Source organism: Asparagus officinalis, chromosome 8, assembly GCF_001876935.1.
Source record: "Asparagus officinalis chromosome 8, Aspof.V1, whole genome shotgun sequence".
NCBI lineage: Eukaryota > Viridiplantae > Streptophyta > Magnoliopsida > Asparagales > Asparagaceae > Asparagus > Asparagus officinalis.
The window spans coordinates 30,585,477-30,657,565 of record NC_033801.1 but is presented as its reverse complement, the minus strand read 5'-3'; the positions used below and the strand labels follow the sequence as shown (position 1 = coordinate 30,657,565).

General features: G+C 38.9%; 3 protein-coding genes across 4 annotated transcripts; 2 read left to right on the top strand and 1 right to left on the bottom strand.

Moving 5' to 3' along the window:
* On the top strand, nt 21,842-33,466 carry LOC109819983 (zinc finger CCCH domain-containing protein 13). 2 transcript variants are annotated; one of them, XM_020386007.1, is made up of 4 exons: nt 21,842-22,018; nt 28,556-28,823; nt 32,187-32,244; nt 32,673-33,466. In XM_020386007.1, exons 1-4 carry the CDS (start codon nt 21,951-21,953, stop codon nt 33,227-33,229), a joined length of 951 nt encoding a protein of 316 aa, XP_020241596.1. In that variant the 5' UTR covers nt 21,842-21,950; the 3' UTR covers nt 33,230-33,466. The 2 variants fall into 2 exon arrangements, with proteins under 2 accessions (XP_020241596.1, XP_020241595.1); XM_020386006.1 differs by having other exon boundaries at nt 21,843-22,018; nt 28,553-28,823.
* Nucleotides 38,067-39,497, bottom strand: LOC109820411. The gene is made up of 2 exons (XM_020386543.1): nt 39,103-39,497; nt 38,067-38,306 (listed from the first exon to the last, which is right to left on the bottom strand). The coding sequence occupies exons 1-2, from the start codon at nt 39,394-39,396 to the stop codon at nt 38,232-38,234; spliced, it is 369 nt and encodes a 122-aa protein (XP_020242132.1). The 5' UTR covers nt 39,397-39,497; the 3' UTR covers nt 38,067-38,231.
* LOC109821077 lies at nt 65,032-65,418 on the top strand. Its single transcript, XM_020387272.1, has one exon. The coding sequence runs from the start codon at nt 65,032-65,034 to the stop codon at nt 65,416-65,418; it is 387 nt and encodes a 128-aa protein (XP_020242861.1).

Here is a 72,089-nt window from a genome sequence, read left to right as displayed (position 1 = left end):
TCGCTATAGCGCTTTGACGCTCGTTGTTTCCCTACTTTCAGATAACGAGCCAGGTGCACGGAGAGCTGTAGCTTGATGGAGTTGTTCTAGTTACCATTTTTAATTTTTGCTAGTAGTTTATGTCAGAACTCCACAATAGATGTATTTATGAAACATTTGAGTTTTTATTCTTGTTTTGTATAGGCAATGTGCCTTAATATCCACAATAGATGTATTTATGAAACATTTGAGTTTTTATTCTTGTTTTGTATAGGCAATGTGCCTTAATATCATTTCATTTGATTCTTATGTTGAGACATTTGTATTCAGTTCAGATATTACCTTTTTAGAGACTTATCCATTTATATCAGTAGTAGTGATTATTCTTTTGAGTATCTGTTATTTAGTTTCCTTTATGTATACTCTCTTTTGCTTGTTTTGTACCTCTACCTGTTGTTAATTCTACTAGATAGGTAGTGACTGTGATGGTGAAGCATGTCGTAGCATGGTGTTTGGTGCTTGACATGTTTGACATTCTTAGTTTCACTTTGGACTACAGCCTTATTGAAACTAGGGACGTCATAGTTGGTACCAGAGCTCTAGTTCCATTATCCTTAGGATCATCATGTGTTGAGTTGTGGAGTTAGAGTATAGTTTCTTAAGATTCGTGTATAGAGTCTGCTAGAAATTCTAGAATGAGTGATGACATTATATACGCGTGTTCAAAAATTACAAATATTTTTTTTTGTGAAATTAAAAGTATTTGAGTGAATGATATATGATATGAAATTCTTATATGTTTTGTTCAAAGACTTATAAACCTTCTTCTATATGCTCAGATGGCTAGACGTGGTAGACCTCGTACCCGGAGAGCTGATAAGGCAGAGCCGCAGCAGGCTCCACCTGAGCCGCAGCAGACTCCCCAATACTTGATAGATTTGATGGCTCCCCGGCTCCCCCTGAGCCGCAGCAGACTCCCCAATACTTGATAGATTTGATGGCTCCCATAGCCGCTAGGATGGCAGCACTTGAGGAGCTTGTGACGAATCATGTCACACCACCACCACTAGTAGTTCCACCACCAGTTGCACCAGCTACTCACATTACAGAGGATTTTTCAGAGAGCACATGGATGCCCACCCCACAGGCAGTTGCTGATAAAGCCACAGAACAGGAGGCTTGGCTCCACTTAGTAGAGAGATACCAGAAGATGAGGGCACCTGAGTTTTAGGGTTCATCAGATTCTCTCGCAGCACATAAATGGAAGGAGGATATGAGTAACATTCTTGAGATACTGAATGTGACTTCGGTTCAGAAGCAGAGGCTAGCATCTTACAGTCTCAAAGGGGATGCATGGAGATGGTATCGGATCCAGTTTACTCCAGATCAGAGGATGACCCTCACCTGAGAGGATTTCACCTACTTCTTTGATGAGTAGTATATCTCTTCCGCGGTACGGGCCGGGAAAGAGCTTGAGTTGTCCAGATTGTCTCAGGGAGACATGTCAGTAGCTGATTTCGAGAGAAAGTTTATGAGCTTGCTTCACTTCACGGGCATGTGGCAGACGGTAGAACGCCAGGCAGAGATGTTTTTAGCAGGACTTCGCCCTAACCTTCGTTAATACCTCATTTCTAGGAGGTTCTATTCAGTATGAGAGGTAGCGGATATTGCCACATCATAGGAGAATGAGTCAGCTATGTTCCATAAGGATAAGGAAACGAATACTAAGGATAAGGGTAAGAATAAAAGTCATTTTTCGGGACCCCAGCAGCAGCAGCAAGGCCCTAATAGGAGAGGACCCCATTAGGATCAGAGAGCGCCTTAGCAGCACAAATTCCATGACACTTGTTTTAAGTATCACAAGCTTAGCCACAAAGCATCAGAGTGTCGCAGTGCACCAGTAGGAGCCCAGCAAGGGAAAGGGCAAAATCAGCAGTAGGATAGATTCCAGAGCTGAGGTCAGGGCCAGCAGATGAGACTTGAGGCACCGCCGATAGTTCCGCAGATTAAGGGATAGGTTCATACAGTTCAGGAGGTTCCTCAGGGGTAGGTAGTCCCATATGCCCCACCTCTAGTAGCAGAGCAGCTTACAGCCACAGACATAGTGTATGCAGTAGTTCCTCGTGATCATGGTGCGAGCGGGGCCGTAGTGGAGGGTATGTTCTCCGTGAACCCCTTTCCAGCCCGTATTCTTTTCGATTCAGGAGCTTCACATTCTTTCATATCTTATGCTTTTATGATTAGACTTCAGCTCGTAGCTCAGCCTCTAGACGTTCCTTTGTTAGTTTCCACCCCTCTAGGTGAGATGTCGCTCTTGGAGAGTATTTGTAGGAGGTGTGTTATCGGTTTAGACGAGTCTGAGTTTGTTGTTGATCTGATAGTGTTGAGCATGTCAGAATTTGATGTCATTCTTAGTATGGATTGGCTATCTTCCTACCATGTCAGTATCAACTGTTTTGCGAAAACAGTTAGTTTGCGAGCGTCCGATGGGTCCGAGTTAGTTGTAGCAACCTCTAAGGGGAACCAGTTTGTAGAGTCATTACTGACGTACATCGAGGAGGTGATGCTTTAGGATCAGAGTACGGATATATGCGAGACTAGAGTTGTCTTAGATTATCAGGATGTTTTTCAGGACATACATGGGTTGCCTCCTGTATGAGAGGTTGAGTTCTGTATTGAATTACAGCCGTGCACAGCCCTGATATCCCGAGCACCCTATCGTATGGTACCTGCTGAGATGAGGGAGCTACAGGCCCAGTTGGATGAGTTGTTAGCTTATGGCTTTATTCGTTAGAGTCATTCTCATGGGAGCGTCAGTCCTCTTCGTGAAGAAGAAGGATGGTAGTATGCGATTATGTATCGACTAGCGTGAGTTGAACAAAATCACTATCCGGAATAGATATCCTTTGCCTCAGATTGATAACTTGTTCGATCAGCTGTAGGGAGCGTAATATTTTTCAAATATTGATCTTCGTTCTGATTATTATCAGTTACGGGTTCGGAAGATAGATATTTCTAAGACCGCCTTTCTGACTCGATATGGATCCTTCGAGTTTTTGGTCATGCCATTTGGGTTGAGCAATGCACCCACAGTATTCATAGATCTAATGAACCGGGTCTTCCATCCATACTTGGACCAGTTCGTGATTGTATTCATCGATGATATTCTTATCTATTCGAGATCGGAGTTGGAACACAAGCAACATCTATGTTTGGCTTTGCAGACTTTTAGGGAGCATCAGCTATATGCTAAATTTAGCAAGTACGAGTTTTGGATTTTTGAGTTAGATTTTTTGGCCATGTTATCAGCAGAGAAGGCATAGTAGTGGATCCAGCTAAAGTTTCAATAGTTCTTGATTGGGAACCGCCGAAGATGGTTACCGAGATTCGTAGCTTTTTAGGGTTAGCCGGCTATTATAAAAAATTCATTCAGGACTTCTCAAAGATTACAGTACCACTTACACGCCTTATGAAGAAGGGTGTACAGTTCACTTAGAGCATGGAGTGCCAGAAAGCCTTTGATACCTTGAAGACTAAGTTGACTATGGCGTTAGTTCTTACTATTCCGAGCAGTGACAATATATTTGTTGTATACACGGATGCGTCATTAGCAGGTTTGGGAGGTGTCTTGATGCAGACTCAGAGGGTAGTAGCATATATTTCACGATAGTTGAGGGTGCATGAGTAGAACTACCCCACTCATGATTTGGAGTTAGCAGTAGTGGTATTCGCGCTGAAGGCGTTGAGACACTACTTATATGGAGTTCAGTTCGAGCTTTTCACAGACCACCAGAGTCTGAAGTACCTTTTCTCCCAGAAGAAACTTAATCAGAGGCAGTGGTGATGGATTGAGTTCATCAAGGACTACGAGTTCTCAATTCAGTATCACCCAAGGAAGGCGAACGTCGTATCAGATGCTTTGAGTAGAAAGCATCGACACCAGGTCAGGGCTTCGAGGTGCTCGTTGTATAGAGATCTTCTCACTCTTAGCCAGTTCGATTTTAAACCAAAGATTAGCGAGACCAGCACGTACTTAGGAGCTATATTAGTGCAGCCAACTTGGAGGGACAGAGTACTCAGAGCTCAGTTAGAGGACTCTTGGATTCAAATCCGAAAGGAGGAGATTTCCAAAGAGTCCAAGGACGATTGGACCATTGGTGTAAAACCCCAAAAATTTGAATATTTTGTGATAAGTAATAATAAATATATTATATATTTATAAATAACATATTATAATATTTGAGTATGCTAGGAATTGATTTAAGATCAATTTAATGTATATATGTATATATATAAGAGCAAATGCACAAATCATGCCCGATGTATAAATCTAGAAATTTATGACCAATGAAGATATTTTGTATTTTACACATTGATACGTTGTGAATATGAAATCACTTAAAAAACCAAAGTTGTAGATATCTTCAGCAGATTTCCAAAAAAAAATTTAATCACCTCATTCCGAGGTCGGATACGAAAATTACAGCCAAAACACCGAAGAGTATGTTTCTAGTCAAACTGAGTTTTCCAGTTTCGGGTTTTGGGTTTTGGGCTGTAGTTTTTCGGGTTTGCTGTCATATATACACATGTTTGAATATGAAAAACACATGTTTTCTCTTGTGTTCCAAACCCTAGCAGCCCCTTTTCCCCTCTCTCAAACCCTAGTTCTTTTCTTTGGCGATTTTGAGGGATTTCGGAGGATTTTTCAGCGGGTTTTGTGCAGTACAACGAAGGGGATTGGTTCTCTTTCATGTGGCAGGAGTTTTTTTAATATCTGAGATGAGTAACATCTCGCCCAACTCTGCACCCTTTTATTTTGCACGTTTTATTAAGTTTTATTCGGATTTTTCGAGCATAAAATGTATTTTTAGTGTACAAAAGATAGATCTTTATAACTTATGAAGTGAGAATACATTATTATAATTTTCTAATTGATTACAATAGTAACCTTAACAAATACATTATTATAATTTTCTAATTGATTACAATAGTAACCTTAACAAATTTTAGATCTGAAATTTATTAATCATGAATTAAATCATAAGTTTTTACTTTTAAAACGTTTAAACATGTGTATATAAATGTTTAGGGTTTCGACGATATATTTACATGCTAATATTTTGTTTCATGTTGTTTTATATATGTTGATATCAGTAATTTTATGCTTAGAAAATAATAGTGTCACTTCTAGATTTGTTTTGAAGCAGACAGAAACTTGTGAAGGGTTTTTGCCTATTTCAATTGATCGCCGGTACAGTTTGTGCATATTTACTTTTGTTGTGTGCTTTAATATGAACGAGGAGTCATCTCGAATATTTAGCGTTAGAAATAATTGTTTATTATGTATCTTTATATGTAAGATGACTTGCGGACATGAGTTTAGATTTGCACACTGAGACACGTGTGAAATTAGTGTGTATGCATCATTTTCATATATCTCATCGATATTCTACGCATTTTATTCAGTCCATGTGTTGGGTAATTATTATGTGCAGTCCATGTGTTGGGCATTCATCATATTCAGTCCATGTGTTGGACATTCATTATATTCAGTCTATGTGTTGGACATTCATCATTAAGTCTATATGTTAGACAATTTATATATGCAGTCCATGTGTTGGGCATCCACAACACCTAGTCTTAGTCTATGTGTGGACACCTGTTTAAACCTTGAGTATGACACTTATACTTATATAGGCTGGATATGACACTTATGTGGGTTTTAACATGACATGGTATTTGAGTTCTGAGATGGGTTAGTCTTCTTTATATTATTGTTCATGTATTAGATCTTGGGTTTGGTATTTAGGGATTTATAATTTGAGATACAAGGTATATACATGAGGGTTTCCTTGTTTGGATTATTTCGCTCGACATACCTATGCCTGTATTATAATTTCCTAAATACTAAAATTCTATTATTGTTAGGATCAATGATTTCATGTATATATATATTAACTGTATTTTCTATATGCAACGAGCCCTCTCACTTGGGGTTGGTTGTGATGTTGCTCGCTAGAGCTTTGATACTCGTTTTCCCCTCCCATTTCAGGTAACGAGCTAGGTGCACGGAGAGTCGCAGGTTGATGACGATACTTATTAGCGTCCATCTTTCATTTGTAGTTTTATTTTATTTATGGAGTTTCATTGTAGACATTTTTTTTAGACATTTGAGAGTTATATTCTAGAAGTTATAAAGGATGTGTGCCTTATTTTCTTTTATCAGATATTCTATATTTGAGACTTGTTGAGATCTCCAGACTAGTTATTTCAGAGATTCACTTTATATTTTTGTATGTTGGGTGATGAAATATTATTTTTATCTCTATTATTTCATCATATATCTCTTGTATTATCTTTTACTTGCTTTTGTACCTACACCTGTTGTTGACTATACTAGAGAGATAGTAATTGTGATAGTGAAACATGTTATTGAACGGTGTGGTACATGGAAGGTTTGACATTCCTGGTTTCACTTCAGACTTCAATCATGTGTGAACCCAGGAGCGTCACAGTTGGTATCAGAGCTCTAGTTTCAGTATCCTTAGGATCATCCTGTGTTGAGTCGTGGAGCTAGGATAGCGTTTCTTAGGATTAATGTATAGAGTTCGCTAAGGATTTCCTAGTATGAGTGAGGACGATATATGCATATATCTTAAAATTTTGAGAATATTTTTTATGGCAACTATTTTTTGTAAATTTAAGTATTTGTGTGAATACTAAATGTTGTGAAAATCGTATTATGATACATTATGTATATATATATATATATATATATGTCCATTTTGACTCATGAACTCTTATTTCTTATTATCAGAGATGGTAGGACGTGGTAGACCTTGTACTCGGAGAGCTGGATAGGCAGAGTCACAGCAGGCTCCACCTGAGCCACAGTAAGCTCAACCTGAGCTACAGCGAGCACCGGCTGAGCCGCAGTAGGCACCCCAGTACCTAGTAGATATCATGGCTCCCCTTATAGCTAGGATGACAACAATTGATGAGCTTGTGGTGAATCATATCACGCCACCACCACCACCGGTAGCTTAGCCACAGGGGATACCAACCGTTCCCATTAGAGAGAGATCCCTAGAGATCACACCTACAGCTATTCCACCAGCAGTCTCGGATAGAGCCACAGAGCAGGAGGCTTGGCTCCGTATGGTAGAGAGGTACCAGAAGATGAGGGCACCGGAGTTCCAGGGGTCATCAGACCCTCTTGTAGCCCATAAGTGGAAGGAGGATGTGAGTAATATACTTGACATACTCAATGTGGACTCAATTCAGAAGCAGAGATTGACATCTTACAGTCTGAAGGGAGACATCGGGAGATGGTACCGACTCCAGTTTACTCCAGAGCATAGGATGACGCTCACATGGGAGGATTTCGTATATTTCTTTAATGGTTAGTACATTTCTTCTGTAGTACGAACTGGAAAGGAGCTTGAGTTGTTCCGGTTGACTCAAGGGGGCATGACAGTAGCTGACTTTGAGAGCAAGTTTATGGAGTTGCTGTACTTCACGGGTATATGGCAGACATGAGAGCGTCAGGCTCAGATGTTTCTAGTAGGACTTCACCCCAATCTTCATCGATACCTTATATCGAGGAAGTTTTATTCGGTACGAGAGGTAGCTGAGGCCGCCACTTCACAGGAAATTGAGACGGCCATGTTCTAGAAAGACAAGGAAGGGAAAGCTAAGACAGGATAGACCGAGGACAAGGGTAAGAACAAGAGACCTTTTTCTGGACCTCAGCAGCAGCATCAGGGCCCTCATAAGAAGGGACCCCAGCAGGATCAGAGAGCGCATCAGCAGCACAAGTTTTAGGGGGTTTGTTGTAACTGTCGCAAGGTTAGACACAAGACATCAGAGTGCCACAGCGCACCAGCATGAGCTCAGTAAGGAAAGGGTCCTAATCAGCAGTAGCAGCAACTTTAGGGTAGAGGTTAGGGCTAGCAGATGAGNGCACCGCCAATATCTCAAAAGATTGAGGGACAGGTTCGGGTAGTTCAGGAGGTTCCTCAGGGGAAGATAGTCCCGTATTCTCCAGCACCAGTAGTAGAGCAGTCTTCAGCCACAGGTAGAGTATATACGGTAGTTTTGCATGATCATGGAGCTAGCAGAGCCGTAGTGGAGGGTACGTTCCTTGTGAATTCCTTTCCCGCCTGTATTCTCTTCGATTCAGGAGCTTCACATTCCTTCATTTCGTATACTTTTATGTTGAGACTCCAGCTCATAACTCAGCCTCTAGACACCCCTTTATCAGTTTCCATCCTTTTAGGTGAGGTATCGCTTCTGGAGAGCGTTTGTAGGAGGTGTACCGTCAGTTTAGACGAGTCAGAGTTCGTTGTTGATTTGATAGTGTTGCATATGTCCGAGTTTGATGTTATCCTTGGTATGGATTGGTTATCTTCCTACCATGTTAATATTGACTGCTTTGCAAAGACAGTCAATTTGCGAGCATCCGATGGGTCCGAGATGATTGTAGACACCTCTCAGGACAACTGTTTTGCGGAGTCGTTTCTGGCGTACATCGAGGAGGTGATACGATAGGATCAGGGTGTAGATTTGTTGGAGACTAGAGTTGTCTCAGAGTATCAGGATGTCTTTCAGGACATACCTGGGTTACCTCATATGAGAGAGGTCAAGTTTTGTATTGAGTTACAGCCGGGCACAGTCCTGATATCCTGTGCACCCTATCGCATGACACCAGCTGAGATGAGGGAGCTTCAGACCCAGTTAGACGAGTTGTTAGCTTAGGGATTTATTCGTCAGAGTCAGTCTCCATGGGGAGCATCGGTTCTCTTCGTGAAGAAGAATGATGGCAGTATGCATTTGTGTATTGATTATAGAGAGTTGAACAAGATCACTATCTGGAATAGGTACCCATTACCTAGGATTTAGGACTTGTTCGACTAGTTACAGGGAGCGTAGGATTTCTCGAAGATTGATCTTTGTTCTGGTTATTATCAGTTGCGAGTTCGGGAGATGGATATTCCCAAGACCACTTTTCTGACTCGATATGGATCATTCGAGTTCTTAGTCATACCATTTGGATTAACCAATGCACCCACGGTATTCATAGATTTGATGAACCGGGTTTTCGTCCCTTCTTGGACCAGTTTGTGATTGTTTTTTATCGACGACATCCTCATTTATTCAAGACCGGAGGCAGATCATGAGCAGCATCTACAGTTAGCTTTGCAGACCCTGTGAAAGTATTAGTTATATGCCAAGTTCAGTAAGTATGAATTTTGGCTTTCAGAAGTCAGATTTCTCGGCCACATCATTAGTAGAGAGGGCATAGCAGTAGATCCAACTAAGGTTATAGCAGTTCTTGATTGGGAACCGCCGAAGACAGTGATAGAGATTCATAGTTTTTTGGGTTTAACCGGCTATTACAGGAAGTTCATCTAGGACTTCTCGAATATTTCGATTCCGCTTACACGCCTTACGAAGAAGGGTGTACAGTTTATTTGGAGCGTGGAGTGCCAGAAGACCTTTGATACCTTAAAGTCTAAGTTAACTACAGTGCTAATTTTGACTATTTTGAGCAGCGACAGGACATTTAAGGTCTATACAGATCCATCATTAGCAGGTTTAGGAGGCGTCTTGATGTAGACTCAAAGGGTGGTAGCATATATCTCATGACAGTTGAGGGTACATGAGCAGAACTATCCTACTCATGATTTGGAGTTAACAGCAGTGGTATTTGCACTGAAGTCATGGATGCACTACTTATATGGAGTGCAGTTTGAGTTGTTCACAGACCATCAGAGTCTGAAGTATCTTTTCTCTCAGAAGGAGCTCAACCAGAGATAGAGGAGGTGGATTGAGTTTATCAAGGATTACGAGTTCACGATTCAGTATCATCCGGGTCAACCAGAGATAGAGGAGGTGGATTGAGTTTATCAAGGATTACGAGTTCACGATTCAGTATCATCCGGGAAAGGCGAACGTCGTAGTAGATGCTTTAAGCAGGAAGCGTCGACATCGGGTTTCGGCTTTGAGATGCTCATTGTATCGAGATCTTCTTACTCTTACCTAGTTTGATTTTAGACTTGAGATTTGTGGAACCAGTGCATTTTTAGGAGCTGTGTCAGTGCAGACATCTTGGAGTATCAGAGTTGTCAGAGCTTAGCTGGAAGACTCTTGGATTCAAATCTGAAAGGAGAAGTTACCAAAGAGCCTAAGTGTAAAACCCTGTAAATTTGAATATTTTATGATAAATAATGATAAATATGTTATATGGTGAAAAATAATATATTTTGAAGTTTGGATATAATAAGAATTGATTTGAGATCAATTCAATGTATATTTGTGAAAATATGAGTGCAAATGCACAAAATATGTACAAAGGCCAAAAGAGTGAAAATCTGAGAATAATGACCAGTTATGAGTTTTTATATTTTGCATACTAATTCAGTTCGAATTTGGAAAAGTATAAAAGACCAAAGTTGTAGGTCTCTTCAACAGATTTCCAACAAGTCTTAGATCACCTCATTCCGAGGTCGGATGAGAAAGTTACATCCAAAATACATAAGGTTATTTTCCTAGTCAGACTAGGTTTCCTGGTTTGGGTCTAACAGATTTGTTTCGGGTTTACCTCCATAAATACCTGTATTTTTCATAAAGATTCCTTTCTTTTATCATATCTAAGAACCCTAACAGCCACCAAAACCCCATAAACCCTATTTTGAATTATTGGAGAAGATTGGAGGCTTTCAAGTTGGGTTTTTGTTGATTTTTTTGGCTTTTGGAGTGGAGATCTCCTTCGACGTTGCTTCTAACAAGTTTTCCTACAACCCCAGGATAGTATCATCTCTACTAATCTCCCTTCCAGTTTTTAAAATATTTTTTAAGAGTTTTTAATAAGTTTTATAGAGCCTAATCAATTAATTTATGTATAAAAATTGGATCTTTTGTATATATGTATAAAGACTAGGTCTTTTTATGTTAAAGAGATTAAGCATGAATTTACACAAGTATTTTAAGATCTGAAAATAATTTAAAATATTGTTTATCTAAATTTAGATGTCTTATTCTTCGTTTTAAAGTTTCGTGCATGATTGAAGGTTTACATATGATTTTTTGTGCAAATAATCATGCTTGTTATGTTCTGCTGAAAATCTGCTGCATATATATACTATTGAACTAGAAATTTAAAATAACAAATGAAATCCAAATTGAACCAAACTAATGCCAATTGAAATATATGTGAATCTAGTTTTCAAAACAGAAAACCATACCTAAATATAGTTTTTCTAGAGAAAGATATGATCAATTTACTGATGATATGTTCTGCAGAAAATCTGCTACACATATAAAATGTTTAACTGGAAATTAGAAATATCATATGAACTCCAAACTGAACGAAATTAGTGCCAAATGATAGCTATGTGAGTCTAGTTTCCAAAACGAAAAACTATTCTTAAAAAGAGTTTGTTCAGAGAAAGATATTCTCAATTTACTAATGATATATTCTATAGAAAACTGCAAATGTGCTGATTTAAAATAAATTGTTATATTACGTAAATGTTTCTTGAGTTTCGCTCTTGTTTGTTATTTTTAAGAGAGTTTCTCGATCTTGTACTGTTATATTATAATGATTAAGAGTTGTTTAGTATCTGGGATGATGGTGAACTTCAGATGTGGACACGCACACCAAGATTTGTGCATGTATGCTATATTGTGTTAGATTGGCACACTTTTGACACGAGTTAAATTGATAAACATATATGAATAATGATAAGATTGGCACACTTTTGACACGAGTTAAATTGATAAACATATATGAATAATGATGTTCTATACGTATCCAGAAATAAGAAAATGAAACCTACTTGTCGTAGAACGATTGAGTAAGAGTATTACAATAGTATCGTTATTACATGTATCCGGAATAGGAAAATAATAAACCCTATTGCCACAGAACGATTGAGTAAGAGTAATACAATAGTATTGTTATTACATGTATCCGGAATAGGAAAATAATAAACCCTATTACCGCAGAACGATTGAGTAAGAATATTACAATAGTATTATTATTATATGTATCCGGAATAGGAAAATAATAAACCCTATTGCCGCAGAACGATTGAGTAAGAGTATTACAACGATATCGTTATTATATGTATCCGGAATAGGAAAATAATAAACCCTATTATCGCAGAGCGATTGAGTAACGAGCATTACAAAAGTATCGCTATAGTACAAGATAATGCACACATAGATAATTGATCAGTTGTAAGTTTTACTTCCCAGATAGATTGCCCACGATAGGGTATTTCCTTTGAGAATTTGATACACCCGTTATGGACGACAGATATATTTGTTTTAGCTTAGTTGGTATCCTCTTATATTAGAGCAGGTCACTCGGACGTAATTCAAGATGAGATGATTATTCTTTATGTTGGAGATTGGAGTATTTATCATTGATTATTTGTTTTTCATTCATAGAGAGTTGTATGAATGATTTGATATATGTATGTACTGACTCTATTTTCTTATATACTCCTACCCCTTTCCCTGGGGAGAGGTAGTGATGATCTCGCTAGCGCTTTGACGCTCGTTGTTTTCCCCCCTTTCAGGCAGCGAGTCTGGCGCATGGAGAGTCGCAGGTTGATGGGACTTCTTAGTTGTCCATTTAGTTACTTATCATATTTTATAGTTATTGCAGAACTCCACATGTAGTTGATAAATTTCAGAATCTAGATTAGTATTTTGTTTCATAGAGTTGAGAGCTATTGTGAGACTTTGCTTATGTGACTCATTGTATTTGAGATTCAGTTCAGACTCAGAGATATGTCTATTTTATTCCAGTTGGGCTCATTATTGATTTTTCTTATGCTTCTTCTGCGTATATCCAGTGTTGTCCTATTTCTATTTTTACATGTCTGTACCTTAACCTATTTATTGTTTCCAATAGAGAGATAGTAATTGTGATGGTGAAACTTGTCATAGCATGGTGGTTGGTTCTTGGTAGGTTTGACAATCCGGGTTTCACCTGGGACTGCAGCCTTGTGTGAACCCTGGGGCATCACAGTTGGTATCAGAGCTCTAGTTCCAGCATCCTTAGGATCATTCCTGTGCCAAATTGTGGAGCTAGGATAGAGTTTCTTAGGATTCATGTATAGAGTCCGTTAGGAATTCCTAGAATGAGTGAGGACGATATGTGCGTATATCTTAAAATTTTAAAAAAAATTATGACAATTATTTTATGTTGATTTAAAGTATTTGCGTGAATACTATATGTTATGAATATGTATTATGATACGTTATATATATGTATATATGTTTGCGATCTCACTTACTATGATCATAAGCTCTCCTCTCGATATTATAAATGTTAGAACGAGGATGCAGTCGAGATAAAACTCATACCCGGAGAGCTGGGCAAGCAGAGTCTGAGCCGCAGTAGGCTTCACAGTATTTGATCGACTTTATGACACCGTTTGCAGAAACAGAGACTAGCAACACTCGAGGAGGGAATAGCGAGCCACATTATATTTTCTGGAGTTCCACTACCCATTGTACTAATTGTGCCAATTGAAGAGGTAATACTAATGATTATATTATCACAACCATTTATTGATAGAGATACAGAGCAGGAGGCATGGCTCTGTAAGAATAAGAAAGATGTAGGACACTAAGAACACCATAGTGCAGGGCACATTAGATTCATATACAGCTTAACGTAGACTCAGTATCAAACTAGAGGTTAAATATATTCAGCACAGAGGATATCACCGGAGAATAGCAGCAAAGAATAACTACGATTTCAGATTTTCGTCGGGACAGTGAATATCACTTATTTGGGAAAATTTTGTTTACTTTTTCGACAAGCAGTTAGAGCTAGTTTGCTTAAAACAGTGAGATATGCCTATAGTTAATTATGAAATCAAGACTAGCATGATGGCAATATCAAGGGCAAGAGGCCTATTATGGGATCTAGAGGACACCAACAGCGGGGTAAGGATTTTTACTATCAGCAATAAAGACATTACAAGAAGATAGCAAACATGATTTGATAACACCGCAGTAGCGCATGATTCGGGACACATGATACAATTATAACAAGATCGAACATAGAGTGAAGAATTATCGCAGTATACTAGCAGGAGACTAGCATGATAGAGATCAGGGTCAATAATCTTAGGGTAGCTTTTACGGCCAGCATCAGAGGATAGATGTGCTACCAGTTATTTTGAGGATTTAGGGGCCTATAGGCCATAATTGCGCTATTCAAAGTATTCATCAGTGCCAGATGGACCCATGTGTTTCACCGCCAGCAGCGTAGTAGGCGTCAGCCACCAGCATAGTTTATGTAGTCGCGCCATGTGATCATAGTGCGAGCAGAGTTTTTATAGTAAATTCTTATCCAACTCGAATCTTGTTGATTCAGAAGCTTCACATTTTTTTTATCTGTCATGATGTCATAATTAGACATCAACTTGTAGCGCAGCGTTTCGGCGTTCCATTATCAGTTTCTACTCTTTTAGGGGAGGTGTTCCTATTAGAGAGTATATGTAGGAGATGTGTCATCAGTATAGATGAGTTTGAGTTCATCTTTGTCATGGTCGTGTTGTGGATGTCGAACTTCGACGTCATTTTTAGTATGAAATGGTTATCATCCTACAATATCAGTATCGACTGTTTTGCTAAAACAGTACGCTTGTGAGCATTCGTTGGGATTGTATAGATAGTAGCAACCTCATAGGGTAACCAGAATGCGGAGTCATTTCTGGCATATGTCGAAGAGGTGATGATACGGGATTGGGGTGTAGTTTTGAGCGAGACCGGAGTTGTCTCAGTATATCAGGATGTCTTTCAGGACATACCTATGTTTTCTCTAGTGAGAGAGGTTGTTTCCCTGCATCGAGTTGTAGCAGGCACCGTACTGATTTTTCGAGCACCCTATCATATCTTATGATACCCGCTGAGAGGAGGGAGCTACAGACTCAGGTAGATGAGTTGTTAACTCAGGGTTTTATTTGTCGGAGTCATTTTCATGGGAGCACAGGTCTTCTTCGTGGGGAAGAAGGACTATAGTATGCGATTGTGTATTGATTATCGTGAGTTGAACAAGGTTATTTTTCGGATCACGGATCCACTATCGAGGATTTATGACTTGTTTGACTAGCTGCGGGGAGCGCAGCATTTCTCGAAGATTGATCTTCATTCTAGTTATTTCCAGTTACGATTGCGGTAAATGGATGTTTCCAAAACTGCATTTTCTGACTCGATATGGGTCTTTTGAGGTCTTGTCATGCCATTTGGGCTGATTAGATCATTGGAGCAGATGGAGGTTTATAGATGAAGGGTAGGCTGGTTATACCATCCAGTGCCGAGCTGAAGAGGGAGTTATCTGATGAAGCACATCGTACTCGGTACACAATACATCCAGGGACCACTAAGATGTACAAGGACCTGAAGAGACACTTCTGGTGGAGTGGTATGCTTAGAGAGATTATAGAGTATGTGGCTAAGTGTTTTACCTGTCAGCAGGTGAAGACAGAACATCAGAGGCCGGCAGGAACACTTCAGCCTTTACCCATCCCAGAGTGGAAGTGGGTGAATATTTCTATGGACTTCATTGTAGGGCTACCGAAGTCGAGGAAGGGGAATGATTATGTTTGGGTGATAGTGGATCGGTTGATGAAGTCAGCACATTTTATTCCAGTGAAGACTACATACACAGCTGAGACGTATGTGAGGATATTTGTTCGGGAGATAGTTTGACTTCATGGAGTTCTGGACACTATTGTATCGGATCGAGGTTTAGTGTTCACTTCGCACTTCTGGAGGAGTTTCCAGGTTTTTTGCCAGCAGACAATTATACAGCAGTGTATTCCACCCACAGATGGATGGTCAGACGGAGAGAGCAAATCAGGTGTTGGAAGACATGTTGCGGGCTTGTGTCATTGACTTTCAGGGTAGCTTGGAGGATCATATTCCACTGATATAGTTCGCTTATAACAATAGTTATCAAGCAACAATCGTTATGGCCTCGTACGAAGCATTATACGGGAGACCTTTTAGATCACCGATTTGGAAGGTGGGGAAAGCTTGCACCGAGGTATATTGAACCTTTTTAGATTTTAGAGCGCATTAGAGCCGTGTCATACTGACTAGATCGTCCAGCATCGATGTCTAGTATACACAATGTATTTCATATTTTTATGCTCAAGAAGCACTTACATGATGAGGAGCAGCAGCGAGTGTTGGTTGCACCAGAGATTGAGATTCATGATGATTTGACTACTATTGAGATTTTAGTTGGTATACTTGCCAGAGAGGACAAGAGACTTAGAAACAAGGTAATTCCTTTGGAGAAAGTTCGGTGGAACCGAAGAGGCGTTGAGGAGATTTCTTGGGAGCACGAAGAGGACATGCGTCGCGACTATCCACATATGTTTGAACAGGTAAATTAAATTTTTGTATGACTTATATATGACTTATGGATTACATGTATGGTGATGTTTATACTTAACACTAAAATGAGGGTATTAACACTTAACTCCTAAATACTCGGAACACATGGTATATATATGAGGGGTTCCTTATTTGGATTTTTCACTCGATGTACTTGTTCCATTTAGTTACGGGTTAAGTGGGGGTATTTACATTTTAGATGGTTAAGTGTAGACATCAAGGATGATTCTCGGGAGCGCGAAGATGTTATGCAGCGCGACTACCTGCACCTATTGAGGAAGTGGATTGATTTATGTGTGTGATTATTTGTATGGTTATATTTAGATTTAATGCTAGAATGAAGATATTTTTGCTTAATTCTTAATCTTTTGGAACATATGGTATATATATGGGGGGGTTCCTTATTTGGATTTTTGCCTGACGTACTAGTTCCATTTGATTAAGGATTGGGTGGGAATATAGTCATTCTGGACTGTTAAGTATAAATATCCATATATGCTTATCAAGAGTTTAATATTATGGGAGGTGTATGTACGGGTTGGATTTTACCATCGACATGCTTTCTAATACTATCTTTTAGTTAAATATGATTTCTGAATTTCGAGGACAAAATTCTTTTAAGGGAGGAAGAATGTAAAACCCTAAAAATTTGAATATTTTGTGATAAATAATAATAAATATGTTATATATTTATGAATAATATATTATGATATTTGAGTATGCTAGGAATTTATTTGAGATCAATTTAATGTATATATGTATATATAGATATATAAGAGTAAATGCACAAATCATGCTCGATGTATTAATCTAGAAATTTATAACTAGTGGAGAGATTTTATATTTTACACACTGATACCTTATGAATATGGAAAAACTTAAAAGACTAAAGTTGTAGATATCTTCAGCAGCTTTCCAACAGATCTTTAATCACCTCATTCTGAGGTCGAAGATTAAAGTTACAGCTAAAATACCAAAGAGTATGTTTCTAGTCAGACTGGGTTTTCCAGTTTCGGGTTTTGGGTTTTGGGCTATAGTTTTTTGGGTTTGCTGTCATATATACACATGTTTGAACATAAAAAAAATACCTCTTTTCTCCTATGTTCTAAACCCTAGCAGCCACTTTTCACCTCTCTCAAACTCTAGTTTTTTTCTTTGGTGATTTTGAGGGATTTCGGAGGATTTTTCAGCCAGTTTTGTGCAGTGCAGCGAAGGAGATTGGTTCTCTTTCACGTGGTAGGATTTTTTTCAGCATCTGAGATGAGTAACATCTCGTCCAACTTTTTACCCTTTTATTTTGCACGTTTTACTAAATTTTATCGGATTTTTTGAGCCTAAAACGTATTTTTAGTGTACAAAAGATAGATCTTTATAACTTACGAAGTGAGAATACATTATTATAATTTTCTAATTGATTACAATAGTAACCTTAACAAATTTTAGATCAGAAATTTATTAATCATGAATTAAATCATAAGTTTTTACTTTTAAAATGTTTAAACATGTGTATATAAATGGAATTAAATCATAAGTTTTTACTTTTAAAATGTTTAAACATGTGTATATAAATGTTTAGGGTTTCGACGATATATTTACATGCTAATATTTCGTTTCATGTTGTTTCATATATGTTGATATCAGTAATTTTATGCTTAGAAAATAATGATGTCACTTCTAGATTTGTTTCGAAGCAGACAGAAACCTGTGAAGAGTTTCTACCTATTTCGATTGATCGCCGGTACAGTTTGTGCATATTTACTTTTGTTATGTGCTTTAATATGAACGAGGAGTTGCCTCGAATATTTGGCGTTAGAAATTATTGTTTATTATGTATCTTCATATGTAAAATGACTTGCGGACATGAGTTTAGATTTGCATACTGAGACACGTGTGAAATTAGTGTATATGCATCATTTTCATATATCTCATCGATATTCTACGCATTTCATTCAGTCCATGTATTGGGTAATTATTATGTGCAGTCCATGTGTTAGACATTCATCATATTCAGTCCATGTGTTGGACATTCATTATATTCAGTCTATGTGTTGGACATTCATCATTCAGTCTATGTGTTAGACAATTTATATATGTAGTCCATGTGTTGGGCATCCACTACACCTAGTCTTAGTTTATGTGTGGACACCTGTTTAAACCTTGAGTATGACACTTATACTTACATAAGCTGGACATGACACTTATGTGGGTTTTGACATGACATGATATTTTAGTTCTGAGATGGGTTAGTTTTCTTTATATTATTGTTCCTGTATTAGATCTTGGGTTTGGTATTTAGGAATTTACAATTTGAGATACAAGGTATATACATGAGGGTTTTCTTATTTGGATTATTTCGCTCGACGTACCTATACTCGTGTTGTAATTTCCTAAATACTAAAATTCTCTTATTGTTTGGATCAATGATTTCATGTATATATATATTAACTGTATTTTCTATATGCAACGAGCTCTCTCCCTTGGGGTTGGTTGTGATGTTGCTCGCTAGCACTTTGACGCTCGTTGTCCCCTCCCATTTCAGGTAACAAGTCAGGTGCACGGAGAGTCGTAGGTTGATAACAATACTTATTAGCGTCCATCTTTCATTTGTAGTTTTATTTTATTTATGGAGCTCCACTGTAGATATTTTGTTTAGACATTTAAGAGTTATGCTCTAGAAGTTGTAAAGGATGTGTGCATTATTTTATTTTATCAGATATTCTATATTTGAGACTTGTTGAGATCTCCAGACTAGTTATTTCAGAGATTCACTTTATATTTTTGTATGTTGGATGATGAAATATCATTTTTTATCTATTATTTTATTATATATCTCTTGTATTATCTTTTACTTGCTTTTGTATATACACCTGTTGTTGACTCTACTAGAGAGATAGTAATTGTGATAGTGAAACATGTTATTGCACGGTGTGGTGCATGAAAGGTTTGATATTCCTGATTTTACCTCGGACTACAGCCTTGTGTGAACCTAGGGGCATCACAATTAGGGCAGATGGAGGCTTTCGGATGAAGGGCTGATTGGTTATGCCAGCTAGTGTGGGGATGAAGAGAGAGTTGTTTGATGAAGCACATCGTACTCGATATACAGTGCATCCAGGAACCACTAAGATGTACAAGGACTTGAGAAGACACTTTTGGTGGAGTGATATGCGTAGAGAGATTTCAGAATATATGGCTAAGTGTTTCACCTGCCAGCAAGTGAAGGCAGAACATCAGAGACCAGCAGGGACACTTCAACCTCTACCCATTCCAGAATGGAAGTGGGCGGACATTTCTATAGACTTCATTGTAGGGCTGCCGAAGTCGAAGAGGGGGAACGACTTAATTTTGGTGATCGTGGATCGGTTGACGAAGTTGGCACATTTTATTCCAGTGAGGACTACTTACACCACCGAAACATATACGAGGATATTCATACGGGAGATAGTTCAACTTTACGGGGTTCCAGACACGATTGTATTAGATCGAGGCTCAGTTTTTACCTCGTACTTTTGGAGGAGTTTTTAGGATTCATTTGGTAGCAGATTATTGTACAACAGTGTATTCACCCTCAGACAGACGGTCAGACAGAGAGAGTGAACCAGGTGTTAGAGGACATGCTGCAAGCTTGTATCATTGACTTTCAATATAGCTGGGAGGATCATATTCCATTGATAGAGTTTACTTATAACAATAGTTATCAAGCAACGATTGGTATGGCTCCGTATGAGGCTTTGTACAGAAGGCCCTGTAGATCCCCTATATGTTGGACAGAGCCAGAGGATAGCTTGTTGCTTGGACCAGTGCTTGTGAGGTAAACTACCAAAAAGGTAGCATTGATCAGGGAGCGTATTTTAACCGCTCAGAGTCGGTAGAAGAGTTACGCGGATCACAGATGACGACCTTTGGAGTTTCAGGTGAGAGATTTTGTCATACTGAAGGTATCGCTGATGAAGGGGGTGCAGTGATTTGGTAGGCGGGGGAAGCTTGCTCTGAGATATATTGGCCCTTTTCAGATTGTAGAGCGTATTGGGACTGTTTCATATAGACTAGACCTTCCAGCATCGATGTCTGGTGTGCACGACGTGTTTCATATTTCTATGCTCAAGAAGCACTTACATGATGAGGAAAGACAGCGAATATTAGATGCTCTGGAGATTGAGCTTCGGGATGATTTGACTATAATAGAGATCCCAGTTTGTATACTTTCTAGAGAAAATAAAAAACTTAGAAGCAAGGTGATTCCTTTGGTGAAAGTTCAATAGAACTGGAGAGGATCTGAGGAGATTTTTTGGGAGCGCGAGGAGGATATGCGTCGCGACTGCCCATACCTGTTTGAGCCGGTAAATTATTTGGATTATGTTTTCTTATGTTTTATGATCATTTTAGATAGTCATATTTATCTTTAACACTAGAATGAGGATATTGTCACTTAATCCTTAATCATTTGGGATACATGGTATATATATGGGGGTTCCCTGTTTGGATTTTTTGCCCGACGTACTAATTCCATTTTGTTAGGGATTAAGGTGTGAATATTCGTATTTTAGTCTGTTAACTTTAGATATTACTATGTTCATATCTGAAAATTAATGCTATGAGAGGTGTATGTGAGAATGACTACTCCCGATGTGCTTTTCTCGTATTATTAATTTTTAAGCTACGATTTTAAAATTTCGAGTATGAAATTCTTTTAAGGGGGGAAGAATGTAAAACCCCATAAAATACAGTGAATGAATTTTTTTATTATGAAATATATGTTTATATCATAGATGAATGTGATAACAAGATAAAATACAGTGAATGAATTTTTTTATTATGAAATATATGTTTATATCATAGATGAATGTGATAACAAGTGTTTGGGGATCAAACGAGTGTATTTATATGAGAAAGATCGAGTGATAAGACTAGCACACAAACAACATGCACCAACAGAAAATTTCCTGCGCGGTCGACCGTGGCGGTTGACCGTCGGGCGCGTAGCAGAAGTAGAAAGTTTCTATCTCTTGCGCGGTCAACTATGACGGTCGACCGTACGCAGTTTTGTCAGTTTTTCCTAGTTCGAGTTTTATTGGGTTATCTGAAAATTTAAAATAAAGGATTAGAGCAAGAGCAAATAAATCTGAAAATTTTTTCGATAGCCGAAGTAAGGCCGCGATTCAAACTAGAAATAAAACTTGAGCACAAAAGGCCCAGCTAACAGAAGAAAGATAACGAGTGAAAACCAATGGCCCGCAAAGAGGCCAATAAATCCCTATTATTTTGCTCAGCCCATATTACTGCCTAAAGGTATTTTACCCCAGCTCAATTGAATAATATCAGTTTGAAAACAAATGGGCCTAAAAGCATAACTTAAGCCCAGTTCAAGACCTCACCGTATCTGTTAATATTTTATAACAACGAGGACCTTTCTGTAAAATATGAGAGGGCTTTTGCAATTCAGAGCCCTAGCTTCCTTCCTTTTCTTCAATCATCTTCAAGACTCTCATCTCTCTTTGGCCCAAGAACTGGAGGAGAGCAGAAGCCAGAGCTCGTACTCAATGTCGAGACGGGAGGAGCGAGGCTCGTACTCGAAGCGCCTCCACTCTCGATCCGGGAGAGACCCAAGGTACCCAAAAAAACCCCTTCTGAATATTTGGGAAATGAGTGATAGGAATTTCTGAGTAGGGTTTGTCTAATTTGTCATATTATAGTTAGGGATTCAAGGAGGCAATCAGCTGAACATTAAATTGCACCAAGAACCATGATGATGTGAATTTGGGAGCGTTTTGTACCTAAATTAGTGGGCTTGTTGTGTGGATGGAGATAAAGAGAGAGGATGAAATTAAAGAAACTGCTAATCATAATTGATTAGTGTGTAGAGATTTCTAACCTAATCCGAAATCTCAAATTTTTGGGTCGACATTTTTAGGTTTGTCTTGTTACGGTTTAATTACCTCCAAGGGCTACTTTGCTTGCCATTACAGCAGTCCTCGGTGTTATCATTGCAATTGCAGATTTCTTTCCTACTTCTTGTCTAGTTGTGACGCACTTGTTCTTATAGGCAAACAATTAGAGTAGGAGAAAGCATGAAGTTCATCTTTATATTCAGTCATGTTATGTATTCCGGCCCGTATCTGTTCGAGGTTTCAAGGCTTCAAGCCATTTCTTGTGACCCCATTGTTTATTGTGCATATGACCCGAAATGTGGACTTGTTATCTTTGTCTGACTTGACGTCCTTGCATATGGAAGCTCAACTTTCCATTTCTAACTTAACGTTCTTATTCATGTTGACCGTTTTATTTGTTCCGTAACAAAAGTAAAACAATTTAATATCTCATGCTACATTAAAATGTGAATTTGTTCTCATAACAAACTATAAACTATGCCTTTCATATTGAACTGAATGGGGAAGTATGTTGCATACAATTTTCTATATTTCATTATGGTCCACATCTTGATCTTGTTAAACAGTGAACCTCATTGGAAGGAAGCCATCTTCATGGTGTGGTCATGGCTTAAGACATTTGGTGGATAAGAGGCCTATTGGAGCCCCACTAACTACTTAATTCTTAATGCCAATCAAGTTGCTATTTGATATTTTGTACAATTGGTTAACAGTGGAGGAGCTGTTGATATAACCTAGCTTTCCTCGTGATTCTTACATCCTTCCGGTAAGTATCATATCATCTGTGCACATGACGATCTGCATAAGGTACCTAGGACATGTAGTTACGATCTACATCCGTGCTAGGTAGTAATAATACGATAGCTTGAAGTGAGTGCAAGAGGAGTGGTAAACTGGTAATCGGTTTTGGTTTATGCATACTGAAGCGAGCGAGGGCTTTCTCAATGTAGCTTTTTGTGGCAATCACTTTTTTCTTTTCTATCTTTGAAAATTTTTATGCCAAGAATTTTCTTTGCTGCTCCTAAGTCTTTCATCTCAAATTTCTGCACGAAGTGGAATCTTTAACCTGTTCACCTCGGATTTATCCTTAGCTGAGATCAACATATCGTTGACATATAATAGCAGATAAATGAAGAAATTATCATTCAATCTCCTTAAGTAAACACATGCGTCATATTTGATCCTACTGAACCCATGACTGATCACTTGTATCATTGTCGAGGAGATTGCTTCAAACCATATGGAGAATTCTTCAATAAACGAACATGATATTCTCTTCCTTCAATTACAAAACCCTCAGGTGGTTGTATAAAATACTGCTCTTCAAGTTCATCATACAAGAAAGCTATTTTGATATCTAATTGCTTTAACACCAAATCATGCACTGCAACCAGTGATAATAAAATACGAGGAGCGTGTGTTTAACAACAAGCGAGAAAATATCATTGTAATCAATACCTTCAACCTGACTGTAGTTTTTTGCAACTAACCAAGCTTTATATCTTGCATTTGAAATACCTGTAGTGCCTTCCTTTTTCTTAAACACCCACTTACGGCCGATGATTCTTTGCCCTTTTGGAGGATACCAAATCCTCAGTCTGATTTTTATGAAGAAATTCCATTTCATTCAGAGCAATCAACCAATATGCAGAATCTCGTGAAGAAGTGACTTCTAAAAAATTGCTCGTTTCTCCTGCATCACCTATCTCTTGAGCTGCATCACCTATCTCTTGAGCTGCTGATAATGCGTATGCAATATTATCGATAGCGGATAGCGTCGCGTAGCGATGAGGCATCGCTAAGGCTATTTCAGGCTATTGTGGTAAAATAACGGTAAAAAACGCAAAGTCAAATAGTGATCTAATTTAGATATGTATAAATACTAAAAAAAGAAAAATTAAAGAAAAATCTTAGAAATCTAAAAATACATATTGGATGATTTAAAGAGATCCTAAACATGAAATAGACATGTAACCATCATGTAATACCGAATATGACTGGAGGAGTTAAAAAGTCGTCTTCGAGAAAAAGAGCTTAACGGTGACATGACTGTCCTAAAAGGAGCTCACGGTGAAGGAGGTGAGAGGAAGTATCAAGGTAGGTGTCAGAGGCTATGAGAGGTGACAGGAGTATGCTGAAAATCACAGGAGACAATGGAATGCAATGGTCAAGGGTTGAGTTTAATTTTAAAAAAATAAGCATTAAACCGCTTTTAAATTGCAATAAAAAAGCAAATTTCGAATGCAATCGCTCACTATTCACCGTTATGACACAATATTGACCGTTTTTGCGAACAGATATATTTCGCGATATGTCACCGCTATTGTGCGATAGCGTAGCGGGCGATAGCGTTGCGGGAAGGGACCGCTAACGCTATTAGCGCCGCTATTGCGGAGCTATTTACTGCTATTTATAACAGTGTGCGTATGCAATCACTGAATCTGATGCTATAAGTATCATCTTTTATTGTAATTTCTGTTTTCTCATCATTTTCAGGCAAACCAACAACTGGTTGTTGAATTGAACTGAGTATCGATCTCTAACTCCACCTTCTCTCTAGTACTCTTATGTGTAGTATCTGCATCAGAAAGAATAATAGTAGCATCTTTTTTAGAAGCAACATAGCAAACTCATGGAATATTATATTTTTCTCAATCATAAATTTAGGCAATTTAGGATATATCCTTTTACCCCAGAGGTATATCCAATAAAAATATATATTTTGGATCTTGGTTTTAGTTTACCTTGATTTACATGTGCATATATAGGACAATCAAATACTCTTAAATTAGAATAATCAGTACGATGGCCAGACCATAACTCTTCTGGTGCCTTACAATTAATATATGTGGATGGTGAGATATTCACTAAGTAGTATGTGCTTCAGCCTTAATTTTATTGACAACCCGACATTTAACATGCAAGGAGCTCTTTCAAGAAGAGTCCTATTTATCCGCTTTGCAACGTTGTTTTGTTATGGTGTGTGTCACACGGTTTCGATGTCTAACCCTCATCCTTGCGTAATTCATCAAACTCCCATAGAGTAAAATTCTAATCTATCATCGGCTCTCAGTCTCTTAATTTTTCAATCAGTCTGCTTCTCAATCAATGCATTTGACTGCTTAAAATGCTTAAACACTTTATCCTTGCGTTTTAGCACGTAAACCCAAACTATTCTTGAGTAGTCATCGATGAATGTCAATATATATCTAACATCGCCTTTCGAAGGAACACGCGAAGGACCACACAAATCAGAATGGATATAATCCAAAGTGTCTTTGGTTTTATGCATAGCTCTATTGAAATTAACACGCTTTTGCTTGCCAAGAAAGCAGTGCTCACAAAAATCATCTTTCATGTACTCTGACCACAAAGAAGTCCCCTCTTGTCGAGTATAGTCATGCCCCTTTCACTCATATGACCAATCTCATATATCACAACTTGGTGGCGTCATTGTGTGATAATGATGCTATAGTAATAGCAACAACACCTGTAACCATTTTTTCTTGCAAAATGTTGAGATTGCCTAATTTTTTGTCTTCATGATAACTAGAGCATCTCTAAGAATTGTCAAAATTCCATCTTCGGCTGAGTATTTGCACCTATTAGCTTGATAAGTGTCTAGAGATGAGATTCTTCGTCAAATCTAGAATGTGACGAACATTTGACAATGTCCTCACAATACCATCATTAAGACCTGATTTTAATTGTACTAATACTAATCGCTTTACAGTGAGAAGCATTTTTTATAAGCACAACTCCATCTTCAATTGATTTATAGGAGGAAAACCAATTCCTATTTAGGCTCATGTGATAAGTACAACTAGAGTCCAATATCCAATCATCATTAGATCTATTTGAATTTGTAGCCAAGAGAACAAAGCCATCAGAATCATCCTCAACAACGCTAGCCTTTGTGGAATCTTCTTTGCTCTGATTTTTCTTTCTTTTCTTTATTGTGAAGCTTCGAACATTCATTCATTCATGACATGCTTTTTCTTCTTGTAGTAGTTACATAATTTGCTTTTAGTCTTCGACTTTGATCTCGACTTGATTTTACTGTTAAAACCACGCTCCATGTTTCTACCTCGAGCATATATGGCTTCAACTTTACCATCGTTGGATCTGGTCAACTCTTTGTTCATCAACTCTTTCGATAATAAAGATGATTTCACATCTTCCATCGAGGTAGATTCTCTATCATATATCATAGTTTTCCCGAAATGCTTGTAAGAGGACAGTAACGAACATACCAGTAACCAAGCCTAATCTTCATCTTCTACTTTTACATCTGCATTCTCCAAATCCATGATAATAGAACTGAATTTATCAAAATGTGATTTAATAGATGTACCTTCTGTCATGTGAAGCATAGACAATCTTTGTTTCAAGTGCAGTCGGTTGACAAGGGTTTTTGTCATATAAAGAGATTCCAATTTTAGCCATAAGCCCGCTGTGGTCTTCTCATGCACGGCTTCTCGAGGAACCTCATTCGACAAGAACAATTAGGTTAAAGTTAGCACCTTTTCATCCATCTCAAACTTTTCATCATCGGCATCGACACCGACATTTTCTCTTTTCCCAACAAAGCCTTTTGTAATTCTTGCTGAACAAAAGAATAGCCCGCATATTTACTTGCCAAAAACCAAAATTGACATCACAGTCGAACTTCTCAATCTTATATTTTGCTGACATCTTTGCGCACAAAAGAAATAAAAATCCGGAGCTCTGATACTAGTTGTTAGAACAAGTGCACAATCGAGCGGTAATAATTGCGAAAAGCAAGCACAAGAATAAACGACAACCAATCACAAACACATATATTTATGTGGTTCATCCAATTTAAGCTACGTCCACAGCAGAGACGTCAGAGAAATTTTTCACTATCAAAAAAGAAAAGAGTACAAGAACTCACAAGGCAAAAGCCTACCTCTTAAAGAACCCTCTAAAACAGTCCCTTTTTTTGTTACAGGAGATGACGACGACTGGCTTTAAAAAGAAAGATATATAAACATATAAATAATTAAACCATCAACTAATTAGCCCCTGTGTTGATCCTGACCATCCAATGAATTGTTACTTGATCCAAGTCCATAAACGAATTTGATATAGAAGGACATGATTGGATTGAGAATCCAAATTCAAGTAGAACTCTAATAATTACAGCTCATGCCATTGTTTAAATTCTAACGAATTGATTGCACGAACTTCTTTAAATTCTAACGAGGCCAAGCCCAAATGAGTTCATGTGCATAGGCCCATTTGAATTCTAGCAAGGCAAAAAAAAAAAAAAAAAATCAATTGCTTAATGAACTCATAGCCTGTAGAAAATTATTGAGAGTTCTGAGGCATAATTCTTACAGTTTTTAAGCTCAAGCTTGTGCAGTTGTATTTATTTATTTTGGTGAATTGGATTTAGACAAACGCTTAGGACACACTCCTTTATTTCATTACTCCTTGACCTCATTATTTCTGTACCATGCCAAAAGAGTTTTGTTTTTCATTCATTATGTATGGGGTTATAACCCTTAATTTGTCTCGATAGAGTTTGATGAATAAGTAACAAATTAGGAGCTCCTATCCATAGAATACCCTGATGTTCATCACCTTTCTGATCATTTGATAGAATAATATAACTTGACAATCATATGTGTAAATATACTTCGTATTTTGTTAAACTCCACCTTGCAATGACTGAGTTCATTTTTAGATTGTATTTTGTCCCCTGTCATCTTCAGCTAGTTTTCTGTGAAGGGCAGAAAGGAATGAGTTACCGTGTAGACAGGAACTCAATAGCATTGTCTTTTCATTGTAGATACACTTGATGGTTTCCTACTCTAGAGGTCACAAGAGTTCCTTGAGTCAAGTTGGCATTTGTTTTGCTGTCAACGTTACAAGATGTTTTTTTAAGTTCATTATGGATCTTTCAAGCAAACTCATCAAAAAAATAAAAAATTTAAAAAACAAATAAAAATAAAAATAAAATAAAGTTTAAGAAAAAGAGAAGCCTCTAGCCGTAGTATGAGGGGATTTTACCCCAAAACTTATGGTTTTGTAACCTAGTGGATAGCAATTTACGCGTGGTAGAATGCGGAGCCTGGAAATCTTTTTGGGTACCAAGGGGGTATACTTTGGTTTCTTTTATTTGTTTCTTTATCTTTGTACTTGCAGTTAGCGTTACCAGATTTGTTGTCTCAGACAAGTTGATTTATGATGAATAAACTTATTGATATACATTCAATTAATACCTTCAGCAGTCCAAAGAAATCAAGAAGAGATGGGAAACAAGCAACAGAGAGAACATACTCCAGCAGTCATCGTCGGGATGTTGACACACTTGTTCGAGACCAAAAGCAGCACAGAATAGTACAAGATGCTTTGCCACTTGAAGGTCCTCCAACAGAAACTAAGGTGCAGCCTGAGACCATAAAAGAAGGTTTAGACCGAAAGGTTAATGGGCTCCCTGGTGGCATGAAGCATTCCTCTCACACCACGGAAGTACCAAGATCTCGAAATTATTTCCAGGTTTCATGTTTGATTCACACACTTAGACCTATATATTTCTGGAGATATTACTTTCCTGCAAGCCTGGAGATATTACTTTCCTGCAAGTCTGCATTTTCAATTATGAATATGCTAATTAGGAAATTACTTTCTGGTATCTTGTAGTAGTATCAGTTCAATGTGATTTGAAGCATGTCTAATTGGTACCAAGTGGTGTGATTACCTTGTCTATAAAAATCTTTTTGTGCAACTTGTAGTTTTATTCTTCATGAAACTATATGTCTGTGTGTGTGTGATTAATGGGTATCCTTGACAAGGAGGGAGATTCCCTCCTTGACAATGATGTGACACAATCATCACTCTCTCACCTATTTTATTCTCTCTCCTTCACATGGTGGGGATTGTACCACATCATTGTCAAGGAGGAAAATCCCCTCCTTGTCAAGGATACCCATTACTCTCTCTCCCCCCCTCTCTCTATCTCTCTCTCTCTCTCTATATATATATATATATATATATATATAGAGAGAGAGAGAGAGAGAGAAATATGAGTATGCTTGGTATCAAACATAAATTTTGTACTTGGTAGTGATGTGTCACATCTCCATCCACTCATTACCCATGTGAATGTGGTCCCATAGTTGAATGAGTGAGGAGAGGGGAGGCCGGGCACACCAGAGGGAAAGCTGAACTTTGTCTGTACTTGCGTACCATTGTGACAGGAACATACCCATAATTTTCCTCATACATATATATATAGCTAAGATATAATATATATATACTAGTATATATATATATAGCTATATATGATCAAGGTATATTATTAGTATATTATACTGATAGATATAATATAATATAAGTAATATGAGTTAATTGTATAAGTGTTGGTCTGGATCTGACATAAAGAACACAATTTAGAGTATAGTAAAGGCGGGTGGAGTGCAGTCTTTAAAATACTTATCTGTTATGCCTTCTTATAATTAGGGGGTATCTTAATCTTTCGTAAAAATATATGTTTGTACGAGCTTTGTCTAACGCGCTGACCATTGAATTTTGAGTAGAAATACCTTTTTTAGTTGGCATGGCAAAACTTCCTGTTGCCATTCTCCAACAGTTTAAAGTTTGATTCTCCCACACTACTATGAATAAATAATGTGGAACTGGGCCATTCGCTACATAACTTTAATCGCACGATTTGAATTCAAGCAATAATTATCTAGATTCGGTTAGTGGAGTACGAGGATCTGGACTGAGGTCTACTCCATCCTAGTCAACCAGTCCTGATCTTTGGGTAAATGGTAATGGCTGTGATCTCCATATTGATTAATATTATTATTATATTAGTTCTGTTGTGTGTTGGTGTGTGGTATATAATATAGTAATCATATATATATATATATATATATAATATATAATATATCATGCACATGAAGTGGCAAAGAGGTGCATTCCTAAGGCGGTGGTCCACCTTAATAATATATATATATAATATAATAATACTATATTAGGTATATATAATATATATATAATATATTTATATATATATAGACACGCGCAGGCACACACACACACATAATATACACACACGCGCGATGGCGCCGCCACACACATCACACACACACACACAGGCTCGACACCACATATTAATATAATATAATATATATATATATATATATATATAATGAATATATATATATAGTATAATATACTCATATATATAAGTATGGCAAAACTTCTGTCAACTTAAGTTGACGTCCATAAGTTTCTTATCCATATGATGATTACTTGATTGAGCGTACATTAGTGGATGATCCGCCTCCGTTAACTGGATCTACATATTCTAAACCCCAACACAACCAAATTTGGTGGAACTCGTTGTGGTTTTGACCCTCCGTCGTCGAGCCATGTAAAAAGTTCTATTCCCTCGAAAACCGTTATAAAATCTGATACGAGTGGATGAACGGCGTCAAACTACGACGGGTTCACCCAAATTTGGTGTGTGTGAGGTTTTAGAGATTGAGATCAAGTTAACGGAGCGGATCATGCCACAACTGTAGCTCTCAAATAAGTTGATCATCAATGGAAAAGAAAACTTAGTGGACGTCCACTAAGTTGACCAGAAGTTTTGCCTTATATATATATAGTAATACTATTATATATATATAGTAGGTATTTAATAGATATGAGAATAATAGAGGTGAGGCTGGAGCTCACTTCCCGTGAGCTGCCAAATGTATGACATGTGAAGCCCTCCCCACACCCCGGATGTGACTAGTAGGGGGCTCAATCATGTCATACACATTGCAGCTCACGGGAGAGGTGAGCTTGCCAGCTCACCTCCATTTTATCCTCTCTCTCTGCTTCTCTCTCTTATATAATATATACGTAATATATATATATAGGTATATATATATATATATATATAATAGTATATATGAAAAGTGTTCCTAAGGTGTCACCTTAGATTCAATCTAAGGAAGCACCTCTTGATGCCTGGATCAGAATATTTTAATGGGTGATCCGCTCCATTCATCGTGCTCTAATTGTCTCAAACATCTATAGAATAAAAATCATGATGTTTCAGTACTTATACACACGCGCGCGCGCGCACACATTACACCATCATTGGGGTCGTAGTATATAGGTAGCGCATTACACGCGCGCGCGCACACACATTACGCCATCATTGGGGTCGTTGTATATAGGAAATGCTTAGCTATATACTACGACCCCGATGGAGGGTGGCGTAAGGCTATTTTATGCGTTACCTATATACTACGACCTCGATGATGGCAAAAAAAAAAAAAAAAAATACCCCTTACGCCATCATCGGGGTCGTAGTATATAGGTAACGCATAAAATACCCTTTACGCCATCATCGGGGTTGTAGTATATACGTAACGCATAAAATACCCCTTATGCCATCATCAGGGTCGTAGTATAAATTCGTTACCGTTATACTACGACCCCGATGATGGCGTGAGGGGTATTTTTTTTAAATTTTCTTTTTCCCTAAAGGTTACGGTATATGAGGGGTATTTTTTAAAATACTCCTTACGCCATCATCGGGGTCGTAGTATATAGGTAATACATTTATGCGTTACCATTATACTACGATCCCCATGATGGCGTAAGGGTATTTATGCGTTACCATTATATACTACAACCCCGATGATGGCGTAAGGCTGACATGACAAAATACCGTCTCTCTTGAGCGGAAGCAACTCAGTTCTTGTTATTACTTGGAATGTTTTATATTGCATCCGAACTATTATTTTTTCATGATGTAGTGGGATTCTTGTGTGGATGCAAGTGCCTCTCGATGAATATGGCAATTTTAGGATGAATATAACAATTTTAGGCTATCTATGCATGTATCTACAGCACGATGAGCGTGATAGTGCTGGGCAAGGTGGTCGAAGCTCAGGTCGCAGGGCAACAGGTGATTCCTTAGTCACATTTAACTCTTATCAACTTCATCACTTGGGTTCTCTTGGGGCCTCTTTTTTTTTCATGGAATCCTTTTGATTTTCATTGGAAAAAGTGGGTCCCATGTTAATACTTCTATTAGAATGAAATTTCTGTGTCACAATTTCATTTTTGTTTTGGGGGAAAGTATGTCGGATTATGGTGGGATTTTGATGCCACATGAGTAAAATCATTCCTCAGAATTTCTCTCCTGTCACAAAGGATTCAGGAAGAAAGTGGAAAGCGAGTCTCATGCGCAATTTCCATTCGATTTTTCATCCAACCAAAACAAGTATTAGAAAATTTGGACAGTTAGGAATGTTGATTTTGTCAGATTTTCACAATTAAAATCTATCATTCAAGTAGCCCCTTCCCTTCTTTAATGTTCTATTCTCTTTGCAGATCACGGAAGGTGGAGCGAACCGAAAGAGCAGTCTAGTGAAAGGATCAGAGATAAATCAGCACCTAAAGAACAATGTGCAGATGATAAAAATTCTTGGAGGCATGACGGTTTCTTTGAACTGCAGAAGACCGAGGCTCCGCCTGCTAGGAAAAGACCGGCATTTCGAGAGAAGAAGATAGAAGCACCAGCAGAAACTGATGCAGCTGCAAATCCTACCAGAAGAGAAGAAAGAGGACATAATTCTCGGGAATTGGAGAGAAAGCTTGATAGGCCAGTCTCAAGAGCTGACGAGAGAAATTTTAAGAGAGGAGATGAGTATTATCAAAGAGGAGAGATGCAGAGAGGAAGTTATCAATCAAGGGAGAGGCTTAATGGAGCGGCGATAAGAGGACGAGAGAGGTTCAATGGACGACGTGGAGAGAGAAGCACAAATCAGTCTGGAGGATTTCAGGCGGAGAAGTGGAAGCATGATCTCTTTGATGATGCAAACAAAAGCCCGCCACCGAAGAACGAAGAGGAACAGATTGCAAAGGTCGAGGCCCTTTTGGCGCTGTAATGTCTTGCTGGTATTGGGATAGTGTGGATGAGAGTTGTGAGCTTAGAAGTGACGATTTTTCATAGGATTTGGCATGTCCGTGGAAGAAACTCTTTTAGTCTCTTTTGGGTTGTGGTAAATGTTTCATTGGACTATTTAGTGATGGTAAATGTGCTAAACTTGTATTCAGGTGTGACTGCTACTCGAAAATGCTGGTTTCTTAAATGGAAATTAGTGATATATTTTCTTTCTTGTGTATGTAATTTGGACCTTGATGGAACCCTTATACCGTTCTATAGGTGCCTGTTTCTTGATACCCGGTGCCGATATTTGTTGTAGGAGACAGGAAGAGGATGCAAAACTTATATGCTTATGATGGTATGAGCTCAGAATTGTAAAGCTTGTTCACGTACTTGAAAATAGTTAATGATCCGCAAATTGGAGCATGTACGCATGTCTAGAAGACCTCACCCGATTTCATGGGTTGCGCATGTTGAAATGTATGGGGATACTTTTTTCGGCAACAGGTATTGTTGTATCAGTACTCTCCGAAGTTGGGTTTTTTAGCGATCACGTTAGGGCCGTGGTCCATTGTTATTTGCCTTTTAAATGACATAAAGACATGGCCTCGCTGTTTTTTATTTTTATTTTTAATGAGCCCTTTTGAACCGCGTAGGTCGTCTCAAATCGCTCTTTATTTGTTTCAATTAGTTTATGTATTCATCATCCATCAACCTTTCCAAATCAATATTTGGAAGCATCCATATGCACTGTAACATTTCTTCTCTTGCCAACAAGAATTTATCCTCCATTCCTTTCTTGCAGCCTCGAGCTTTACTATAGTATTGCTTTTCTTGTCACCGAGCTTAGATTATTTTCCCAGCCTAAATTTGGTAATAGATGGAGTGTTGTTTCTTTTTTGTGATCCTGTATTGAGTTTTTTACCTCTGCATTTCACTTCGATTTTGTTTTTTTGTTTTTTTGGGTGATGGAGAGAGAAAACCGGAGAACATGTTAACGCACCCACGTGCGTCCACACGTTCATCTTCACACGTCTTCAACCTTCTTTTAAATGAATGATCGATGATTAATATTAAAATGGTCCCAGAACGTTGGATGTAAGCAAAGGAGATCGATGCTGTATCTGAACCCAACACTTGAACGTGAGATATCAAAACTCTTGTCCCTGCTATATATGTTCAGAGATATACAACAGAAAAAAGAAAAAAAAAGAAAAGAAAAAAAAAAGAGGTTGAATATTGTTTTGGAGGTGGATACCCACTCAGGAAGTCATGGTGTCCACTATGATTTCATGTATGTTCTCCATTCACTGACTCTGTACGCTCTTTGTCCAATGCTCTCTGAGATATTTGCAGCCTTCAGTTCAAAAATCTTTTGTTTGATTACTTCTTTGTTGAGCAAACAAATAAAGTGGAGGACGGTGGAAATAAGATGGTGACTGAGAATATACCTCGCCTTTGGAAGGAGATTGCCTGTACATATACGTGTTCATTAAAAGGTGCGGGCAGAAGAATATAAACAATAGAGGATCAGTTAATTAGCTCAAAATTTTTCTTTCGATTCATTGCTTCAAATGTTAGATTTTTGGCATGTACGTTGCAGCATTTGGATATTGGGTGCACTTTGCTAGCAATCCCATATGTGATTAAGACAGACTACAGGTGTCCGTTTGCAATTAGCCTCAAAATTTAACTGTAGAGCTAGCTTCGCTCATCGTATAAAAGGAAAATAGCTCTGAGGTTCAAACATATCAACGATAAAGAGAAAAAAATAACCTGCGTATTTCACGATTTTTCTAATTGCATTATATTCTAATCTGAATAAAATACATCTATGACTAACCGGATTGCTTAATTTCACCAAACATCCACATAAAGCACATAAATGTTGAAAACGGAGAGAGTGAATAGAATTGCTACAATTTTTTCGGATAAACTCAGAATATGCAGTGGAAAATAAATATGAAAAATTAAGAGCAACCAACACATGAACATACGAGATTTTTATAGTGGATCAGAATAGAATCCTACGTCCACTCGTCCTTCTAGCGAAGCGTATTCTTCACTATAACTAGAGTTATCTCTGAATCACAACTAGATTCAGTAGGCTTTATAAACAAGACCCTAAAATCTGCAAACTAGTCGAGATACCAAACTCCTCACAATGACAAGAATAAATCTAGTCTTAGCTAGCCAATATCAATTACCTTGTTTTAAGCATGTCAACCATCAATCACCCTGGCTTGACTATGCTATCAAACTCTTAAGTTTGAAATATAAAACCAACCCTAAAATAGTTAAAGTACAATTAAAAAGATCATACGACTCTTTTAAGACAAATCCTTCTTAAAATCGATATTGACGATAATACAAGAAGAAGTGATGTTGAGGTTGAACGCAAATGACACTCCTCCTCGCTAAAATGATCTCTCGATATTGAGCGCGACGAGAAGAAGTTGAACGAGGCTCTTGGAATCAAATTCTCAAAACTCAAGCTCTCACTAAAACCCAAGAATTTTATCTCACAAACTTGTGCAAATACCCCCCCCTCTCTCTCTCTCTTATTGTTAACCTCTTCTCCAATCCCTCCTTAAATTGATATTTATTGTAGTCTATCGATGATTGAAGCGATCATCAATAGTTGACTGTAGACCATCGATGATTTAATTTCTCATTTCTAGAAAAATATAGATTGTTGACTATAGTCTATCGATGACTTATGGACCATCGATTGTTTCCTCGTGACCATCGATGATTAATAGCTAAAATCAATTGTTTGTTTTGATTTTTGCATCTTTTTGAGCCGAAATGTTTTCGTATCTATTTATTCCCGAAATATATCATCTCACAAATTTATTAGTACTAAATGAGAGTTTGTTATTGATAGAACAAGAGATATTGCACGAACAACATTCTCCCTGAATAAAGTTCTAACAATCTCCCCTTTTGATAATAACAAAACTTGAAATTTAAAATCTGAAAAAGTGAAAAACACATGGTGAGAAATATATCTTTAGTTCAAGAAAAATATATTACATGTATGATATGCAATGTAAGCTCCCCCTACAAATATGCATACATGAAAAGAAACAAATAATCCATAAATTCCTTGTTCGAAATCAAAATATGAAATCTCCCTCTAAAATCAAGTAAGGTTGAAAGACATGTCATGTTGAAACTAATTGTAAACCAAACATGAAAACTTTATGAAAATACTCACAATCAACCACAAACAAACTCAGAAAGTTTTTAAATTTCACGTTCCCCCCTTTTGTTATTATCAACATAAACGCACACCTAGGATATAGAATATACCTAAAAATCTAAATACAAATTATCCAAAGGTGCAAGAAAGAGAAATACACACTGATTCATAAAAAATAGCATGAAAAATACATATAGAACTTTAAAAAATGAAATATAATAACAAGTCAAATTCACATTCAAACTATGAAGATATCAATGAAAAGTTTGTAAAAACAACAATAAGAGTAATTATATACATTTAGATATATCTTCTAGTTTGATCTTTCTGTTTTTACACAACTTGAATAATCTCAACCTTTAGAAAATGTCCAAAATATTGATCTATCACATCAATCATATATAATTTTTTTAAGAGGAAGAACAATATTATTTGGAGGGTAGTGTACACCATCTCTAAATATAAACATATTTAGCATATGATGGATACCACTGAGATATTGCACATTACATCAATGAATGTGGGTCTTTGACCATAACAAATATACTCAAATTTTGCAGTGGGTCTATAGAGTGTGTGTCTTTGACCATCTTTTTTACGAATACACTCTTTTGCTTGATGTTTTATAGCATATATGCACCTTTATACATGAAAAGTAATATTGATGCTAGATTCAAATATAAAAATTAAGCTCAAAACCTATTTGATTCCGAAAATATTTTATGATCGCCAAATAAAAACCTTTATTTTTTATTTTTACAAAACTAAACATGATAAGATTATACTATGATGTGAAAAGTAATATGAAGAATATCATAAACCATCACGTTTTCCAATCAAATATATAAAACTTTGTGTGCACATATGATATAGATAGATTATGAAAAACATATGTGAACCAACATGATAAAGCTCTTGTCTATATACCAACAGTTAACCTTATATGAATATCTTATGTAAAAATATATGCATAGGCATGTTCTAATTTTTTATTTTTTTAAAAAATAAAAAATAAAGAAAAAAGAAAATTTTATTTCATTTTGATTTTTCATAAGAAAACAAAGATAAAGAAAGAGAAATTTTTATTTTCTTTTTGATTTTTCATAAGAAGAAAAAAAAAAAAAAAAAAAAAAAAAAGTCTAACAACACTGCTAAAAAATTAGGCATCCTAGACGGAAAATTCCGTCTAGGATACATAGAATTCCGTCTAGGATGTGTATCCTAGACGGAATTCCGTCTAGAATAGCCGTCTGGGAAGTTTCCGTCTAGAATACTGTATTCTAGACGGAAATTCCGTCTAGAATACATCCTAGACGGAATATTCTAGACGGAATTGAAAACCGTCTATAATACATTCTACCCGGATTATTCTCGACGGAAATTCCGTCTAGAATACTTTATTCTAGACGGAAAAATTTTCCGTCTAGAATGAGTATTCTAGACGGAATTTCCGTCTAGAATACTCATTCTAGACGGAAATTGGTTTTTTTATTTTTTTTTATTTTTTTATTTAAAAAAGGCATCCTAGACGGAATTTTAGTATCCTAGACGGAATTTCCGTCTAGGATACTGTGCTACAGTAATTTTTTTTTATTTTTTTTATTTATTTTTTTTTTTTTACAGAGTCTACTTTGGGTGCATGTACACAATATTGAACAACAAAAAATTATATTCATATCCAACACAATCTAATTACATTACAATATCAAATCCCATTATATTCAAATAATACATTCACCAAAATAGTAGAGAGATACATAAATTGTTTACAAACTTTTACATAAATTATTTACAATGGCTATGACACTGCAGAAGCTTCTTCAACTCCTTGCTGAACTTTCCGCTTCGTTTCACACACTCCATTATTTCTTGCCTATATCAAGGGGAAAATATTTTCCATAAGTAACCAAAAGACATAATTGACAGTATATTGCAAAGAGAGGGAGAACAGACCGCGATAAAGGATGGTCATCACACCCTAAAAACGTTTGACCTCTAAAGTTTTTCTTCATGATTGCAATTGCGAGAGATGCAGCATCCTAGTATGCTAAATTGATGTAAATGTGTTTAATCAAAGCAAAGTATGCAAAAACTTGAATATTTCATTCATACATAAGAATATGCAGTCCGCCTCCGTCCAAAATGTGAAGGGACCAAAGCAGCTAGCTGTCACATTTGCTGTTTAATTCATCGAATAATGTTTTAAAACACCATTCGCAAGCCATAGCAACAAACGTTGTTCGATAACCTCAAGTTTACATAACAGTTGTCCATTTCCTCATGTCAGATTCGATCAATGAATATTTGTAATCTCTATACTATTATTTGTATTGATTCTCTGACACAAGATCACAAGCTTAACAAATGTAAATGACATAAAGTATCATATATTAATACAAACCAAGCCAAAAGAACAATAAAGAGATGCAATGTAAATAATTAAGCACATAAGTTCATCATAAAAGGTTCTTTCTAGCACTCCAACAAACGTTTTACGATATTTATCTCCACTAACAAAGATAAAAAACTGATCATAAAACTGCAAATTAGCCGACACTACTTATAATTGTAATCCTAGGTTTTCGAAATTAAAATCAATCGCATAATTAATTTACTTTTCGCAATTAAAATCATTAGGAAAAAAAAGAAAAAAAAAACAGAATACGGACCTCGATGAAATCCATGAGCAAGAACTCCGGCATCCACCTCGGCGGCCGGACCATCGACCGCCTAATAAGCTCCATCAGATCCTCCGGTCGCCTCGGCAACAAAACATCCGAAACATCCCTCCCCTCTCTCTCGACAAGCTCCCTCCTCTCCTCCTCACCAGCGACGATCCCCGCCGTCATCACCACCACCCTCTCCACCGCCCCCTCCCCCGCCATCTCCGCCACTCTATACGCCACAAACCCGCCGTAACTAATCCCCGCTACGCAGTACTTGTCGACCCCCAATCTCTTCATGGAATCGACCAAACACTTGGCCTGGAACTCGACGGAGCGGTCCGAAGCGGCGGTGGTCGAATCGCCGAAGAAGAGGAGGTCGGGGATGTAGAGGTCGAAGGATCTGGGGGAAAGATAGAGAGCGGGAAGGAGTTAGAAAGAGAATTGGGGAGGGGGGAGGGGGGAGTGGGGTTCTTAATATATTGATTTTGGGCTGAAAATTTTGGGGGGAGAAATTTCGATGTGGGGGGAAATTTTAATGGGTTAATTTTTTTAAATGAGCCAAAATATCCTAGACGGAAATTTCCGTCTAGGATGAGTATCCTAGACGGAAATTTCCGTCTAGAATATTTGGTTATTTATTAAAAAAATAAAAAATAAAAATACCGTCTAGAATACTATTATAGACGGAATATTCCGTCTAGAATACTTTATTCTAGACGGAATATTCTAGACGGAAAATTTCCGTCTAGTTTAATACATTCTAGACGGAAAAAATTCCGTCTAGAATGTTCCGTCTAGAATACTCGATTTTCTACTAGTGCAAATCTAATATATATACATACAACTTGAAATATGATCACACACATGAATACTAACCAAATAGATATGAAGTAAGTGCAAATAGTTAGTACATGCTAGTGTATCTCATCATGAATTTGAATACAAGTAACAAGTAAAGGTTATAGAATATACTTGAAACTTACCCTTATAAGAAGATAATATAAGACATATAACAAATCTGTAATATAAGACATATATCAAATCTGTATCTTCTCATATCCATGTAGACCAAATATTGGATTTTGATAATCTGAACTTGCAAGGGTTGACCTGCAAACCTACAGAAAGGCATATAATTGTGACCTAGGTATCCACATAGGTCCATGTTGGTTAGCAATACATGACCCGTTTTTCCATATAATGAGCATATAGAATAATAAGTTTTATTAGGAATAGGATCAAAACAACCAAGATTGTTATCCTTTACAAAAGGATATTAATTTTTTTTGTGTTTCCCAGAATATGAATAACTAAGTCCAGTTTTAGCTTTTACAAATCGTTGATTTGAAAGAACTATATTGAAACATTTTGAGCCCAATGGAAAATTCTTCATGGCCTCTTCCAAATCACTAATTTTAGACTTTAGCTATTCATTTTCGAAAATAATTATTGTGCATTGGATTTCAAACTTAATTTGTTCGGATGAAAAATCATAATATAACTCATTTATCTTAGCAACAAGTTTTTCTTTTCCACTTTGATGGTTTTTAAGTTACTTAGATAAATAAAAAATTTGACTTTGTAGCTTAGAACATTGTGTGTACATGAATGAGGTTGTATCTTTTGAATTCACATTTAAAGAAGAAAATTCAACTTTCTTCGATAAAAGTTTATTTTCTTTCTTCAGGTTTGTATTCTTCTTTTTAGTTTCTTCATGTTTATAAGTAATATTTTTCAAATAAATCAGCATCTCTTTATACTCAGAGTAAAGCTCATCATAAGAAGGACATACATCTTCATCCGAATACTCACCATCAGACCCACTTGAGTTATGTTGGTCTGAATCCGAAAACATTGTATCTCTTCCTATAAGACACATGTGTGCTCTTTTATCATTATTGTTCGAGCCACTCTTCGAATCATGCCAAGAAGTTATTTTGGAAATTTCCCCTTCCTTTTATAATACTAGTGGGTAATTCTTCTTTAGGTGGTCGGGTATCTTGCATCGAAAATATATTAAATCACTATTTGAATGATTATAATTACTTACCTTGTTTACATAGTGATTATGCTTGTCTTGTAGGTATTTTGACCATCTTTTGACTTGAAGAAATACTTGTAGACTTTAACAAATTGATCATCCTTATCTTCAGAGCTCGAGCTTGACTCATTCTTCTTCTTTGATCAGAATTTTTCCTTCTTTGCACTAAAGGCTAACAACTTCTTCTTTGAGTCTTCTTCTGAGGCATCTTTTTTTCTCTTTCAATCGAATTTCATAAGTGATGATATTTCCTACAAGATCATCAAGAGTAAGTTTAGAAAATTTTTGAAGTTCTCCTATTGCCGTTACTTTTGGTTCTTAATCCCGAGATAGAGAATGAAGTATTTTTCTGCAAAGCTCATTGTTATCATCCTACTTCCCTAGCACTTTTGACTTGTTCATGATATCGATGAATCTTATGAACATCTCCTCTATGTTCTTAGAGGCCTTCATCTTGAAGTTCTTATACTTAAACACAAGCATAGCAAACTTAGCCTTTTTAACCTATGAAATTTCTTTATGTGTAACTTCTAGTGTATCTAAATTTCCTGCATGTAGGACAATTAGAAACATGGTTAAATTATTCAACAATAAGTTAGTGATATAAGACATTCATGGCTATTGTATTAAGAGTAAATTTGTTTTTCCTGTGGAGTTAACCTATCATTGGTTAAAATAGCTATAATACCATCTACCTTAGTAGTAGGTTCTTTATACCCATGTTCTACAATCTCCCAAATATCTAAACTAGTGGACAATAGAAAAAACTTTCATACATGCTTTCCAATATGTGTAATTAGTACCATTGAAAAGTAGAGATCGGTTGATGGCGTGTCCTTCAGGAAAAGCTAAAGCAATGGTAATGCTTGACATCTCTACCTTAGATTGTAATACGTAAAGATAGGTAACGGGGCTCTGATACCACTTGTTGGAAATGTGATCTAAGCCTAGAGGGGGATGAATAGGATTGCTATAAATTTTTTGGATAAACTCAAAATATGCAGTAAAAAATAAAAGATGAAAAACTAAGAGCAACCAACACATGAACATATAAGATTTTTATAGTGGTTTGGAATAAAATTCTACATCCACTCTTCCTTCTCACGAAGGGCCTTCTTCACTATGACCGGAGTTATCCCTGAATCATAACTCGATTTAGTAGGCTTTATAAATAGGATCCTGGAATCAACCTGAAACCAGTCAAAATACCTAACTCTTCACAATAACCAGAAAACATCTAGCCCTAACTAGCCACAATCAATTACACTGGCTTGAGCATGCCAACCCTTAATTACCCAGCTTGAGTATGCTGTTAAACTCTAAAGTTTGAAATACAAAACCAACCCTAAAAAGTTAAAGCACAATTAAAAAGATCTCAGAGCACTTTTAAAATAAATCATTCTTTAAATCAATGTTGATGATGATTCGAGAAGAAGTGATGTTGAGGTTGAACGCAAAAGGCACTCCTCTTCGCTAAAACGATCTCTTGATGTTAAGCGTGATAAGAAGAAATTGAATGAGGCTCAGAGAGTCAAATTCTCAAAACTCAAACTCTCACCAAAACCCTAGAATTTTATCCCACAAACTTGTGCAAACATCCTCTCTCTTTCTCTTGTTAATCACTTCTCCGATCCCTCCTTAAATAGACTTTGATTGCATTAGAAAGAAGTCTTCTAATCAATATTGAAATATGAAATCAAATCTGTAATCAAAAGGCTAAGATTAAATTTGAAAATCTATCAAAATGGGTCTAACCAATCGATGGTTAAACACGATCATTGATGGTTAAACACGATCATCAATGGTTGATGACGATCATCAATGGTTCCTCGTAGTCCATCAATTATTTAGTTCTGATTTATGAAATTCAAAGATTGTTTACTGTAGTTTATCGATGGTTAAAGTGATCATCGATGGTTGACCATAGTCCATCGACGGTTCGATTTCTCAATTTTGAAAAATACATATTATTGACTGTAGTCCATCGATGACCTATGGACCATCAATGGTTGCCTCATGACCATCGATGTTTAATGGCTGAAATCAATTGTTTGTATTGACTTTTGCATCGTTTTGACCTGAAACCTTTTTGTACATATTTATTCCTAAAATATATCATCTTATAAATCTATTAGTACCAAATGAGAGTTTGTTATTGATCGAACAATAGATATTATATGAACAACGTTTGTTATGGTGCTTTCAGTCTCTAAAGTACATCCCTTTTCCAGGAACAAACAGACGTCCACTTGCATGCACCGCTCTAGTCAGATTGATGGTCAAAACCATCAAGAACCCTAACTTAGACGACTTGCCAAATTGACATCTCCTTAGGTCGACTCGAAGGGTGGTACTTGTCGGTCCTCTTGTCGAAGACGACTCGCTATGAGCCTACTCGACTAGTTATTCGACGCCTTACGAGGTCAACTCGAAAGGCTTTACTTCTCGACCAAGCTAAAGGACGACTTCAGCCTCGAGCCTCTCTTAATGATAGCATGTTAGCGTCATATTTAATGCTTAGCAGACGCATCATACCTCTAGTCCTGATAGTCTTCATGACTCATCGGATCACGTCAGCATCGTCATGCCTCCAATCACTGACCGGCACGTGTGAAGTAGGTGCTGACATAGTCGCCAACCCATACTTATTTATCACCATCCTGTGCTTAGCCAAAATGACGGTTCTAACCTTTCAGCACTGCTACAAATAGAGATACTATTCTCAACATAAAGAGATTCCTTTCCAAAAACTTTTTTTTCCTTGCTAAGCAATTAAAAAGAGGATTTTTTTCGGGAAAAGATTCTTTTTCCTAACAATTTCTAAGCCATTTCTAGGCTATTTTTCCAAATAATATCTGAGAATTACATTGCACTACACTAAAGCACTTACACAGTTCTTTATTTTTCACTTAAGTTCACCAGCTGACTTAATCGTTGGAGGTACAATGGGAGAACTAAGCCCCATCCTCTCATGAGTTGCTATCTGTGCAAACTAGAAGCTACTAAACTCAAAACCAGATATTCAGTGAAGTGAACGACCCCCTAATCAACATCACCCCTATATATTTGACTATTAGGTTATTTAACATTAACAGTTTGGCGCCTACCGTGGGGGTCTTCTTTCTTTTTTGAGAAAATATGTCTGGTTTTGAGCATAGGGCTGATTAGTCTCACCCTGTAGAACTACACTAGAGCTACGCTACTCAAGCTCAGCTTAAAAAAATAACTCAGAAGATTTCTCAATCCCTCCAACAACAACTCACAACCTTCACCAGCGAGCTTCTTAGCCGACTTCCACAGCCACATCAAGCTACTTCAGCTGCCCCCCCGCCTTCTGAAGACTTGCAGTTGGAGACTCACCATCATTCTAGAGCACAACAAGTAGTCTCACCTCGGACTCCTCACGTTGCTACCAAGCAGCTGAGGGATCGGGTCGAATATGCGACCCCGCCACCACATCGGTCGACTCGCTCCCGAGGAACCTCACTGATGCCTCCTCCCTCATCCTGAAGTCACCGACGAAAATCCCGGCCCCGGTCACACTAGGGACCGCACTAGGGGAGAAATCTCTAAGACTCTTCCCATCATCGTGCCTCTCTAGCCTCCTTTGCTACCATGGGGGCCTCTGGATATGACTAGGTGTACAGACCGGTCGCAAAACCCATCAGGGGGAACACCCCCCTCTCTAATGATCTCATGAAAGCCCCATATGAGAAGTTCAAGATGTCTCACGTAGAGAAGTATAAGGTCGAGGGAGACCCCTCCGAGCATGTTTAGAACTACTATGATGTGATGAACATGCTCCAAGCATCGGAAGCGGTCATCTGCCAATGATTCCCCATCACTCTTTCAGGGAGTGCCAAGCTCTGGTGGAATGCTCTTGAGAAGAAGTCCATCAGCAGCTTCCAACAACTCATCCAGAAGTACGGCCCTTTACCAGCAACGGACATGTGTCCCCCTTCATGCACCGCTCAAGTCAGATTGACAGTCAAAATCATCAAGAATCCTAACTTAGCTGACTCGTCGAGTCGACATCTCCTTAGGTCGGCTCGAAGGACAGTATTTATCGAGATTCTTATCAAAGATGACTCGCTACGAGCCTACCCGACCAGTTATTCGACGCCTCATGAGGTTAACTCGAAAAGCGTTACTTCTCGGCCAACCTAAAGGACGACTTCAGCCTCGAGCCTCTTCCTCTGACAGCACATTAGCGTCACATTTAATGCTTGGCAGGCACATCATACCTCTAGCCCCGATAGTCTTCATGACTTATCGGAACACGTCAGCACCACTATGCCTCCAATCACTTTTTATTTAATGCTGAGGTGATCTCTCCTACACTTGCCAACTGACACGTGTAAAGTAGCTGCTGACATAGCCGCCGACCCATGCTTATTTACCGCCATCATGTGCTCGATCGAAATGACGGTTCTATCCTTTTAGCACCGCTACAAATAAAGGTACTATTCTCAACATAAAGAGGATTCCTTTCCAAAAACTTTTTTCCTGCTAAGCAGTTAAAAAGAGGATCTTTTTTGGGAAAATGATTCTTTTTCCTAGCAATTTGTAAGGCATTTTTAGGCTATTTTTTCAAGCAAGATCTGAGAATTACACTGCACTACACTAAAGAACTAACGCAGTTTTTCATTTTTCCACTTAAGTTCACCAGTTGACTTGATCGTTGGAGGTACAACGGGGGAACTAAGCCTCGTCCTCTAACAAATTGCTATTTGTGCAAACTGGAAGTTACTAAACTCAAAACCAGATATTCGAGCCCCTAATCAAGCTCACCCCTATATAATTGACTATTTTGTTATTTAACATCAACAACGTTATTCCGGAATAAAATTCTAATAATAAAGACCTGCCACATTCTAAACATTTTTTTAATATCAAACAGTCGGCTATTATTAATTGCAACAATTAATTAATGTGCTGTACCACAACGTGTACTGTATGAGCATGGGACAGGGAGCAGGCTGGTTTCAGTACTAGACATATGAAGAAGAGTAGAAGTTGAGAAAGTTGTCTGCTAGACCGAAAGATTCTCATAGTTTCCTAGTATTTATTTTGTTTTTAAATTATATATATCATAATTAACATATAATAGTATATACAAAATATAAAGCATAAGTCAACTAATGACTTGCTTAGCATATATTAGCAAGTAATAGGTTGTGTAAAGATGAAGCTAGAATTATAATTGGCTCAAATTAAAGTCGGCCTAAACGAAAGATGAAAAATAAAATATCCAACAACCAAATGACAGTATAATATTGTTTGATCTAACTTTACTTGATATTAATTTGATTTTTTGAAGTATATCTTGAATTTCAAACAACATATTGCAATTCATCTCATTAAGCAAACTACTCTTTATTTGATAAAAGAAAAGAAAAAAAGGTAAAATTAACAATATCTAATGAGGAGGTTTGGCTTTAAATCATGCAACAAGCTAGGGTGATAACTTGTGTAGCTGTTGGAGCCTAAATTGTGCTAGTGCATTGTTCGGGGTATAACGTTGTACTTCGTGCAATACCTTAACATCTCTTGTTTGATTAATAACTATTAAAGTTAATAATCACACAGATAATGTAATGTGCATGAGGTTAATTAGGAGCCGCTAACTTCTCCGAATATCTGGCTTTGAATTGAGTAGCTTCTTCCTACACAAATAGCAACTCGTAAGAGGACGGAGACTAGTTCCCCCGTTGTTCCTCTGATGAAGTCAGTGATGGACTTGAGTAGGAAAGTGATAAACTGTGTGAGTTCTTAAGTATAGTGAATTGGAGAAGAATTCCGAGAGATTGCTTACCCTAGTATTTGGAATAGTTTTTCTATTTATAGCCAAGCAAGAGGGGTAGTCTACTCTTTTTGGCCGAGCTTGAGTTCGCGGCTGAGTCAGCATCTACTTTACAGGTATCGATCGTGGATCGACTGTGTGATGGGTGCTATTATTTCGCCATTAATGAGATGAGATAGGCGGCACATGAAGTTGGTGTGTTCCGATGTGTCATAAATAGTATAGGGGATGGAGAAATGATGGCGCCTGCCAAGCATTTAATGTGACGCCGACGCTATTAGTGGGGGAGATTCGAGGTTGAAGTCGTCCTTCGGCTTGTAGCTAGGGGTGTTGAGAAGTAACGCCTTTCGAGTTGACTCTACAAGGTGTCAAATAAGTGGTCGAGTGTGCTCGTAGCGATTCGTCTTCGATAAGAGAACCGACAAGTACCGCCCTTTGAGTCGATCTAAGGAGATGTTGACTCGGCGATTTGGCTAAGTCAGGATTCTTGGTGGTCTTGACCGTTAATTCGATTTGAGTGGTGCATGTAGGGGGCACCTGTCCGTTGCTGGCAAAGGGTCATACTTTGGTGACTAAAAACACCATAACAGTTGACCCCTTTCACTTAGAGTCGGCTTGGGCTGGGTCCGAGTGAAATGAGAGCAGCTCTGAACGGACGTGGGTGTGCATTAAATGAGGGAACTAAAAATTCTTTTCAAAATTTATGTGACTGACGTCACCACACATTCCTTTTGACTACCATATCTTCGCTTTTCGTGCTGGATTGTTAGTTTTTTAAGGTTAGTGGGTTGCGCCTCGATCCTTGAGATGCCGCTTTGGATTTTGAAAATTAATCTTGGCCGTTTGCCAAAGCTTAATCCGACCGTTCATATTCTGGCAGCTGCGGATTCAGCTACATATATATAAAGCCAGGGCTAGTGAAATAGCGGTTATTATTTTTTGAAATTCCATTCTGAGAACTCGAGATCCTTCCCGCCCATCTTTTTTCGGTGATTACTTCTCCCTTCTATGATGGAATCAGATTTCGTAGATTAACAAGCTCTTCTGGTGGAGTTTCACTTCCAAGGTGACCTAAGCACATATGAGGACACTCCACGAGAGGCTTGATATCCCTCGAGAGAATGAGACGATGGCCCCGACTAGGTCGGAGACAGTCTATGATCATGGATCGGATCGGGCTCCCCTTTACTTGAGGCACTTGGAGTTTGGCCTGTGGCTGCCCTTAACACCCTTTTCTTCAACAAGTTTTCACGGTTCTAGGGGTATCGTCGACCTAGATGAAGCCAAATGCCATTGCAACCTTCATTGGGTTCACGGTGATTTGCCATTGGTTGGCAATAAAGCTATCTCTACGAGTCTTGGGCTTTCTGGTCAGTGTTAAAGTGAACCAGACCGAGCCCTATTTCCATTTCCAAATGGTGGAGAAGTACAAGCTCATCACTGGCCTTCCTGACTCAAACAATGATTGGAAGGAGAAGTTCGTCTGGGTTGTGGGGGACGACATGGATCTGGGTTGCTCGAACTAGCCCGAGATACAGAGGGAAGTACTAATGGCTGCTGACCTACTTGATGCTGAGAGGATGTGTTGGATCAAATCAAGGCATATGCTGGATCTTTCCAGGTCGAGCACCTGCTTGACAACTCGGTCTTACGGGTTGCAAATATATCTATCATTCCTCCCTTCGCTAAGGACCAGGAGAAGGCTTCAGCCCTAATCTTAGGAACGACAGAAGCGACGATGGCGTCGTTCGCTCCTCTAGCCGATCCACAGGAAGGACCATCAGCAAGGCCTGAAAAGCATCTTCGCAGTGACTTACCCCCAATGAAGACCAAGACAACCGAGGTAGAGCCTTCTACCACCCTCGTCCATAGGCGAAGGAGGAGGTCGCAGAAGGATGAGGAGCAAGTACCTTAGGCGGCGACAGAGGTGGTTGAGATCGATGTCGCCCATGTGGATAAGTCGGCCCTAGAAGAACAGGCTGAGTCTCCCCGGGAAGAGGTTGGAGTCGAGGCAAGAGCCTTTGTGTGTAGGCGTCAAAAATTACCTATGGGTTCCCACACGCAGCTCAAGACAAAGAGAACATGATGAACGACATCATCCGAGTCAAAGAAGTTTATCTGCCCACACGCAGCTCAAGACAAAGAGAACATGATGAACGACATCATCCGAGTCAAAGAAGTTTATCTGACGGTGATAAAACGCATGAAGCGAATCGGTAAAAGCGCACAAGTCAACAAATTGACGAAACACACGTAAAAGGAAAAACAAGTGAACCGAAGGAAATGCAAACAGCCAAAAGAGTCAAAAAGACATAACAACTGGGCAGAAGACTCGCACCCATGCGAGTCACCAAATGGTGACTCGCACAGCTAGTTTGTTTTCGTTAAAAGTTATCGTTTTCATTGTTGTCAAACATGTTACACCGTTTATCGATTACAAGTTCAAGCTGATCTTTTTATAAGATCTTCTTGCAATGAGAAAAGTAAAGATTATAACTTTATGAAACATCCGACCAAGTTCAACTTGATTAACTTCACGCCGTTCGACGAGAAGGGTTCCCCTACTCAACATCTGATCTACTTCAAGTCCCACTTGGGTATGATCTCCGTTAATGAAGCCTTGATGGTTCGGTCATTCTTCGGCGCCCTTCGCGGGCCTGCCTTCGATTGGTACTGCCGTCTCAAGCCTGAAAGTATCAACAGTTGGGATGATATGGAGAGCTCATTCCTCAGCAATTTCTTTAACGACGCCGCCGAGATATTCATCAGGACACTCTTTGAGGAGAAATAGGAAGACAAAGAGACGGTCGACGACTTCATCAAACGTTTCTGGAATAAGGCGATGAACTGCCGAGATCCGATCACGGAGGACTTCATCCTCCAAACATGTCATAACAACCTATCTATTGAGATATTTGTAGTTATGGGAGTTGCACCGTCCAACACATGGAAAGAGTTGAAAGTGCGTGGAGAGCAGGCCGAGCACTTCCTCAGAAGGAAGAAAGCTGAGAGAAGCCAACCGATGGCTAACCCTACAAATTCAAGCTTCGTCTCCTGTGGTAAGGGGAAGGCACCTACAGTAGTTATTAATGTTAATCAGATGTTGCAATAACAACCCCGAAGACAGCAAAAGACTTAGGAGCCAAGACTCCAAAAGGAGTATTCCTTCAAGGACGAAGACGTTCCAGCCATCTTCGAGTCCCTCCTTGAAAATAACAAGATCAAGCTACCACCTATCACAGATCAGGAGGGAGCTAACAATACTACGGATCCGAAGTACTGTACGTACCACGGGAGGATCCTTCATCCTACCAAGACTTGCTTCGCTCTCAAGAATAGCATCCAAACCTTGGTTAAAGCCGGTGTCATAACGCTCAATTAAGTTGAACCACACTCCGAAGAGTATACAAGTATAAACTGCTTCTCGATCCTCCAACAGATGCATGAGGTTAAACTCCTCCCTGCATACTCCAATAGGCATATGAGTCTAAACTGTTTCCTACCTTTAACGGGAAGTTCCTGGAGAATTTTATACATAATATTCTTAAAGATAACTCGATCACGCAACTGAGTTCAATATCAGACCTAATTTTGTAAAAAGATGGGGGTGGATAATTCATGTAACGGGAAGTTCCCGAAAGAATTCTATATAGTGTATTATTAGGGATAACCCGATCACTACAAGAAGGTGATGAATAAGAAACCCCTACTCAAACTCCCGCTATGTCTGTGCACTCAACACTCCCATTATTAGATTCCGGACATAGTACTCGGAATTTTAATCTCCTGATTATTGATAATTGTCAAACCCCTCCGTGTTAAGTATTTGTCACTTAACACCAGGAACTCCCTTTGAGTAATTTGTACGAATCAACACTCCCACTATAATTTGTACTCTCACTCTCACTATTCACTTGGTCAAACCTTCCTACAGTTAGGGCCAAAACCAAAATCCCCTCTCGATTCCTTCCATGAATGAGAGGTCCACTTTCACTCCCACTTGCTCAAACCTTTAAACAGTTAGGATCACAACCAAAATCCCCTCTTGATTCTTTCCATGAACGAGAGGTCTGCAAATTGAACGATCAAACCTTTAACCGTTAGGATTGCTCAAACCCCCTATTTGGCCAAACCTTCTTACAGTTAGGGCCAAAGCCAAAATCTCTTCTCGATTTCTTCCATGAACAAGAGGTCCACTTTTAAATCGAGTGATCAAACCTAACTACAGTTAGGGTCATCTCAAACTCCCGTTTGGTTAAACCTTCCTACAGTTAGAGCCAAAACCGCAATTCACTCTCGATAAACGAGAAACATACCTTTAGTTCGGTAATTAAACCTTTTGACAGTTAGGATTATCCGAATCTTTTCGATTCTCGGAGTGGAGATCCCACTCTTAGTTTTACCTTCCCGGATTCTTGAAATGGAGATCTCATTTTGAGTTTCCTTTGGCAACTGGAGATAGAATATAAAATTCTTCCTCTTTAGCTTGGGAAGATAGAATATAAAATTCTTCCTCTTCTACATCGGGTTCGTCTTTGCCCCAAGAGAAGACACAATATTCCAACACCATCTTTCAACTCCATAATTCGTATCCTACACGCACGGGGAATTTTATCTTGAAGCCTAAGTAGGGATAAGTCAACGCCTAACACGTGTTGCCGGTTAGTCCTTGACCGTAAGAAGTACAAAAGCCCACATATTTGATATTATGATAGGCCGTTATTAATAATGCCAAAATCCACGTCTTACACGCTCGGGGAACTTTATCTCGACTCTTAAATAGAGATAAGCCTACGTCTAATACGCGTTGTCGGTTTAGTCTCTCGCCGAGTGAAAAAGATACCAGAATCCGAGTCTAGGAATTTTTATCCCAAATCCTAAGAAGTGATAAGTCAGTGCCTAACACACGTTGCCGAGTAGTCTATTCCCGTGAGAAAGACGAAGTCTACGTATTCAATATCGTAACACTAAAAGAGTTAACTCTTCACAATGTCACATGCGGAACGGATTTAAACAATCCGCATGTAAGCCCGATTCGTACGGTAATTGGTAAAAGCATGTCAAATCCGTTGATGGCTAAGGATTTACCAAAAATCCTGAGTCTGCATCTGATACATATGGCCGGGTAGTCTATTCCCGTTAGAAAGACGAAGTCTACGTATTCAATATCGTAGCACTAGAAGAGTTAACTCTTTTAGCATAATATTACATACGGAACAGACTTAAACAATTCATATGCTAGCCCGACTCAAACGGTAGTCGGTAAAGGCTCATCAAACCCGTTGATGGCTGAGAGTTTGCCAAAAATCCTAAAAATGTATGAGTCATTGACGCACCAGCCCCATTAGTTGGTCTCGTGACTTGAGCATCCAACAACTTCAGAATAAGAGTCATACATGCAGATGAATCAGTGATAATCATATTTTATTATAATTTTATGCCCTTATTATCTATATTATATTAATAAATATGCTATTAATAATTGTTTTTATCTTTAATTACAGGTTAATGAAGAATAAAGCTCAAGATCTCTTCTCTCAACAAAAACCCATGAATTAAATGAAGAACACAAGCAAGAGTCAAAAAGCCCAAGCCCAGAATCAAGCCGAGTAGCCTGTAAAAGCCGGAGAAAAAATCAAAAAAAAAAAAAAAATTCAAGATAGTTGGCCGTAAAGAAACGACGATATCTCTCAATCCGGAAGACGGAATTTAACATATAATATATGAAAATCGCCTATCTCAACGAGATGAAGCCATCCGTAGAGGCAGAAATTTGATAGGACATTAATGCTAGTATCAATGTTGGCATCGATGCGGGCATCGATGCTGGTATCGATACTGACATCGATACTGACGAATCAGTTACAGATCAATGACTAATTTTTGATGGTTTTGGATAAGGATTCAATCCAAGGGCTCTTATTCATTGATGTTTACTATAAATAAGGGTAGAGAGTAAGGGGTTAGGGGTGTGAAAAATTTTATAACTCTATTTGGAGAGGAGAGTTACTCTTTATTGAGAATACCTTCCAATTTTGTAACTTTTTATTACAATCAATAAAAAAATTTTCACCTCTTCAAATTTTTCTTTTCTTCTCTTTGTTTGATGATAAGGATGAGGATGTGATGAAGATGAAGATTAAGAGTGAGGTTTGCTTTCATCTTGAGGCTAGAACCCTCTTGGGTGGTAAATTTCCTTTTTGTTAATATTTTTATCTTTTTATTTTCTTGCTTAAATAGCCAAGAGGCTAGAACCCTCTTATCTTAGATTTATTTCATACTTATAAAGTAGATTTATTTCATGCTTATAAAGTAGATTTACTTTCTCGTATTTAATTCTTGCAATTTATTTTATAGTTAGATTTTAATTTCTTACACTATTTACCTTGAGGCTAGAGCCCTCTTGGGTTTAGTTTTTCTTTTTGTTTATTTTTATTTTTCTTTGATTCGCCTTTAGGCTAGAATCCTCTAGGGAATCACCCTTTTCTAAGAAGTGGTTTGAATTTTAGATTACCCATATCTTTAATTGAATCCACCATCTTTACTTTCTTGAATTTTATTTTTCATTCTTGATTTTTATTTGTTTCTTGATTTTTCCTTCTTGCCTTGTTGATCACATTTATTTTTTTATTATTTCCACCTCTCAAATATATTTATTTACACAATCATTTTTATTCTCTCTATCTCTCCACAATCACACTTATTCTTCACTCCTATTTGTCACGCACACAACTTAAGAATCAATTTATATTTTCTCCTACAAAACACCTTCCTCGTAGGATCGATAACTTTTTATACTATAACTTGACACGGTTGTGTACTTGCAATATTTTTGGTATCTGTCTATGCCGCATCAAGTTTTTGGTGCCATTGCCGGGGAGGGTGCTTAAGTAGGATTTTATTTAATTTAGTTCTTTAACTTGTGTGTTTTTTGTGAAGGAAATGCTTAGAGCTTGAAGATTGCGTATTGGAGATCTAGAACTTGGAGAATTGCTTTTAGGTAACTCTTCTTTCTAGCATTTTCAATTTTACCCTTTTTAGTTAGCTTCACAATTAGAGACAATTACGATTAAAAAAAGGATTTTATTTTTTTGTTGACCATAATAAAATTCACCTTTCACTTGGACATTAACTAACGTGTATGCAAAGGTGGATTAGGGATAATACACATCGATTAATTCATTTTGAACAAATTCCAGAAATGGCATATCCTAATTCACCCATTCTTCAAGATATGTGATATCCCACTAGGAATGCAATCCCCTTTTGCATTAGGCTCCCAGAAGCAAATTGAACTAACTTTGAGCTTCGACCGTAATATATCAACATGCTTCCAAAATTTCTAGGGAATGAAACTGAAGATGCATATATTTTTATCTCAGAATTTGAAGAAGTATGTATGATGATTAAAATGAGAGAATTAACTAAAGATGCAATCAAACTCAGATTTATTCCTTTTGCCCTCAAAGACAAAACAAAAATATGGCTATACAGCTTACCCATAAATTCCATCACAACTTGGGAGGAATTTATCACCGTTTTTCTTTAGAAATTTTTCCTGATCCATAAAATGGTGAAGCTAAGAAATAGCATCATGAATTTTAAAATTATCCTGGGAGAACCTTTTTGGAAGTATTTTGACCGATTTAAAGATTTTCGCATCCAATGTCCTCATTACGGTTTAGAAAAATAGTGATTGTGCCAAATAATTTATGAGGAATTAGATTATTCTTCAAAAACTTCCTTAGAGTCAATGTGTTACGGGGATTTCATGAGGAAAAACGCTGATGAAGCTTGAGAGTTTTTAGAAAGTCTTTCTGAAAAAACCATGCAATGGGAACACTATGATGACCGAGTGTCATCAGTTCCCCAACCCAGGTCTAGTGGTATTTCCTTAGAGTCGAACATTACATCTGAAGCTAAGATAGCGACAATCATGCGTAGGTTAGAAGCCTTAGAAATCAAGGAAAGAGCTCCGACTCAAATCAACCAAGTTTCAGCCTCAGGATGTCACAACTGTCTGTCACCATCTCATGTTTCAGAAGAATGTCATCTCTTAGGAAATAATTAGCCATTAGGACAGGTCAACGCTACATTCCTGCGTTACGCAAATAATCAATTCTCTCCAACCTATAACCCAGGTTGGAGAAATCACCCAAACTTTGCATGTAATCAGGGAACTCACTCTGGAACTCAAAACTTCACTCTCTCTTCAAACCAACAATTTCCTAGGGGAAACAGAGTTCCTTTCAATTCTCATCCACAATTTCAACAACCCAATCTGCCGTATCAAAATCAGTCTCCTCTTCATCAAGCTGTAATTCAGACACCTCACAATCCAGATCAGGATAAATGTCTCAATGTCTTGGAAAGGGGTTTGGAAACCATAATTAAGACCTCCACTCAAACCACGAATATGTTGACTCAAACGTCCAGTACTCTGAATTCCTTTATGTAATCAACCGGACAAATGCTCAACTCCAACACTTAAGCTATAGCTAGACTAGAATCCCAACTTGGTCAACTAGCTAGTGCCGTGAGTGAAAAAGAGAAAGGAAAATTTCCGAGTCAACCCATGGTCAACCCTAAGGACACAAGATGCAGTTCATCCTATGAAGTTCAAATGAATGTAATCCATTCACTTCGGTCAAGTAGACATGTCGATAATCAAGTGAGAACTCCTCCAAGTCAAACTCTTGATCCAGTATAAATTCCTTCTCCTTCTCCTTCTGATGAATCTATTCAACAATCACCCCCCTTAGATGATCACGAACCTGAACCCGAACCTGAACCCGAACCTGAGCCTGCTTTTGATAGGTTTAGACTAGTTGCTCCTTTTCAAGATAGACTGAGGCCTAGGAAATACTCCCCTCAAGAGGAGAAGATCCTAGAAACATTCAAGCAGGTTAAGGTCAATATTCCTCTCTTAGATGTAATTAAACAAATTCCATCTTATGCTAAATTTTTGAAAGAATTATGTACTAAGAAGAGGAGAATAAATGTTCCAAAGAAAGTCTTTTTAGCCGCCAATATCAGTGATATGCTCTCAAATCCTATTCCTTTGAAATATAAGGATCCAGGTTCTCCTATCATTTCATGTGTCATTGGTAATACTCACATTGATAAGGCGCTTTTAGACTTAGGGGCCAGTGTTAATTTGCTTCCATATTCAGTTTACCAGCAATTGGGTCTAGGTGTACTGAACCTAACCCACTGCACATTGTAGTTGGCTGATAGATCTATCAAGGTCCCTATGGCTGAGTTAGAGGATGTTCTGATTAAGGTTAGAGATTTTATTTTTTCAGTAGATTTCGTAGTCATGGAAACACAACCCGTTTTCAATCCCAAAGGATAGGTACCTGTCATCTTAGGACGACCATTCTTAGCCACTTCTAATGCTCTCGTCAACTATAGAACTAGTCAAATGAAGCTGTCCTTTAGGAATTTGATTGCTGATCTCAATATTTTCAATCCAGAGGACCAAACAAATAATCAGCCTCTAGAAATAAATTACATTCAGGAAAGATCAAAAGAAGAAGAAGAAGAAGAAGAGTCTGATTTGAGTTTTGAGAAATTTTTTGATGAAAAGTTGGAGTTTTTAGAAGAAGCAGATTAGGTCATTAAAAATGATGAAACCGTGTTAAATATTTACTGCCTTAAATTAAATTTTGAAGAATTCTTTTTTGATGAACTTAGATTCTTAAAGAATAATCAACAACCAAATTTTCAGAACTTAACCATGAATCTTGGGGTTGAGGAAAATGCTAGAGAAGAATTGGTTGTTAGAAAATAAAAATTCACAGTACAAGAGTCTAAGTTCATTAAGAAATGCAAAATGCATGACACCAATAATACATACCTTTCTTTGTTGCAAGAATTATTGAACACCCCGAAATGCTTAGAATTTCACATTATTGATTATATCATTCTGAATTTGTTTAAAATACAGGGAAGATGTAGGCTATCTAAAAATCATAATAGATAGCTGATCCCCAACAAGCTTCAATGAGGAGAGTTATAATCCGACGACTCCCATATCTCGATGATGAAAGTTACAATCAGATAACTTTCATGTCAACAAATGAAAACTATAAAAGAAGGACTTTTCACATAGATCGAGAAGAGTTACAAATCAATGATGCTTCCGACAATTGATAAAAACTCTATTCAGTGGTCTTCATAATCAACTGTGAGAGTTACAATCTGATGACTTTCACACCCCACAACAGCTAAAGCAAAGATTATTGAACAATGGTCCTTGTAACGCTCTACAGAAGAGGTTACAAGTCAACTAGCCCCTTCTAAATGCGGAATTTATCTTCGTGTTTCAATTCCTGAAACGCAGGCGACCCCCATATTTCCAAGCTTCAACAAGCAAAACGCAAACGACCCTCGTGTTTCTAAGCTTCAAGAAACAAAACACAAGCGGCCCTCGTGTTTTTGATGTTCGGTCAACACCCAACTCCGTGTCTGAATTCTAAGATGCGGAGTTAGGGTCCTGAACGCCAAATTGGGCATTTGACTCATTCAAACATGAGTCGAACGGTTTCAGAACTGTTTTCCCCACGATCTGAGGAAATCATGCCCACTTAGGAGTGGATTAGGGGGGCAGTTATTACCCATTATCCCCCTATAAAACCTCAACAAACTCAACAGAGTAGAGGTTGGATTTGGAGGTTGGATCTTTTCGGCATAGAAGTTCAGATTTTGGAGATTAGTTCCTTAGAGGGAGAAGATCAGATTTTTTTTTGATCACCAAAGAGGGGGGGGGGGATCTCTTGGATTTTTTGCAAAGGGAGAAGATCAGATTTTTTTTTGATCACCAAAGAGGGGGGGGGGGATCTCTTGGATTTTTTGCAACAAGAAGATCTAATTTTGGAGCATCTCTCAGCAACAAACAAATCTACTTGGCTTCTTAACCGATTATTTGGTTTTAACAACTCTTTCCATAGAGTTTTAACTCGTTCTGAGTTCTTAAACTCGTTAAGAGTCATCCATCAAACTTATTACATAAGTTAATTGTTCCTACAAGACAAGATGGTCGGATCGTCAACGGAGAGGAAATTCGACGCGAGCATTCGAAGGAGGTACTCTATCGCTACCGCGAAGAACCCAAAATTAAACAAAAGAGAGAATCCAGATCATTCTCCTCTCTTTTGTAATCAGAATTCAAATTGTAATTAAGATCGAGAGAATACAAATCAAATTTCTTTTATTTTACTTACTTCAAATTTTCCACCAAACAAAAGATGGTGACTCCGCTGGGGACTAGCTTCTCTGACGACGAAGTGGTGGCGCAATCCGATATTCATCTCATGGGAACAACCGTCGAAACTCTTATCGTAGAGTTTGACCAAGCTAAATATGAGGAAGCCCTCTCCTCTGGATAGCTTAGCCCCAAGGCTAGGCACAACATTCGCAAGATCTCAAAAGAGATCAAAACTATTGCTGAAGTGCCGAAGAAATCCCTCTCCTTCGGTCAAGATTTATCGAATAGCCCCTCCACCAAAAGAGTGGGCTTAGCCTCTACCGAACTCATCCAGCGAGTTGAACGTTCCACGTCCGCGTCAACACGACATGTTACGGGTCATAAACGACCTATGGAGGAGACGGACTCTATAAACGCCGATGACGTTGCTGCCAAGGCTTTTTAAAACAAGCCAAAAAGAACGCCGCTCGAAGACGGAGAAGATCCATACGACAAGCGCATCTTCGAGAAAGCCGATCCCATACCAAATGTGAGGATCGCGTTTCTGAGGTTCTGCCCGAACAATGCGTTTCCACTCCAGAACGCACGCTTCGTGGTAATGAACCCAATTATAAGCCTTGGGTGATACAGCTGAAACGCGACCCTCAGTGGCGCGTTGTTCATCCAAAACGCGGCCCTCAGAAAGGTGCTGCCAAAGATAAACACATATCTCAAGAGTACATTCAAGCAAAATATGATCCTCAGGGGTCTGTTTCACCAACCAAACGCAACCCTCAGGGGTGCGTTCAACCAAAACATGACCTTCACGGGTCTGTTTCATCAATCAAATGCGCACCCCATGGGTGCGTCCAACCAAAACATGACCCTCAGTGGCCTGTTTCATCATTTAAACGTAGGCCTCGGCCTAATGTTTACAAATCCAAACGTGACCCTCGTGTTTCTTCTCAAGAACGCGACGTGGTCCGCCAAGTTCAAAAAGGCCAACATGGATTTAAAATCTATGTTCGACAAGAACCAACCTTACCCACTCAAGAGCAGGGGGTTCCATCTCCGTCTTCATGCTCGGTGAAAAGCTCCTCTCAAGTGTCGGATTTACGGGAATTGTTGTCAAGAAGAAGACCAACACCGAAAGCAGCTCATTCCTGCCAATGTGAGTGGCTTATTTCTGCGGTCCTCTCGGAATGTCACTGTTGCTCATATGCATCTTGACAATCGGTGTTCAACAGATTAACGAATGTCGCTAGATCTGCTAACGATAACGTTGCCGCAAAAAGAAGATTGCCGAAACTGAATACCCTGAAGTCACTATCAATGTGATCGGTAGAGGGAAAGCCTCGGCTCCCGGCTCTGATGAATCAGAGAGAAGTCATTCCCCTACTGTTCGGGAAATTTGTGACGAGTTTGAAGGAGTATATCGACACACTCGGACTCAGTCAGGAGCTATCCACTCGGTTAACTATCAAAAGCTGGCCAAAAGGATTACTTCCGATGATGAACATTCAGCAATTGTTGATTCTCAATCATCAAAATTCGTCATGGCACGAGAAGCTCCCGCTTACATGACCGGAGGCCACGACGACTTAGCAAAGAGAGTCGATGATCAGCAAGCCATGCTTCAAGTGCAGCAAGAAACCCTTCTCCAAATGAAGGATATGCTGGCCCAACTCCTTGCTGAAAAAGGCCAAAGACCCGAGTCTTCCCAGAAGATAATGTTAAAGGGAAAGCAGAAAGCACCCGAGAATTCAGATCGTGAAATTCACAACCTGGAATCCTCTTCTGAAAACGAAAAGGAGATGGAAAGAGAGCTACATCCTCAGTCATCTAAAATGGATGAGCTAGAAGCCCGCCTCAATGCAATCGCCAACAGAAGCGAACTTCATGAGGAAGGGGTAGTACGGCCTTATCCCGCTGAATAGGACACAACTCCCTATCCACCAAAATTTAAGGCTCTAACCTTACAGTCCTTCGATGGCACAAGATCACTGAACCAACACATCTACTATTTCAAGTCACAGATATAAGATGTGGTAGCAAACGATGCCATTCTGACCCGTTTGTTCATTGGCACCCTTAAGGGTGTTGCTTTCGAGTGGTTCATGAAGCTGCCTGCTGGATCTATTAAAAAATAGATAGATCTAGAAAGGCTTTTCTTGGCCAGGTTTTTCGAAGATGATATAGAAGTCTCAGTCCCAACTCTCCTCGCCACCAAGCAGAGGAAAGGAGAGTCCATCAAGACTTATATTGAAAGATTCCGTAGTATGGCATTACGATGCCCGTCAGGTATTACCCAATCGACCTTGGTTGAAACTTGCAGGCACAATTTACAGACCCAGCTCTTTGCTCAAATGGAGGTAGCGGAATGCCGCTCCTGGAGATAACTGGTTTCGTAAGGAGAACAAGCTAAAGAAATCATTGCTCGGGTTAAGGCTGGAGAAGTTACTCAACCCAAGCTACAACAGTAACGTAACTAGAACAATGCTCCGCTCTCCAAGGGAAAGGAGACTTTAGCTGCCGACACCAACACGCGTGCACCACCTGTGAAGCAAGGCAAAGCACCGAACCAACAAAGAGTGCCCAAGCAATACTCGTTCAAAGAAGAGCATGTGGACACCCTGTTCCAACTACTTCGGAAGAACAACAAACTGCAACTCCTTAAGATCAGAAAACCAGATGAAGCAGGAAAGGTGGATGATCCTAATTACTGTTGTTATCATAGGTTCTTGGGACATCCTACTATAAAATGCTATATCTTCAAAGACATTTTACAAAATCTGGTAAATGCTAACGTGCTCGCACTAAAGGCCGAACAGAAGACCGTATCCACTAACTTGATAGCGGTCCAATTCGGTGATTTCCTTCCAATAGCAGCTACAGACGGTATTATCCCTATCCACAAAGGGAAAATGCACATGAAAAATACTGACTTACATAGTCAGAAAAGTAGGGGGTTGGTACCCCTCACTACCCCAAAAGGGAAGATCATGTGGGTCCATCCTAATCTGGTTGAAGACCAACAGTGGACGAACACCTCGTCCAAAAAGAAAAGAGGCAAGACTAAATCATCTAACATGATTAGTCCCTCCGTAAATAAGAATGATGATCATCTCAAACCTCTCACCGACTCAGAGGAAGAATGGATTGTTCTTGCAGCATATCCGGGAGGCTATCCTGGCACTCGATCAGGAAAAGCTTACCTGAAAGACTACGATCAGAATGCTCAAGAAGCAGAAGAACAACACCAAGATGCTGGGGGTTCTGTTCCTAAGAAGTTAGTTGACAAAGGGAAACAAAAGGAAACCCGATACAATAAGAATCTTCTTCAAGAAGTTGGGAAATCAAGCGCTCCTTTCCAGTTCAACGTCATGGCGCAATTGGTCAATATACCGGCTAGGATTACCCTATACGAGCTCCTGAGGTTGTCCAAAACCACAAAGGAAGCTCTAATTGAAGCATTGAAGAACACGGAGAGTTTTATTACCCAAGTCACCCCGATTCCTGAAGCTTCTGAAAACCAGTCTTGTATACAGTGTCTATAAGCAGCAAGAAGTCTACCATGCATATCATTCACTCGGGACGATATGCAGGTAAAGTACAAGCATGACAGACCTTTTTACTACATAGGGTACATTGGATCCTCAGAAACCAGCCGTGTTCAAGTTGACCGACCCGGGCTCAACACTCAGCATCATGCCTTATAGGGTCATGCAGGTCTTAGGGATTCCCATGCATCGGTTGAACATCACTCAGACCACTATCTTCGGTTTCAACGCCAACAGTACTCGACCCCTAGGGAAGATCAAGCTTAGGTGTCAAATCGGAGATCTTAAGTCCGAGGTGACATGTTACATCATAGATGCTGACACGTTCTACAATCTATTGTTAGGACGACCATGGATTCAAGCAAACCGCATTTTCCCGTCGACCCTACATCAGGTCATGAAGTATGTTAATGATGAGGGGGAAGTTCGAATACTAATTGCGGAAAAGTATCCTTTCAGAGGGGTGGAAAACTTCCACACTGATTTGGTCTTCTACTCAGAATCACAGGAGAAAGAAGATGTTGACAGTGGTAATGAAGCCGACGTCGAGCCAGACCCTGAAGAAGATTATCCATGGGAGTTGAATTTAAATGTAATGGGTCAGGATGAGAACAATAATAATGTACCAAGCGAGGGCGAGTAGTGCATTAATGACGATTTTATTTTGACATACTTGTCTGATGTGTCCTCTAAAAATAAACAAATAGAGAATGATCTTAATGTAGGTACCGACCCATGGCACACATTGTGTGTAGAGGCACCCCTCACATTACTGATCAAGTCATCCTTCGCTTCAGATGAAGAAGTAGAAGATGCATAGAAGGCTTTTTTTAAAATCTCGTCCAAAAGGAAAGGGCACAAGCCGATCTACTTTGGTAAAGTTAAACCTGAATTACTCAAACGAGGAAGTTCAGAAGAAGATAATAAGATCCCTCAATTCCATTATCAAGAACCTAATTCTATACATCTGATGAAACGAATGGGATACAAGTTTAATAAAAAACATGGTTTAAACTTCGGGAAAGGAAGGAGAACACTGATTCGAATGTCTCTCACCCCTGAAGGAAAACCTTCGGATTATTATCAAAAGACTGGAAGAGGTGTGGGCTACATCACAACTTCTTCTATCTTAGAAAATGAAACCAGTAACTATCTGTGTCAGGATCATTCATCTGGGACATCATCATGGGAATCTGATGTCAGCGTCGGGCCTTTCTTTAGAAGTTTGACCGTGAACATGGTTTCAACTAGTTATCTAGATGAAGACGTAGGGGCTGACGAAGAGTTAATCAAATCAATCAATGATCCCTGGATCAAACACCTTAACATCTTGTGGGATATGCGCTTCGAATAGTGTGAACCACCTACTGAAGATAAAGTGATCCAGGTCAATATGAGAGATGAATCCGACCCTAAGCCTATCTTCATAAGTGAAAGCTTATCACCATCCAAGAAAAAAGACCTTATGTCTCTGATCCGAGAATATATAGATGTCTTCACTTGGAGTTATGAGGATATGCCTGGCCTTGACCCAAACGTAGCCATGCATCGCCTCAACATTGATCTGGACGCAAAACCCGTTAAACAACAACAACGCCGGTTCCGTCCAAATATCATGGAAGTAATTGAGTCAGAAGTTAAAAAGCTTATAGACTCAGGTTTTGTCAGAGAGGAACAACACCCGGACTAGGTAGCCAACATTGTCCCAGTTCCCAAGAAGAACGGTAAGGTCTGGATATGCATCGACTTTCGTGACCTTAAAGCAGCTTGTCCAAAAGACGAGTTTCCTCTTCCTATAACTGATGTCATGATTGACAATACTTGCAGATATGAAAGGATGTCTTTTATGGACGGATTCTCCGGATATAATCAAATCAAGATGTATCCTGAAGACAAAAAGCATACTACGTTCAGAACACTATTGGGGGTATATTGCTACACAGTGATGCCATTTGGCTTAAAAAACACAGGTGCAACTTATCAACATGTAATGAATACCATCTTTCATGAGCATCTCTGTAAGAAGATTGAATGCTACGTTGACGACATAGCAGTGAAAAGCCAACATAAAGGTGATCATCTTACAAACCTGAAGATAATGTTCGATATCATGCGAGCATATCAGCTGAAGATGAACTCGACAAAATCATTCCTTGGAGTATCGAGCGGAAAATTCTTAGGATTTATAGTTACATCTAAGCAAATTTCTCTTGATCCAGAGAAAGTTCGTGCTATCCAAGACATATCGCCTTCGAAGAATCTCAAATAACTTAGAGGCTTGCAAGGCAGATTGGCTTACATCCGAAGATTCATATCTAATCTCTTAGGACGATGCCAACCTTTTTCTAAGCTCATGAAGAAGGGAGTATCATTCGTTTGGGATGGAGACTGCCAAAGAGCATTTGAGGAAATTAAGAGATATCTCACCCAACCGCCGGTTCTTGTGGCCCCAATATCAGGAAAACCATTCTTGTTATATGTGAGAGCCATGGACCATTCTCTTGGAGCTTTATTAGCCTAGAACAATGACCAAGGACATGAGCAGATAATTTACTACCTAAGTAGGACCATGATGGGAGCCGAACACTGGTATAATTTAGTTGAAAAAGAATGTCTCGCTTTGGTATTCACCATCCAAAAGATGCGACACTACCTGGTTGGACAAACAATCCATGTTATCTTTAAGGTAAATCCTTTGAGAGTCCTAATGACAAAACCGTCGTCCCTGAATTGCTGGCTAGCAAAATGAGCAATCCTTCTATCATAATATGACATGCAATTTATGCCCCAGAAGGCTATTAAAGGCCAAGCGTTGGCAGACTTTTTAGCCGATCACCCGGTGCCAGGAACGTCTAAGTTGTATGAAGAGTTGCCCGATGAGGTTGCTGAAGCTTGCGTAACTTGAGAGGTTAAGCAGATGTGGAAATTATTCTTTGACGGTACATCTAGAGCAAACCCTCATGGAGCAATTACCGTAAGAGTAGGAGTCATATTCATTTCTCCAAACAGTCACGTGATCCCAAGAGGATTTTCCCTGATCGAGCCCTGCACCAACAATGTAGCTGAATATGATGCTCTGGTATTAGGAATGCAATTTGCAGAAGAGCTCAACATTCGACATCTCGAGGCTTATAGTGACTCTCAGCTCATCTTAAATCAAGTCCAAGGGGAATATGAAGTGCATCATGAGGATCTGATCCCGTACTACCTCGTTATGTTAAAGCAAACAAAGAAGTTTGAAGGTTTCTTCATTGGATATATTCCACGAGCTCAGAATACTTATGCAGATGCTTTAGCCTTGTTGGCAACTTCATTAGCATTGCCACCTGGGGCTGAAACAATGATTCCAATCAAGGGACGTAAGCTATACCATTCCAAGCTTCCTATAGAGGAAAGTTCAGACAAGACAATAGCAGGAGAAGTCTGCACAACCTCTATGGAGCTTGAATCCAAGGATTGGCGATTCCCGTATATCGATTATGTCTTATATGGGATTTTTCCTGATAATTCTAAGGAAGAGGCCGCTATCAAACGAAAGGCCCTCCGATTTTATTACAACACGGTTTCCCAAACATTATATCATAAATCACATGATGGAGTTTTGCTTCAATGCCTTTCTCAAAAGGAAGCAAAGGAGGCTCTCAAGGAGGCTCACGATGGAATGTGCGAAGCCCATCAACCTGAGGCTAAGTTGGGAGATCACCTCCGACGAATTGGCTATTATTAGCCAAAAATGTTCTCAGACGCAGTTGACTACGCTAAACATTATCACACATGTCAAATTCATAGTGACTTTATCCATCAAGCACCACGGAACTTACATCCCACATCTGCGTCTTGGCCGTTCGAAGTGTAGGGTATGGATATTGTGGGACCAATCTCTCCTCCGACTTCCAAAGGACACCGGTTTATTTTGGCTGTAACCGATTACTTCTCCAAATGGGCGGAGGCAATCCCACTAAAAAAAGTCAAGACTTCGAATGTGATCAAATTCATCAAACATCACGTCATCTACCATTTTGGAGTCCCGAGACGAATAGTTCACAATAGCAGGACACAATTCATTAGCTTTGGATTTCAGAAATTTTGTGATAAATTTAGAATCCAAAATGTTGCCTCTACGATATATTATCCGCAAGCAAATGGCATTGCAGAATCTTTTAACAAGACCATTGTGAAGCTTCTCAAAAAGTTTATTTCAAAGAGCCGACGTGATTAGGACGAAAGACTCAGTGAATGTCTCTGGGCCTACCGCACAACGGTGAGGACCCCCACAAAAGCTACGCCATTCTCTTTGGTATAAGGCTACGAAGCTGTGCTACCGTTAGAAATTCAGATCCCTTCCCTGAGAGTCGCTATCACAATTAGAATGACAGAGGAAGAGAAATATCAACTGTGCCTTCAGGAACTTGAAGCCTTAGACGACAAGCGACTTCAAGCTCAGTAACAGATCGAGTTGTATCAAGCTCAAATTTCTAAAGCCTACAACAAAAAGGTTAAAGAGCAAATTTTTAAGAAAGGCGATTTGGTCTTAGCTGTCAGACGACCCATGGTGATGACACACAAAACCAAAGGGAAGTTTAATCCCAAATGGGAAGGACCCTTCGTAATAGAATCAATTTATTCGAATGGAGCTTATCGTCTCATCGATCAAAAAGGAGATAGACTCATGATGCCAATTAACAAGAAGTTCCTTAAGAGATACTTCCCGTAAATCATGTAGTCTCCTCTTTCTCTCTCAAACTCCAGTCAAGTCAGGCTGGGGGTTGCCAATTCAGAGTGTATTGCGGGAATAAATGTTTAATTTTCCTATTTTATATGTCGTCATGTTAACACTACACCTCTGGTGGCTGAAATTTTTTAGAATTATTCTAAGTGATAAGAAAGAGAATTTCGAGTTCATGCTAACTTAACACTATGCTTACGACATTTGTATTACTTTTTATTGTCCCGAATTAGAATTCAACAAGAGAGATGATGAAAGACGAAATGATATCATTTTCATTCAATATTGTTAATCTGATATAAAGTGACGATAATCGAAATGACAATGATACAAAATTATTCCCCAGCCAAAAACAGTATAAAATTTAAGCATCAGGATTCATCAGCTTTAAGGACTTCAGCCTGGACTTGAATGCAGAAAGTTTCTCTTCGTGAGCGGCCCAGACTCGTTCTTCAATCACCTTTCAGAGTTCTGCTTCAGCAGGGGCTGCAACAACAATCTCTCTTTGAATTCCTTCAGATACGTGGAGTGTGCTGCAAAAATCCTTAAAAATGTTGTCGCTTTGAAGCTGAAGTCTTTTTCTAACATCCGCATATTGAGCCAACTAGGCTTTATTCTGGGCCAACTCGGCCTCTAATCGATCAATGGCTTCTTCAGTGACACGAATATCAAAAATAATACTATTTATATCAATATACACCTGAGTATGCTGCTCCTTTAAGATCGTTATGCGAGCCTTTTTATTAGATAAATCCTTGCGAAGAATCTCTTGATGATGTATCTTCAAGATTGTAGCTAAGGAGAGGCCTGCTCCACTTCAGATTTCAGATTGATGAACTGTAGCTTCGTAAAAGCCGCCAACTCTGCTTCCAAGAGGATGACACTCTCCTTATAATGTTTGGTCCATGACACATCACCTTTATCCCTGATTTTATCTAAACAGTTAGTCAAGATGGGTTCAAAATGCTCAAAGAAAGCACCCCCAAGATTGACGACATCAATAGTCATCTGTATCCAGTATTCTAATTCCTTGATTAGTTTCCTCAGAGCTCTCGAATGAGGAGGAGGAGCAGTTGGATAGATCAGACCTGTATACTCATTACGAGTAGATGGAGGAATAACCTCGGAAGGATGGCCTTCATGTATACGCTGGTCCTGATGAGAGGAGGAGAAGAGGATTCTAAACCTTCAATGGGCAATATCTCATCGGCTCTCACTCCCTCAGAAATGGAAGGAATCGATCGAAGCGTTTCATCCTCCCTATCGGCCACGCGCGCAACAAGTGTAGATTTCATTGCATCCCCATCAATTTGGCCCTCTTAGAGTTTTTGGCAGTGATGGGTTTTCTCTTGCAAATTCTCCTATCATATTCGCCTTCCTCTTCAGCAGTAATGGCCTTTTTACCTGATCTTAAGGAGCGAGGTTCAAGAGCATGCGCTTCCTCAGGAACTTCCTCAGCTGCCTTGTCTTCAGGAGGGTCAACAATTAACGACCCCTCTTCAGTCCCCATAGGAACCTCTTCTTCAGAGGGCTCAATGGTGGGCAACTCCTTTTGGGCTTCGACAGCTTCGACCGCTCCTCGTACACAGGATAGATACTCTTCTATCCCGGTAAATGAGTCTTGATGGAACCGCTTCTCGATTTTTATAATTCCCGAATCTCGCTTATACATGAAGTGTAGATATCGTATTCCAGGATTTGAGAAGCCTCATTAAACTAGCCGCGGAAGTCCGCAATGGTGGAATAGCCAGGCGGTGAGTTGGGTAAGGTAAAGTACGCATGAGTCCCTCCGGCAGAGAAGAAGTACCACGCGCGGGCCCCTTCGTACAAGTTCCCAACCTGAGCCAATGCCGGGTTAGGATTGCCAACATAGAGCTGATCATATCCAAATTGTCTGGAAAATCGAGAAGGCATGTAAGGTTCAATAATGCACTTCTCCCTCAAGCGATAGACCAGATAGCCTAATCTGATCATGAGAAGCCATCTGAAGGTGCCCTCTTCCAAAGAGGACGAGCCCTCGAAAAACACATCTGTAAAGCTGGCACTCTCCTCATCAGCTCTATCAAAGTTAAGAGCATAGCAGAAGATTCTATACTTGTCTTCCTGAGACAAAAGCAGTCGAGCCCTAACTATATAGGCATTAGTCCATGTGGCCGACTCCAGCCTCTGTACAAAGGGAATATAAGCGTTATCATCTTTAGATACCCCCGTCATCAACGAAGGGTAATGTAGCACGAACCAGGCCACTAAGTATGTATACAACACTGGTACACGTGGTTGGAGAGTTTTCCCAGCTTTCCTCCCATTAGCCTTAATTCCCCAGGCGCCGACAAGTTCAGAGGTCAACGTCTGTAAGCCACTCTGTACGCAACCTACCATAGCAGTGAGAAGGCTCACTGGCCTCCCATGAGCTAATAAAATAGCTGGGTATACGACCTCAGCCAATATCACCTTGACTGGTTTTGATGGTACTACACACCGCTTCAACCAGATCATGAAGAAGCCAGCGAGGAGAGCCATATCAGAAATAGGAATTGTGGCATGGTAGTGAAAACTTTCAAATTTGACACCAGCCTCAAACCCATCTTCCATGTGCTCAGTCTTGTAAGTAGCATTAGAAGCCTTAATTCGGGCCTTAGCATCTTTAAGAGAAATGATAGCCAGTCGGGTCACGGCCTCATCTTTCTAACCTAAGTTTTGAAAGAGATAGTCCACCCATGCAGTATGCATAAGACCCCCTTCGCACATCCCAACAACCTGAGCACATATGTAGAAGTGGCACATCAGCTCCCAAAAGGTAGCGTAAACTTCTGGGTGTGCCACCCTTAAAATGGAGAGCTCTTCAGTAGTGGGGATGAATTCTTCATAGGGCATCCGACCCAATGATAGCCCATATACCGCTTGCATCTTATAGAGAGCAAAGCCTAACCCCCCAACATGTGTGAAGAATGTGCAGCTGTCCGGGTTGTATCTCTCTAACATGGCGAAGAAATTTAGATAGCTTTGAACAATCCCACACCGAGTAGCTAACACCGGGATCATGACACCCGATTGAGCGAGCGGTTCCTTAACCTCCTCAATAACAAAATCCACCATCCGGGTCCACCAACCTCCTTCTCCAGAACAAACCCATCCTGGGGATCTGAACGTCTGCACAGAGAATTCACCATGAGCCGCGATGAACTGGCGAATGAAGACATTCGCTGGAAGTGGTGCTTCTTGTGCAAGATCCTTTTTCTCAAATAGGCCGGGTCTCAAGCCCTTGAGTTGTTCCCTAATTTGTGTGCGAGCTTGTCGACCAAATCCAAGCGACACATTTTCTTTCTCCTTGACTATATCAAAAGTTAAACATCGGCGACGACTGACATTCAAGAAGTAGGAGAGCAGATACATCCTTTTCATATTTGGGAGAAAGAGGAAGTGGTTATTGACTCTCCTTAGAAGCTTTGAATCTTCTGCATGTATAAGACGGTCATCAGCTGCTATGTGATCTCCAAAAATGAACGTCGGTTTAGGGAATTGATCATAGCCGGCAGGAGTCTCAAAATCTAAGTTGGTGATCAGAGCTCTGAGAGTAGAGCATCGTGGGAATCTGAGCATGCTCGTTCTCTCCGAGTTAGGGAAAGTACACAACGAAATTTTGCTATGAAGGCTAAAAACTTCATTCGTGTCAGGGCCGCTAATATACCCAAAATGATGCTCTTGCCAAAGCAACACATACAGGAAGAACACTGCAAAGTCAAAAGCAAATGTTAGCAGCTGAAGCAAGTTGTTGACATAAATCTAAGAGAAGAAACTAGAAACACAGAGGTCAAGGTCCACATGTCAAAGCTTAAACACAAGGGCCAGCCTCATGTTGTAAATCCCAAACGCCGGAGTCGAGACACGCGTTATAAAGCTCAAACGCGAAGGCCAAGATCCATGTTTAGAATTCAAAACGCTGGGGTCAGCACTGCGTTTCACAATGAACACAGAGTCCTAACTTTGCGTTTTCATTAAACAGAAACAAGTCATCTTCCTCATTGTCAAGAACCTATCTAGGGTTTCCAGAAAACTTGTCAAGACAAGTTATTATGATTACCACCTACCGTAGCAGGGAAGCCCACGCGATGGCGGTGGCGGCGACGACGTTCCCGCAGAAACAAGAACACCGCCGACGTCCCCAGCTGATGATGTTTCGGAAGTCTCTCCAACGACCTTCTTGGAGCCAGAGCTCATCCTTCGTGGCGCCATTGATGCAATCAGTCAAAAAAGATGCAGATGGTCGGAGAAGACGAAGTTCACCGGAGATCTTGTCGAAATCAAACGAAGACTCTCGTTCTTGGAACTTTTTGAAAATAGAAAGAGTCGAATGACTCCTGATGTGACCACACATGTCTATTTATAACAGCCGTCAAGCGGTTAAAGTGGTACGAGATTCTAGGAGAGAATCCTAACCATTTTCGAAACGCAATATTTAGCGTTTATGGATAAATTCAGTTAAGACTTTAACCTTAACGCGAAGTTCACCTCAGCGTTCAATCTCCCAAATGATAAGCCCAGACTAGTGTTATGAGAGTTCTTAACATCGCGTTTTGAACCTCAAACGCAAAGGTCATCTTTGCGTTGCAATTCTTCTGAATGAAGTATCCATCCTTGTATTTTCAAACATGACATTTAGTCTCTAAGGTCATGAATCCTTTTAACAGAGTGTTAATCAAAACCTCTGAATTCTTCAACAAGATTTAAGTCATTTTCAGTTGACAAATCTTTCGTTAGATTAACCCTACACTTCTGACAATCATCATTCCCGCAGAGTTAGGATTTAGCCTGCATTTCTCCTAATGCAATGACAATTCTGTTAAAACCAACTTATCGATTCTCATCAATAGAACGATAAGTCTCCAAAATCATTCAAATCATGATCAATTTACTAACTCTTCTCAGTAGAATAGTAAATAACCAATTTATCAACTCCCTTTAGCGGGATGATAAAATCCTTAAAACCTTGTTCAAATCACCAAGTATCACAATTCATCGTTCCGATGATAAATCATTTAGCAATCCTCCCCAGCGAGACTCTAAAATATCTTTCTTGTCACATTAAAATTACACCTCTGACAAAATCCACTTATCAATCCTCCCCAATAGAGTGATAAGTTCTCAAAATTGCCCCGATTGTAATATCTCTCTTGTCACGTTAAAATCATACCTTTGACAAAATCCACTTATCGACTCTCCCCAATAGAGCGATAAGTTCTCAAAATTATCCCGATCGTAATATCTCTTTTATCACATTAAAATCACTCTTCTGACAAAATCAACTTATCGACTCTCTCCAATAGAGCGATAGTTCCTCAAAATTGCCCCGATCGTAATATCTTTTCTGTCAAGTTAAAATTACACCTCTGGCAAAATCAACTTATCGACTCTTTCCAATAGAACGATAAGTCCTCAAAATTTCTCCGATCGTAATATCTTTCTTTATCACGTTAATATTTCACCTCTGACAATCCAATTCATCTATCAATCCTTTTCGGTAGGATGATAGGTCTACAAATAGCTGTTACGTTAACATCTCACATCTAACACTTCAAAACCCCTCTTTGAACCTTTTTTATTCCTTTACATAAGGATAGTAAGTGTTTTCATAAAATCCCCAGCTGGTTAAATTTGTTTTCCAGAATTATCCC

Excerpts from the sequence above, each read along its gene's own strand:
- LOC109819983 (XM_020386006.1), top strand. The coding sequence starts at position 21,951 with ATGTCGAGACGGGAGGAGCGAGGCTCGTACTCGAAGCGCCTCCACTCT. Across the intron at positions 28,824-32,186 it reads GATCTCGAAATTATTTCCAG|CACGATGAGCGTGATAGTGC; the intron begins GTTTCATGTTTG and ends ATGTATCTACAG. Across the intron at positions 32,245-32,672 it reads CTCAGGTCGCAGGGCAACAG|ATCACGGAAGGTGGAGCGAA; the intron begins GTGATTCCTTAG and ends TTCTCTTTGCAG.
- LOC109820411 (XM_020386543.1), bottom strand. The coding sequence starts at position 39,396 with ATGAAGAGATTGGGGGTCGACAAGTACTGCGTAGCGGGGATTAGTTAC. Across the intron at positions 38,307-39,102 it reads TGCTCATGGATTTCATCGAG|GCAAGAAATAATGGAGTGTG; the intron begins GTCCGTATTCTG and ends CCCTTGATATAG.
- LOC109821077 (XM_020387272.1), top strand. The coding sequence starts at position 65,032 with ATGATTCCAATCAAGGGACGTAAGCTATACCATTCCAAGCTTCCTATA.